This window comes from Nanorana parkeri, unplaced genomic scaffold (assembly GCF_000935625.1).
Source record: "Nanorana parkeri isolate BGI_ZX_2015 unplaced genomic scaffold, ASM93562v1 scaffold238, whole genome shotgun sequence".
NCBI classification, from domain to species: domain Eukaryota; kingdom Metazoa; phylum Chordata; class Amphibia; order Anura; family Dicroglossidae; genus Nanorana; species Nanorana parkeri.
Window position 1 is genome coordinate 892,127 of NW_017306506.1, and position 65,893 is coordinate 958,019.

Below are 65,893 nucleotides of genomic sequence, written 5' to 3' on the forward strand. Positions count from 1 at the left end.
ACTCAGATTGTAGGTGCTTTAGAAAGAAAATAAGCTATAAGACATTGAACACAGTTTGCTCTGATGCACCTGGAATTAGCAGTTTAAAATGAAGGTTCATCTGAGCTAAGAGCAATGGCAAACTATTTAAATACACCAACACTTAATTAAACATAATGCTATTTTTTTAATCCAATGTATTGTTTATTCAGGGTGTTTATTGTTTTATCAAAACAATTAACCCCATTAAAAACACAGTGACACAAAAATGCAGCATCTCAAATGGTAGGTTAACATGGATACCACTGCAGTCACTCTAAAAATGTTCCCTACACAGATGTCAACACTTCTATAAATGATTAGATATTCAACAGCTCCAAAGGCAACCTAAGGTCCAGCAATCACCTGATTCCCTTCATGCAGTTTCCTATCCGATTCCTAATAAGCCAGGCCAGATCATAAGCTACACCCTGTTGAAGTGGACCTTTACCACCTTTCACTAAAATTCACATCAGAATCAGGGGTGGATCCAGAGTCTAGTCTTGGGGGGGCACCCCTTTCCACTCTCACTGTCACCAGTCAGCATGACCGGACTATAGCCTTGCAATTTATGTTAAAAATGTTTGGGGACAGATAGAGCTTTCTTTTGGAGGTATATAATCACCACGGGGGAAGGGGGTTATTTTTTTACTATATAATGAAAAAAGTACCGTAAATGTAAATAAATAAATATAAATAAAGTTTCCCTACGTTCGTTTATAAAACATTTATTCTTACCCATATTTTTGGTAAAACCTAAAAGTCGGGATCACGTCGGGTAAATAGACACCAAACATGTCAAGCCTTAAAATTGCATGCGCCCACAAAATCGCAAAAAACGCCCACAGGCCCATAGGCGACACTTAAAGCGCTTTTACTGCTCATCAGGTTAGTGTTATCAGTGATTAATGGCCCTAAAATGATTGCTCTCACTCCGATGTCTGCGGTGATATGTAACATGTGCGGGAAGATAGGCTCAATCCTCGTTTTCGCACATAGGAGCACCCGACCCATATCTGTGTGTGTATGTGGGGGGCGTGGACTTAAAAAAATTGTTTTCTTTTTTAATTTTTTTATGCTTTATTTTTTTAATGATTCTTTAATTTTTGTATTACTTTTTTTTTTTTTACACACAACTTTATTGCTATTACATGGGGGGCTAAGAAGCCCCCTATGGGATAGCTAATTTACTTGACAGGTCCTCTTTATGGAGACATCAGGGGTCTCCAAGACCCCTAATGTCACCTAGGGACCCCCAGAGAAGCTGATGAAGCAGAGATGGACTTCATCAGCTTCTGTAGCTGGAGAGTGACACTGAATGCAGGAAGTGATGTAATATACATCACTTCCTGCATTCGGGGACTGAGAGAAGATCAAAGGGAGACAGTATACTGAACTCCCTTTGATCTCCTGTCACAGAGACGTGGCGGCAGTGACAGCGGCGGCTAATACAAGCGATCGGGCGTCTCTAGAGATGCCCGATAGCTTGAATGTAAAGATCCCGGAAGCCGGGACATACAGCTGTCAAGCTGTCACAGAGTTAACTGCGGTTCAGTGTAAAAAAAATGGCATATTACTTTACTGTGCCGTTTTTTTACACTGAACCGCAGTTAACTCTGTGACAGCTTGACAGCTGTATGTCCCGGCTGTGTGTGGGGATGTACTCCTGGTACGGTACTGCGGGTGGGACCGGCTCTATCTCGGGTGGGGAATTGCCCCGTTGCCCCCTCGCGGTATACTGAGACGCCGCAGCGGATCCCGACGTAGATGACGGGATCCGCCCAGCTGCTTGAGTGACAGCTAGCTCTGCCTATCTAGAGGCAGAGCCAGCTGTACCCGCCCCCTCCCCCGTCCGTTCCGCCAGTCAGCGCTGGCAGATCGGAGCGGGGAGAGGGGAATCCAGCCCCTCCCCCTGTCACGGCAGAGAGCCGTGACAGGATCGAGAGGCGAGCGAACCCGGTATGTGTTCGCTCACCTCTCGATCTACTGAGCCGACCTGTGACAGTCTCATTGTCACAGGTCGGCTAGAACTATGAGGTGAGTGAAAAGCACTTACCTCATAGTTCTCCTTTAAAAAAACACAATTTTAATTTACTTACGAATAGTTATTCATTTACTTCCTGGTCCACTTCTGACACAAATTATGTTATGTGCCAAAGTGTTGCATCCTGGGAAAGATACATCAGCAGAGCATTGCTGGGAAGTCTCATCTGTAATCCCACAAGATCTCAGGGAAAGGCATTTTTCTTCTATGAGATGATGTGCATGGTCACATGTCCTAGTCACGTGTGCCAGAGTTCCAGGAAGTAAAGGGAGCGCTAGTAACCTTAGGGATCTTAGTTAAAATGGCCTGCGGAAGAAAAAATAAATAAAGTATGCAAAGAAAAGCGAAATAAGGTCTGCAAAGAATACAAAGCCGGCAATAATCTAGAAGTATATGTTTGTAGATTGTCATTACTAAACATTTCTAAAATGTGTGTTTGCTGTTATTTTAAAGATATTGGTAAACGTCCACTTTAATATAAGAATGGAAAGATATAGGCGAGGGTATTTTAATTGGACTTTCTCTGCAATAAAGGGAAACTATTATAGTTTTGGGACAATTCAATGTATTTACTACTTACTGTATATATTATATTACTTCTATACAATTTTTGTTTTACAAAATATTTAAACTGGCACTAAATTCAGGAGTTACATTTTAAAAATGCATTCAGATACCTTAACTATTAACAATAATATATCTTATTTGTGTATCACTCGGCTGTAGATCATCATATAATCTGAGTTGATGCTGACACTGTCCTACCTTCTGGAGGGTGGCTACTTTTGTTCCCCATGGTCCCTGTGTGTGTTGTAAAGTAGCCACCGCTCCAAGCTCACTCCTGTGATGGACTATAATTTCAATACAAATCAGTCAAATAAACATGAGATTGTAGTCCATCACAGGAATGGATTTTTAAGTTTTAACTCCTGAGTTTAGTGTCACTTTAATATAAGTAGCACTGATGACAAAGGCATCACAAAGCATTATGAGAGAGCATAGTAGAAGCTATTTTCTTTCACTCATTCACCAATTGACTTCTTTGACTTATTCAGGTTGATTTATGTTATTATTGTGATTCATGTGTGAAGAAAATAACAAAAAGCTGGATTTTTGCTAGAACATAATATGTTGATTGACCTAAACATAGTTTAACCTTATTTTATGTATGTTTAAGGAACTTGCACTTTGCTAAGAAAACAGCCTTTGCTCTTCTAATACGTCAACTCTGTTCAGGTGCATCAACTCTAAAGTGACATTAAAGTCAATGTTTTTCCCCTCACCCCAATGTTAATGAAAGCACTTACCTTAAATGATGTCTTTTAATCCGACATTCTTCTTTCCTGTAGTTTTCAGACTCCTCTGTGCTTGCTGGCACTTCCTGTCCCACGCTGTCTTTTTAAAACATTTTGCATATATCTACTGCTTGCTAGCAGTAGATAAATGCAAAAAAAAGCTGAGGGTTTAGAAACCCTTTAAGCTTCAGCTATTGATCTCTGCATACAATAGGCTTTTTCAGCAAATCAACAAAAGAACAGCTTGGAAAACATATGGAAAGAAGCATAGAGCCTTACCTGGTGTCTGATAAATGTAAATATGAAATGTTATTATGCAATTATTCATATCTAACTTACTAAAATAAAATTTTTAATGATATGTTGAGCTTCTAAAACGAGAAAATTGTATTTCTTAGTTTAAGTATTTATCAATCAGTATTATAAATAACAATCCTATAGTAAGTTTACATTGTTTTAAAAAATTAGAAATGTATGTAAATATCTGTAGATATCGAATATAGTTTTAGCTTATTTAGATATTTCATTTGGATTAGACATTTAGGATCCTCGGTTACTGGTACACTCGTGCTACTATGTCAAAATGTTGTAATCCAAATCCAGTATTGGAAAATTAAAGACAGAGACACCTGCATTACATTGTGGGATATCAGAGGAACATTACAGAACTCAATTTTAAAACCAAAGGGGAGGCCTGTGTGAAGATTAGATGGCTGTGAAATAGACCTACTACAAGGGTTGATGAAGGCAGCAAGTCAAACATCTAGTTTTGGATGGAGGCTTATTTTGGTACTTGAATGTATGTGACGTTTTACTTATCTATGGAGTGTCTTTCTATGTATACACCAGTGTAACGTTCCCCACTCCCTCAGGGCTTCTCCTAGTGCTGGGTCACTCAGTATCATGAATCAGATTGCAATGTAATAGAACAGGGCCAGCACAGCACAATGTTAACCATCTACCTAAATATGCTACATTAGTTACAAAAATTAGACATGTATAAAAAAAAATGCTACATAGTCAGAGAATGGTTTGGGTTGAGCCAAGTTTTACTGCTGAAAGGAGGACAAGAAGCCTACTTTTTTAGAGCAATGATAATATATACATATAAACACCAGTATAAAATGAATAGTTTAATACAGTATAAAATATGGCACATTAGGGTCTTTTCATCCTCCTCAGTTCAGTTCTTGTCAAAGTAAGGACCAAATACTTGAATTGTGCCTGAAGATCAGACATTGAATCATGACTCAAAATTTAGTTCCACTGCAAAGTCTTCACTGTAGATTTTTCCAGACTTCTCTTTGTGAGGATTATCCAGTTCATTTTTCGATAGATATAATCTACAATAAAAGTTAATACAAAAATATCAATACTATGAATTAGACTGGAAAACACAGTAGAAAAATTATTCTTTTAACACTTTAAGGTCATATCTACTTGTGCACCCCCAACGGCCCATATGCACCCACCAACCGTTGTGCAAAGTTACCCTTTAATGTAGGTGATAACTGGCTGGTGCTGACATACCTAGGTGCTGCTTTGAATTCCTAGGTGGTCATGGACTCTACTTAAAAGGAGAACTATGAGGCGAGTGATTTTCAATTAAGTTGTCACACGTCGGCTCATTAGATCGGAAAGTGAGCGAACACATAGCATCGCTCGCTCACTTCTCGATCATATCCCTGCAGAGAGCCGTGACTGTCACTCATGGCTCCCTGCAGGGATTCCCCCTCTCCCCTCTCCGATCTTCCAGCGCTGACTGGCGGAATGGACGGGGGAGGGGGCGGAAACAGCTGGCTCTGCCTCTAGATAGGCAGAGCCAGCTGTCAATCACGCAGCTGGGTGGATCTCGACAGTAATGTCGGGATCCGTCCCGGCTGCGGCGGTCTCAGTATCCCACGAGCTGTAGCTTGCGGTATACTGAGCTTTGGGTCACGGGAGGACGCTAGTTTGTGTCCTCCCGTGAACCTTAAGAGAACTATGGGAAAAACACTTACCCCATAGTTCTCTTTTAACTCCACATGCTTGGTACTCAGCTATAGAGAATAGTGGAACACCTGTCTTCCTTCTTAGTGTAGCACTGCATGCAAGTACATGTGCAGTTATGTGGAGGCTCTAAATCAACAGAGGATCAAAACTATTTCTAGCCACATAAAAACAAAACACCTACAGCCTTTATCAGAAGAATGATTGTGCATGGGGGAATTTGCTCGAATCGATGAGGGTGATGTGATCTTCGGTATTGCAAAACTGCACTTGTCCTTAAATGGTGGTACCTAAGCAACTTAGATACATGTCTACTATAGATGACATCTTAGTATATAACATCTTAGTTGCAACTCTCAGTCTCTAACAAGACATACACTGTAACAATGCTAGAGTAGGAGCAATAGCTCTGAACCGGTAAGTGCAGAAATGGTGATTGCAGCAGGGAAACTGAAAATGTTCATGGAGACAGGAGGTCCCCCTGTCCCTTTTAGGCCGTTTGGCAGTTGCCAGTCCTATACTTTTGTCACTGGTTTAAACCTGAAGCATTAGATGATCAAATATGATCTCTATAAGAGGTGAGAAGAGGTGTACTGGAGGGTGAGAAAATAGTTGCAAATGAATCTGCCTTTCCTTGAAACTAGGGATGCACCGATACCGGTATTTTGGTACCGAGCACGAGTACCGATAATTTTTTTTTGGTACTCGCCGATACCAATTACAGAGTAAGGGAAGTCCCATTCAGGAAGCCAGGTGGCGTGTAATGACTCACCACCTTGCTTCCTGATTAGCCGGGAAGCCGGGCAGCGTGTAAAGAGTCCCCACCCGGCTTCCCGATTAACAAGAAAGTCCTCTTACCTTAGTATGTGCAGCCTGTCACCCCCGGGGCCTCTCCAGCGACAACGCGGCCTTCGTCCGGTACCCAGCCGGAGCCGTCTAGCTGGCCAATCAGGAAGCCGGGCGCCGTGTAATGACTCGACGCTCTGCTTTCTGATTGGCCAGGAGGCCGGCTCCATGCTCTCTTGTCATGAGATGACGAGGGAGGATGAAGCCAGCTTCCCAGTCAATCATAAAGCAGGGCGTCACGTCATTAGACGGCGCCCGGCTTCCTGATTGGACGGCTCGGGCTGGGTACCGGACGAAGGCCGCATTCTCGCTGGAGAGGCCCCAGGGGATGACAGGCTACACATACTAAGGTAAGGTAACCTTACCTCACGAGGCCAGCTTCCGGTCAATCGCGAAACCGGGCAGTGTGTAATGACGCGCTGCCCGGCTTCCTGATACTTGCCCAAATACTCGGAATCGGCACCGATATCGATACTAGTATCAGTATCGGTGCATCCCTACTTGAAACACTGATGAAATTAATTAAACCGTGTCTGCTTATACAGTATATTTGATCATTCTTATTTATTTGTAGATATCTAAACACATTCCTTTTCTAAAGTAGCAGTAATTACAACCATAAAACAAGTTAAAGAGACTGTTCTTGTAAAACCCTCCAAAACGCTGCAGTTATAGGGTACCTAGAAGTGCCTGCACATACCTGGAGCAGCCTATTGAACCTTGCTGTTTTAGCCAAATTCTTGGGTTCATGTGGCAGGCAAAGCTCCAACTAATTAGGTAGTGGAGTTTGCTGCTACCTTTTGCCTCATTACATTCCTACTGCTTCTTCACTATGATTGGCAGTTTTACTGGTCAAAAGAAATGTGCATGAAAAGGATGGGAAGTGTGGGGGTCAAAGTTCAGCATTAAATGAATGTTGCTAAAGTTGAGTCAGTGACCAAGAACAGGTATGTTGATCAGTAAAGTCAAAGAAATCTTGTTCTTGGTCAGTGTTAGGAGGTATTGAACCAAGAGAGTCAACAGTGGCAGGTTCCATGTTTCTCCCATAACAGGCTTCCTTTAGGCTCTTGACCCCCACCATCACCTGTTCCAGTAATTACCCAAGAGTCTTCACTGAGGTATTGCGATCCCCAAAATCATGAGATAATCTAAACAAAAACCAGAAGCTTTCCAGTCAAAGTACAATGACAGCCACAATACCAACTTAAGACTTACCTGTTAGTTTCTACAAATGAAGTATTAAACCAGAAATAGAATGGACAGTCATCATAGCCCTTAGGTAGACCCTAATAAAAAATAAAAAAAAGATGACAGAAGTCCAGTCTGTAACAATAAAGCTATCAGCCATTAGCGTTGTACACAATACAATAAAGTATAGCAATAATTACTTTGTAAATGGTCATTCTTAAACATCTTTATGCCTTTGGGCTGCTGTGCACATTGGGGCACAGATGTCATCAGTGACACATCAGTGTTAAAATAACAACCAGCTTGTATTAGGAAGAGTCCTTTTATCAACTTATCCATTAAGAAACATACAAAAGGCATAGATAAAGCAGCTAATGCAGAAATAGTTATTCTCTCCTTTATGTTTATGCCTTTTAGGTGCCTCACCACGTTACTACATTGACGTGCATGATTGGGACACTAAGACAGGAATACCTTAAGTAATGAGATATGCAAGAATCTTTTCTCAGTTGAATTGTGATATTGCACTAAAGGAAATGCTAATTAATGTTGGGTCAGAAGAAAACATTCAACCATCAAGGATGTTATAATTACCAGGGAATCTGCTTCTACTGACTGAAGAGTAAAAGCATTGAAGAGAAAGTGCTGAGAAAAGATGTATCAACATTTATTCTATGTACATTGGTTACAGGTTTTAAGAGTGTGATTAGAAAAAACGGAATCAAAAGTAGTTGTAATACTTGTTATGAGCATTAGTTACAGTTCAGCGTATTCTTTTACTTTTATGGCCAGTTCACTCCAAAGTGTTGTGCTAAAGACACAGTACTCGTGCGTTTAGTGCATGCTATCGCACAGCGCAGTGCACATTAGATACGCTGGTGCGTTGCATTGCAATACATTTGAATGGCACCCCAACCCACTTGGAGCCACAATATTGTGCACCGCGTTACAAAAGTGCATGGATTACTTTTTTCACCGTATCGCAATGCATAGTATTGTGGTACTGAGCTGAATCACACGCCCGCGTGAAGTGTGTTGGATGGCATTCAAATGAATGGCAATGCACCAGTCAATGTATGCAGTACTTTTATACTTTTTATTTGAATCAGTAGCTGCCCTAAAGGAGCTTACACTCTAAGGTCCCTATCTCATATTCGCACATACTAGGGTCCATTTAGACAGGATCATGTGAGTCTTTGGAAAGCAGTGTACCCAGAGGACCTCAGTGCTGCAAAGTAGACATGCAAAGCACTGAGCCACTATACTGGTATATGCTTATCTTTAGGGCCTGTTCACATGAGTTTCAGGTCCTAATCAGGTCCGGATCTGCAGATGTGGTGCTACTGATGCAGTGCGTTTTGGCCGCGTTTTTGGTGCGTTCCAGTAAAAAAAAAAAAATGTTTTGCTGAAGTGGGGCTGATTTGTTTTGCTGAAGTGGGGCTGTTAGTATGTTAGCTGCAGTGCAGTGCGTTTTTGATGCGTTTAGGATGCGTTTGCGTTTCCTGACCGTACAAAATGTGACATGCAGTATTTGTCTGTCGTAAGCTGAACGGACTGCGCACGTGAGAACTGTAGCCCATAAAACACATAGGGATACATTGGGATGCATTTTGAGTGCAGGAGCTTACGGATCAGGTCAGCACACAAAACGGACGTCGTGTGAACAGGCACTAATATTACATTTTCTTGTATTATCACATCATACAGTGCCACCAAAGATGGTGGCACTTCATAAACCAATTATAATCTGTATGGTGGGAATGGTAAAATCGAAAAATATCATTCACTTACAGCACTAGATTCAAATCTGATCTTCACGTCTCCGGAAATAACTGGACAACCATCCAAGCTAATGACTGCAGAATTATTGCCAGCATCGAAAAACAGCTGTAAGATAAGAAATGGTTCATGTGCATGTAGTGCAGTGTTCAAGCCGCTCTATATCATTATGAAGGAATATGGTCTTCTGTAATGCTAGCATAGTTGTTGTTTTTTTGTTCACCTGGCGGCTGCTATGGGGCTTGGGGGTGGAAGGGGGCCCCATTAGGTTGTTGAGACAAATTATACAAAGAACATGTGAAGATAACAAAGTACTGTATCATTAAGTGTGGTTGATGGCAACCCTAATCCTCTGTACAGTCTACAGTGTAGGAAAGATGCTCTCAGATGCACAAGAGTCTTTGGGATTTTTGTGTCATTAATTACAGCTCAGGGAGAGGTTGTCAGGGGGCCTCCCCATCACATTTTTGCTATAGGGCTTCATGATCTGTAGTTACACCAGTGACATGCTGTGCCTTCAGGAGGAATCCCCCAGCCTGCCTAAGCTCCGTCCCCATGCCCAGCTGAAGCTCCGCCCCATCCAGCCAAAGCCCCGCCCCCAGCTTGGTAACCAATCTGTGTCCCTTACTTGCTCGTCACCTGTGACGCATCGAGATCGATGTCCTCACTGTTTTTTTAAATCTATTTTTTATTGGACAGCTTGGACCAATGGCGCTCTGCCACCAGTCCAAGCCATCCACAGAGCTCACGCCTCTAACACAGAGTTACACAAGCAGTGGGGAAGCCCGCTGCTGTGTAACCCAACTACCTGTCAAAAGCCGGGTGCGGCGCTGCCTGTAATTATCAGGCAGTGCTCCGTCCATGACAGGTTACACCACGGGGGAGGCTTTCCCTGCTGTGTAATCTGTAACAAGCCGATCTGAATGGAGAAAAGGCTGTCACCTTTTTTCTTCATAATACTAGGTGAGACTCACCTGTCTCCCCTGACCGCACTTCCCTGAGTTACACCCCTGAGTGAGGAACCAGCCACAGAGCAACAACTTGCTGGTTTTCTCAGTGATGCTATAAGAGCATTAGCGACCCTAAGCGCGAGAAAGAGAGCAACCAGCATCAGGATTGCTTGTGTGACATATTCCTAGCCATTGAGCTAGTTGTCAGCACAGTTTCTGAACACCATTGGTAGCCTTCAACATTGTTCTTCCTGGGCTGTAATAAAGGTTGACATCTTCCTAGCTACTTTAAACTACCCCTGCAGCAATTTGCATCTGTTCCCTGTCTTTAGACTTTAATGCGATGTGACATATAAACATGCAAATTATGCATTGTATAAAACATAGGCAGTAGACTATATTCCAAGTGAATGTACCATAAAGAAAGATATGCTCTGAAATACCGGCATCCAATCAGATATACAGTATATTTCTGTCAGATTAAACCAGTCCATTTGGGTAAACAGCAAGGGCTGAATGTTCCCTGTTACCTGTACCTTACAGTTTTCTTGAGTCTCACAGACACACTGGAATATCACTTGTTTTTTGATTATTATCTGGACCGTCATGTCACTTCCATTGCTTTTTCCGACTCCTGTGTATTGACATAATTAACAAAATAGGATTATTATGTTGTTTTATATTCCTGCTAACATCTATGCTTCTCTGCTGCAACTGCCTCATGTTCTGTCAGAACTCAGCCTTTTCACGCAGCAGCAGGCTCTCAGAGCAGACAGAGTTAAGGTGCCCATACACTGCACGATTCTCGTGCGAGAATTGCGGGAAATCCCGTGATTGTACGAGAATCGTGCAGTGTATGGAAGGCGTGCGACCGTTTCTAATGTACGGCCGCACGCCTTTTGTATATCGAGCATGTTGGAAAACCAGCCGAGAATCGTACGATTTTCGGCTGGTTTTTAACATGATCGAGAGATCACTGCCGAACGGGCCGGTGTGCGCACGCGCACACTGCCCGTTCAGCATTGCAGTCATCGGAAGCCCGCCACTCAGGGGGGCGGGCTTGCGATGGTCACAAGTACGATCTGCCTGTCCAAGATGGGCAGATCGTACGTTTTTTTAAGTACTTTACAACTCTCGCAAGACAAAAGTCTTGCGAGGGTTGTAGAGTGAATGGGCACCTTAACAGAGAGTCCTGAGCATAGGTCAACCCAGAAATAAAAAGGTCTGTGGACAGCTGAAAGTAATAATCAGGTCTGACTAACAGGTATGATGGCTTAGGGATGGAGGGTTTTTCCCACCCAAAGCTCTACAAAGCCTCCATGCTCCAGGATCGAGAACAGAACATAAGATCTGAGAGAACAACAAGCTTGTTTCTTCCATAGCAGACAGAAATCCTGGAGCCGGTCACCATGTGTAGGTGAGAAATCTAGGTGGCACATATACATCATCCACAATCCTGCCAGCCAATGCCTCACAATACACAAATGCCTCACCAACAGATACATCTGCCCAACCTTGATTAACCTACATGCAATGAAGACCTGCAACAATTTTCTTTACAATTTGGCCAGATGTTATTTCATCTACATGGCCAATATGTTCCTAATTCTGCTGTGAGAAACAGTCTGCTGTGAGTATCAAATTCGCTTTTAGCTTTGGGAAGGCTTTTTGTGTGATAATGAACACAAATGCTCACAAAGATAGCCCTTCACTGTCAAGTCTTGGATGCAGTCCATGTGATGCTCAAATTGCCTGCTCAAGAGATGTTGCATAATTCTAAGTACTGTATAATGAGAACACAGCTTCCGTTACCACAGTTGGAGCATGCTATAAAATTAGGGCCTAGACCCCAAAAGATCTAAGCTTTACTCACTTTGCTAAAAGTTGCTACCTCTATACCTATTGGAGAGATTTCCCATCACTCTCTCTCTGACTCCCTATTACTGGGACAAGAAGTGAGGGAAAATCTCCACAGTGGGGGCACAGAAAGTTATAAAAAACCAGATAGAGATTGTAATAAATTCCGTCTATATCCAAAACTAAGTTTTGGATAGAGCTGGGCTATAACAACTGTCTGGTAGCAAATGTCACTCATCTTTGTTATCATTCATCAGTTTTTCAACTCTAACCTGCTGAAACAGGAATTGTGAGTTGTTGGTGTGAGTTGTTACCATTGATCTGGTCCACCATTTGTTTTTTTTAAGTAGCTATACTGAATATTCTAGCCAATATTTGGTAACCATTTTGTTGGCTTCAGTCATTTTCCTCAGGCTGTTCACCAATGTTCCATTCTAGATTAGTTTATGCCCAACTACATGGAAAACCTTTTTTTAGAACTTGCCACCTTCATACTGCTTTACTTTATACCGCGGAGGGGAAATTCACCAAATTGGGCGATAAAAACACATTTTCTAGTAGAATAAGAAGGTTTAAAACCTCTGTCAGGAATGTATTGCTACCTGAGTCTCCATCAAGAAGTATTCCCTTTACTTAATGTCCAAGTCATGGGTATAAGATACAACAGGAAGATACGAGACAGCTCGGTTTTGGGGTCCCAGACAGCATTTGAATCCTAACCTAAAGTTCTAACTCTTCTCTGCTTTATCCAAACTTAAAAAAAAAAAATTGGCTGGTGTTGGGCTTCAAGCTCTTATTCCTTTTGTGTTAGTTGAAAGTGTCCTACTGATTCCCACATTATGAGCATAACGTAATTGCTAGAATTACCTTCGATTGAATGGATTCGAATACTTCGGATTCTGAACTCTTTCTCTGGAGGGAGCTGCAACTTGTACTTGTTCTTCAGAACTTCATAGTAACCCACATATCTACTCTGCAAATGAACAGATACACACAGAACATCACTATGCTATACTATACCATAGACAAGCAGTGTAACCTTGCAGTGGTGGGGCCTGGGTCCAATACCCACCAGACACCTATTTATGTCTTTGAGAGCCACCTCTAGATGTTCTACTTTTAACCACTTAAAGACCGGAGTGTTAAACCCCCTTCCTGTCCAAGAAAAAAGTAGTGAAAAATGTGGAAAAAAAATATTTTCCTTACATTATGAAACATTTTTTATTAGCCATTTTTTGTAAAATAGAAAAGATGGGGTCACGTCAAGTAAATAAACGAAAAATATACCTTATCACACTCCTTACCGGAAAAAAACCCAAAATTGGATGCGGGGGGGTTGGGGGTGGTGGTGTGTGCTCGCAGTGACCGCGGATGGTGCCGCCACTCAGTACAAAATGGATGGTTTTGGACTACAACATTGTTGGTGTGCTGGTGACATCTATACATTTTGTACGTCTGGTAAATAGACACCAAACACGTCAAGTCTTATTGCGTGCGTGCATGCGCCCGCCTAATCGCAAAAAAACAGCTACACCCAAAAATCGATCATAGGCTGCACTTGAAAAGCTTTTACCACTCATGAATTTAGTGTTACCAGTGATTGTTGCCCTAGAGTTATTGCTCGCACTCTGACGTTTGCAGTGATATATAACGTTTGAGGGTCAATAGAGGGCTGGTCTGTCAACGGGATTGGTTTAGTGCCCTCTGTAAAGTTCTGGCACTGTACTGTATACAATAAACAAACTAGATAAATTATCTTGGTGTTGGCCATTGAACACAGAACCTGAATTTTTTGTTTGTTCCAAATTTTTTAAGGTACTGGGGTACCAAATCAGAGTTTTTACATCTTATATCAAAAATCTGGTCCCTGCCATTCAGCTGTAACTGTATGGAAGGTGCTGGAGCAGAAGACTTGCAATGCAAAAGAATCAATACAGAAGACTTGCAATGCTGATGAAGATTCACTGGTGCCAAGTCTGTAATTATTCAGGAAAACATCTCATAGACAGTTGGTGACATTTCCAATTTCTTTGGAATTAAAAGGTTTTTCTTTTACATAGTTGTTAATGCAGAAAACAAATCATTTTGTAACAAATTAACTTTACTAAAATGATTTCCCAAAGCGATGTGACTGTTTTTAACTTGAAGTTGAATGAGTTACAAGACAGGACTTACCTGTGAGGGTGTTTCCACGCCTTGAAACTTTGTGCTGACAGATGTATCTGTCCTACGTTCACCAAAATAATCCAAACTTTCCTAAACAAAAATCAGAACAAGACAAGACTCATTATTCATTAATTTAACAAATTGTTCAGGTTATGGGAAATGCACTGTGAGGTGCACCCAATGTAGGCAATATTCAGCTCTAAATATGTGTGAAGATACAACACAGTCATTAGCTAACCAATCAAAGCTGGAGTATTTTTTTTTTATGCAAACACTGAAATTGCAAGTGAAAAATTGTGCATGCATGTGGATGGGGCTCACTGTGTGGCAGAGATTTAAAGGGAGCAGGCGACACAACGTCAAGTTTTTAAAAAGAGAACTAAGCAGTTACAACAATACGGTATTCTTCTTCCAAAGCTTAACTCCATACTCCATACAAGGCATTTATAGATTTCAATCTCAAGGCAAAGCACATACAGGAGATTGTGCGAGGAGTGCCTCCTTAAGCATGTAACCATAGGGCTCCTTGAAGTTAATTTCTATATACGAGTGCTGTCCTAGCAATGCAGCACTCACAAAGAGACCGATGACTGAAAGGTATCAATTTCCTGACAGAGATGCCCTTACCAACCAACCAGCTTTCAACTATCATTTATGCAGTCCCAGTTTACAAAATAAAAACAAACTTTTGATTGGTTGTTATTGGAAACAAGTAGAGATTCTGTCAAGGAACACGTTTATACCTCTGACCAAAGTATTAGCTCACTTTGTAATTTATTACTGAATATTATATTGATTATATCTGCTATTATTAATATTTCCGGGTTATATTTTTATAAATCATTTCTACATAAGACCATTACCTTTGCACTCTCAAACTGGTCACAGTCAACAAGATAAGTACAAACCATTGTTCCAGTTCGGCCTAAAGCAAAAATCAAGAAACAAATGTTAACTGTAGAACAAAAAAAATGTCAGTCACACATACAAAAACATATTTGCTGTTCTTCCTCCTCCCTGTTTGCTTGTGTCCCATTGCAACTAACTGTATGATCAAATCTTCATACCTTTACCCCCTTTACAGTGAATGGCAATCACATTTTTGGGATCTTCTGCCATCCAGGAACGCACATTGGCTGTAAACTTTAGCATGTCCCTAGAAAGAAAATAATAACATAATCACATGGTATCACGATTTCATGACATGCTTTACAATATACACAGGACCAGTTATATCAATCTCTCCCCCATATTACCTTACATGTAAAACCCCTACTGCAGTCATACAGACCCTCGGGTTAATTTGATCAGAAACCACCGGTATTTGTTTTTGGATAGTGGAAGGAAACTAAAGCAAACAATACAAAATAAAGACGCAATGCAGATGTAACTCCTTTTCCTAACTGGATTCAAGAGCTTAGCAGTTTAAGTACATAGAGCTAATCACTTCAACAATTTTTATAACATGTAGACGTCTCAAGTCTTCCTCAGTGGAAAATTTAAATTCCATTCAAATTTTACAAAGCATTGAAATATAACAAGCAGCGAGGAGCAATATGAATAAGGACTAATACCGTATAAAAACACAGCTATTTAATAAATATCACAATTAAATGACATAAAATTGGATACCTGAGATTGGCTACAATTCCATTCTGCAGGTACACTATATTACCAAAAGTATTGGGACACCGGCCTTTACACGCACATGAACTTTAATGGCATTCCAGTCTTAGTCCGTAGGGTTCAATATTGAGTTGGCCCACCCTTTGCAGCTATAACAGCTTCAATTCTTCTGGGAAGGTGTCCACAAGGTTTAGGAGTGTGTCTATGGTAATGTTTGACCATTCTTCCAGAAGCGCATTTGTGAGGTCAGGTACTGATGTTGGACGAGAAGGCCTGGCTTGCAGACTCCGCTCTAATTCACCCCAAAGGTGTTCTATCGAGTTGAGGTCAGAACTCTGTGCAGGCCAGTCAAGTTCCTCCACCCCAAACTTGCTCATCCATGTCTTTATGGACCTTGCTTTGTGCACTGGTGCGCAGTCATGTTGGAACAGGAAGAGGCCATCCCCAAACTGTTCCCACAAAGTTGGGAGCATGAAATTGTCCAAAATGTCTTGGTATGCTGATGCCTTAAGAGTTCCCTTCACTGGAACTAAGGGGCCAAGCCCAACCCCTGAAAAACAGCCCCACACCATAATCCCCCCTCCACCAAACTTTACACTTGGCACAATGAGCCAGGCAAGTACCATTCTCCTGGCAACCACCAAATCCAGACACGTCCATCGAATTGCCAGACAGAAAGCCGTGATTCGTCACTCCAGAGAACATGTCTCCATGTCTCTACAGCCCAGTTGCGGCGGGCTTTACACCACTAAATCCGACGCTTTGCATTGCACTTGGTCATGTAAGGCTTGGATGCAGCTTCCCGGTCATGGAAACCCATTCCAGGTAGCTCTCTACGCACTGTTGTTGTGCCAATCTGAAGGCCACACGAAGTTTGGAGGTCTGTAGCTATTGACTCTGCAGACAGTTGGTGACTTCTGCGCACTGTGCGCTTCAGCCTGCGCTAAACCCGCTCTGTCATTTTACGTGGCCTACCACTTCGTGGCTGAGTTGCTGTTGTTCCCAGTTGTTTCCACTTTGTTATAATACCACTAACAGTTGACCGCGGAATATATAGTACCAAGGAAATTTCACGGAACACCTGAATCCAATGATTTGGAGGGGTGTCCCAATACTTTTAGTAATATAGTGTATATAGACTAATAAGAAGAATTTTAGAGGCTGTCACAAGCATCATGAAAAGGAGATGTGGGTGTGTGACTTATGATCTACTGGATGGGGGCCACTGCTATTGACTGAAAGGTACTTACTCCAGAGCTGGGACATTGTGATCATCTATGAACACTCGCTCCACTTTGTAATGGAAGTATTTAGGATCATATCCCTTTTCACCTGTAAGAAAATATTAACATTATTTTAGGAATAATCCTCGCTCCGGCCCTCCAGCTGTGGTGGACTACAAATTAAATTAGTATTAAACTCTCAAACTTTTTTTCAATATACATTGCCCAGCAAAGTATTTCTTTACATTTGTGCTCAAGCAATCACAGTCATCATGTTTCGGACAACTGGCTCCAACTCTATTAGCTTGGCTTCTCTGAGCTTCCTTTTGAGTACAGAATCGCAAAGGACAGAGCACTTGTCCATCTACTAGCTTCAAGAAATGAGAGGAGGGAGAAAGGAGGAGAGAGGAGGAGGGTGTAGGGGGTGGTTTGCCTTGCTGTGCTTGGATGACATGGTAATGGATAAGGTTTACTTTTTCCACAGGTTGGCTTGTTTAGGAAATCCGAAAAAGTCTTGAATCCAAGCTCTATGTCAGATGAATAAGAACTGTCCAGAGAATGTAAACTATGAGGATCAGTGTGCGTACGATGTAGCAGAGATGGTGAAACAGTTCTTCTGTTAGCTTCCAGAGGCCCTTCTCACAAGTAAAGTGGGAGAGACTTTCCAGTGTGAGTAATCAGTCTCTAGACTCAACTAGTGTTTTTTTCAACCTGACTAACTATGTAACTATGGGACACTGCCACCTTCCCATGCAGGGCACAGTGACTGTCTCTACAAAGGCATTCCTGGCCCTAATATACTCAACTAACCTGTGTTTCCTTGCAGCTCCATGCTTCTTCACAGTCAGCAAGAACACTGGCAATTCCATGTATGCGGCTGACCTCCTCTTCTGTAACAGTGTTTGGATCTAGCAGCCAATTGTTAGGCCCAAACACTATGACATGACCGGTTGAATGACATCACTGCTTCCCCCGGGTCACTGACACAGCTGATTTCAGTACTGGCTATGGAGGATGATGGAGGGAAGGTAAACTGAGTATAATGAGGTCAGGAGATGCCCTTTGCAGAGACACTGTCACCGTTTCCATGTATACACTCTGTTGTTCGCCACTACTTACTGCACAGATTGTAGACCTTGTAGTGATCTTTATGCTTGGAGTCCAAAAATCTTGAAACATGCTTTAAACAAGGTAAAAAAACAAAAAATAACTAGTCAGAAAATATGGAAGAAGCAGACACATTCTTATGAGTATCAGAAAGAAACTAAGAAGACATAACAGTAATTTACATGAAATAATGAGAGTGGAAATGCAAAAGTCAAGTAATTATCTATGAGCAGTGTATCAGCAGTGTGACTGTCTCTGTACCATGAATGGTAGACTGCTTTGTCACTCCACTCCTTTGCCACTGTCTGAGCCACTTACTCTAGGTAAATATCATACTTATCTACTGAAACCATTATTATTGTAACCAACACATATCCAGTATAGCCATCTGTACTCCTTTTACTCTAAGGCAAAATGTTCAACTTTTATACCTCATAGGAACCCTTGAAATCATTTTCAGGTGTTCCCTAGGAGATGTAGGAACCCCTGCTAAAATGTTTTGGTGGCCAATGTGAAGAATGCCCCTTACATTTGCGGTCCGTGGAAAGAATGCCACCCTTACAAACAGCTAAAAAGGTAATGGGTGTCATGCTGTTGGCTATGCTGAGTGGTGCTGGACCCAGAACTATGCAGGGTGCCACTGCTTCAGGATCCCCTAGGAACCTCTGGAGTACTTTAGTGTTCCATGGAACCATGGCTGGCAAATGCTAGGGAGTGTTTAAATTACATATAGCATCAAATATCAATGAATCTAATAGGTTATAAGAAATTACTTTCCTTTCCTTTATACAGCTCAAGAACCTCTGATGGCTCTTCCAGAAAATTAGAATTTAGAGTGTACCAGTGTATCAAGTATAGGTTTATGATTCCTGATATAATAAAGCCGGAATCCAGGCAAACAGGTAATGCACACACAAAATATATTTATGGGAGCTATTTTACCTGCCAAAGGATTGATTGTATTTCTGCCATCCTAGTCCTAAGATTTGTAGAGCCTCATCACACTTCACAGACAGGTGGATGACACCACATAGGGCCATGTCACAAGGGTGATTCTGCTACTGGCGATAACCCCCCATTAGGGGGGTTAAAGTTGAGCCTGGAGATCAGCTTTAAGTATTACTGTATAGAATTTGCTTTTTAGCCGTGCTAAAGATTTAGCAATGTAACAATATACAGTAAAAATCTGAAACAGGTTCACATCGTTCCCAATTCTACCAGCCGAGGGTACTTTTGCTGTGTATGTCATTGGATTGATACTGCTCATATTCTGGCCCAGTGGGAAGTGAAGGCTAATCTCTTCAACCAAAGAACAAGATGCAGTAAAACCCATTCAACATTTTACCAAAACGGAAAAAAGAATACGATCCAGAGCAAAAATTCTGATTATAAGCATTGCTCCAAAGCATTCAATCTGACTCTCACAGTCAAGTACATTGTTTACATTACTTTCGCAATCTGATTGGATGCTACAGGGAAACAATGGTGTTTTTGTTTCAATATTTGTGAGAAAAGTGGCCTATTGGACTTCCCAAAGTACATACCTCTATAGGATTCCTGTAAAATGACTGCTTTCCAGAAGATGGGAATGACATGGCAATAATACGATCTGTCAAAAGTAAAAATAAGCATGAATTTATCAACGATATTGCCGATAATTATGTGCAAGATACATTTTATTATTTGAATTTTAGATTATTTTGTAATTTGAATTTTAGAATTTAGTTTTCAGATTTAAAACCAACAGGAACACTACATTATTTGCCCTTGTTTGTGGGCAGATCACATATATATGATATATAAGAAAGCTAATATAATATGGCCGTAGCAGAGTCCAGTATCAAATTTGAACAATCCACTAAATTCTTGGCCACCAGTGTAAGGTCAGCTAATATAATTCAAAGTTGGGTCCTACATCATTAGGCTCTTAATCATAATTATTTACAGGTGAAACTTGAATAATTAGAATATTGTGCAAAGTTCATTTATTTCACTAATGCAACTTAAAAGGTGAAACTAATATATGAGATAGACTCATTACATGCAAAGCAAGATAGTTCAAGCCGTGATTTGTCATAATTGTGATGATTATGGCTTACAGCTCATGAAAACCCCAAATCCACAATCTCAGAAAATTAGAATATTACATGCAATCAATAAAACAAGGATTGTACATAGAACAATATCGGACCTCTGAAAAGTACAAGCATGCATATGTACTCAGTACTTGGTTTGGGCCCCTTTTGCAGCACTTACTGCAATTACTTTTGCACGATATTCTAATTATTCGAGTTTCACCTGTATAGTTTGAAGCTTTCCAGGGGGCAACAGTTGGGACTTTAACGCACTGTAACACAAACCTGTAACATAGGTGAGATCCAAGTCAAATCCATCTTTCTGATAACGCCGTTTATTTTCAGAAACCTAAAAAAGAGATTTTTTTTCAGTTTATATAGATTGTATTTTCTAAAAGTCAGTCACATTGTGATTATGGAAAGGTAGAGGACAGAAAGTGAGAAGGTGAGCCGGGGAATGATCAGAATTCTTTATGTCTATTCTTGATCCCGGCAACTTAACCCCTTCGTGACGGGAGACGTACAGTGTACGTCCCGTCACTTTGTGCCTATATGACTGGCCACGTACACTGTACGTGACGAGTTATATCAGGCTTTGTAATGCTGGTAACAGCTGATTCTCAGCAGTTACCAGTCATTAATGAATGCCCCAGTATTGAGGCATTCATTAATGAAATAATTAAGCTTTTTGTAAAAGCTTCTTCCTTTCATTAATGAAAGAATGAAGCCGTTACATGCAAATACAGGAACGCAATTTGCGATACCGTATTTGACAGCTGAAAATAGCAGAGAGGTAGCAGTGACTCACCTCTCTGCTATTTGTTTTGACAGCTCGAGAGCCCGATGTTTAGATACATTTCACTCAAAAGATACAATGTATATCTTTTGAGTGAAATGTATCAGTTCTGATCGTCTAGGCACGATCAAAGAGCTTTTAGGGAGATCTGAATCTGACTAAAGTCAGGATCAGTCTCTAAGGTTATTATAAGCTGTTCCTAAGTTTGGATCAGCTTAATAGCCAACAATTTAAAAAAAGTTAATTTATCAAGCAGTCATAGTGACTGCTTGATATAAACTGACAAGAAAAAAAAAGTTTTTAAACATTTTTTTTTTTTGAAAGTGTAAAAAAAATTAATAAAGTGTAAAACAAAATTAGGAAAATAAAAAGGGTTAGGTACACATATGTGATATAATTATATCCCTCTAAAAAAACAATATACAATATGTGTGGGTACATTTAGTAAGAAAGTATATTACTGCTGTGGAAGAATCACACAGCAAAAATTTAAAAAGAGTGTCAGTCATTTATGAACAGAAACTGAAAACTAGCTCAGTCATGAAGGGGTTAAAGGGGTTGATTTACTAAATGCAAATAGGCTGTTTACTTTGCAGGGATTCTTCACTTTGCAAGGGAATCTTTACTTTAGCTTATTCAATGGGGTGACCTGAGGGTTGCTTAGTGAAAATGTTAAAACTGACTTTGCAAAGAATCCCCAATCATGTGGAAGGAAAATAAAAAAAACAAAAAACAGTTCCTTGCAAAGTGTACGATCCTTTGCAAAGTGAACATTTGCCTTAAAGGAGAACTATGAGGTGTGTGAAACTCACTCATCCTCATAGTTTGATCCGACCTGTGACAATGAAACTGTCACACGTCAGCTCAAAAGATCGGGAAGTGAGCGGACACATACCGTCACTCGCTCAGTTCTCAATCATCTCCCTGCAGAGACTGTCAGTCACCGCTCCCCGCAGGGGTTCCCTCCCTCCCCGCTCTGATCCTCCAGTGCTGAGTGGAGGAATGGACAGGGAAGTGGGCAGGCACAGCTGGCTCTGCCTTTAGATAGGCAGAGCCAGCTGTCACTCACGCAGCTGGGTGGATCTCAACAGCATTGTCAGGATCCGTCCATGTTGCGGCGATCTCAGTATACTGTGAGCTATAGCTCGCTATATACTGAGCTTTGGGTCACGGGAGGATGCTAGTATATGTCCTCCCATGACCCTAAAGAGAACTATGGGAAAAAAACACTTACCCCATAGTTCTGTTTTAAGTAAATCAACCCCAGAGTGCTAAAACCAAGATATCACCATGACAGCCAGGCAGCTACAGTAGTAATTTCAGAAGCAGAGGTCTCAAATAACAGGCTTCCTTTAACATATTTCCCTTAATGTACATAACTAGGCTATGACTACATCCTGTCACCCTGTTAAAAAAAACATACTGGCAGGATTAAAATGTAATTCAAAATATTTTACTGGAGGGGGGCTCTGAAAAACAAAAATTGTTGTGGTAATGCTAGTGACGGACTGCATGATATATATGCCATAAGGAAACCAACAATATACAAAAGTACAGTATCCAGTAACTCATCACATTTCAGCCATCCCAAATCAGACAGCAAAGTCAAATCTGATTGGCTGGCCTGGGTTACTAGACTTTGTACATTATCATATGTCATCTCACTGCATTATTTAACCAGGCCACTGGTGTCTGGGTGATGTTGGGTGATAGTAAAATTATTCAGTATGCAGGAGACAGACTGCACTTAATGCTTCTTCCATAACAAGTGTATATTATAAGATTTTTTTTAGGATGCATCTGATCAATATTCAGGAAGTGTTTAGTGAGATTCTTCTTTAATCTTAAAAATTCTCTGCAGATTAAATATTAAAAATTTAGCACGATGCCTTATAGCATTAAAATGGCGACAAGTTACTCCTCCATAAATTGCTTTGTGAATTATTACTACAATCGATCTATATTTTTGTAAATATACAAAACTGAATAAAAAAAACTTAAATTTAAAAAAACATTTTTAAAAAGAATATACTTATTTTTATTTTATTTTTATTGTAAGATGCAATAATATTTGACAGGAGGGGATGAGGAGGTGACATCATTTAATTATTTTTATAATGTCAGAGTACCTGAGCCGATTCAGGCTCCCATCCTACATCCTATATGGAGTCACGCTTACCATTCTGCGAGTAACTTTCTCCAGCTGTTTCTTCTGGGATGCCAGGCGAAAAATTCGCACTAAGATGATGATTCTCAAAGCTCGGAAAAAGTTCACCAGTCTAGGAGGAGATATGAATTTATTTCATCAGCATATTTTTGTACTATATAGCTGTGTCTCTAATGTGCAGTTTGATGGTCCCCAAAAAAACAATGCTTTGAACGCCAGGGCTTTAATATTTATCTATTTCCATATAGGATGTGTTATTTTTTTTCATTCACTGCAATATCCTGCTGCTACCCTCCACAACAGATATTACCAATGTGCTAGAACTGTAAAATCTAAGTCATATCCCAGCATTTTGTCATTAAACATGATTAGCAGTACCAGATATTTCCCATCCAAGTATAGACCACAATTACAGTACTGAGTTCTGGTGGAGCATAGGAAATAAATATTTCTTTCCTGTGCTCCTCACCTCCATCTAGTGGCCAAAATGTGGTATTTGTCTGATATCACATTTGACCACGAAATAAAATATACTAGTAACATTTGTTTTTGCCCACATTCACACAGAACAAATGTACATGTAGTTTTGCAGGATGAATGGCTCTGCAATTTTTTTTAGTAAATACACCACTAACTGTTTTCCTTCTTTTTTTTAAATTCTATATTTTCATACTTCCAAGAAGGACAAGTAATGAAAAAAACAAGAAATATCAAATATATAGAAACATACATATCCAAAAAAGTACAACAGGCTCACCCCAACGATTACCTCACATAACAATCTAACCAAGGGGAGCAGAGAGTGACAAACAAAGAGACTTCCCCTCTCTCCAAAACTCTGAAGAGGGGTATGGTCCACCAATCCACTCAAAAGAGCAGGGAACACTAGGAGTGAACATATCAGCTAAATGGGCTAACCAAGGAGCAGCAAAGAAAAAACAAATAGTTAGAACTGCCACACGAGCACAGAAGAAAGGAGACAAAAAGGAAGAAAGAAGGGAATAGAAGAAAACAGGGAGTGAAGGAGAGGAAGAGAGGAAGAAGGGAGAGTAGAAAAAGGAGAAAGGGAGAGGGTTGAGGATCGCCATGGGCAAGCAAACTATTCTTGAATGTGCCTCCCCTGATTTACATAAAGTGTAAAAAAAATTAAAGGGCCCCAAAATACTCTGCATGTAGTGCTTACAATAGATATAAGAACGTTCTTACTGTCATCATAAAAGGATTTGCAGAACAGTGCCAGAGAGACAACAATTATTCAACATTTGTATGTATTTTGAACATACATGAAGTGTGCCCTAGACTGAAAAAGTCAAGGACACGATGCAGATTAGGCAAACCAGCCACCGTATTAAACTACAATATCTAAAAAAATGGGCTGTTTACTGAGCCTTATTAATAACTCGAATGACTTATTAATAATCTGAAATGGCTTTCTCATACCTTGGAATATTGGTGGCTCCACTGAAATCTGTGAATGCGTAAATCAGGGTAACAATCAGCGTGACGACAACTATAGCAGCATCAAATATATTCAACTTCGAACTAAAGTACTTCTTAAATCTGAAAGAGAAACATTGGAAACAGCAAGATGATGTTTAATTTATTTTAAAACAGACATACAAGATTTCCAGTGAAGATGGACAAGAAAGAGAAGAGGACAACAGATGTGCTGACATGCCACACAATACAAGACACGTCCTGAAATGTGAGAATGGAGGAAATATGAGAAATGGAAAAGTCATTGTATCTGGGGTCCATCTTTTAAATAATTCAGTGACCTTCTATCATCGTCCTAATAAAAATGAGGTTATCTCTAATTCCTGTATTTAAATATGTGACTGATACTGGGAAACAGAAGTAGATGTATACGCAGAGTAATGTGTGTGAATATCTATCTATCTATCTATCTATCTATCTATCTATCTATCTATCTATCTATCTATCTATCTATCTATCTATCTATCTTCATATTTAAATAAACTGTTGCATGCTTATAATATGTTCATTCATTTAACAAGCATGTCCTATTTTGCTGTTCTGATATGCCTGCAATGCTCAGTAACAGCAGTCTCTATTTCCTTTTTCTGCTATAAGCTGGTGGCTTTCCCTTCTTGAAGGTTGCCCCTTATTATGAAGTAGGAATGCTGCACAAATTAAGGGAATCCCCATGTGTCTGAGCTGTCCCCTACATCCCCTGCATCTTCTACCTCTTCATTCCATGCACCCCTTTCTATTCATCCCACTGCACCCACCCCTTCAGCAACGTCTTTCTCTTATTGTACATCCCCTTCATCTCCCTCCCCTCTACATCCCTTGCATCCCTTTACATCCCATGTCTCCTGCTTCATCTCCTGAAAGTTCTTTCGCCTACATCCCCTACACTCCCTTCTCATTGTTTCCCTCATTCACTTTACCTTACATTCGCTGCATCCTTTTTTCCCCTACATCCCTAGTATCCCCTTTCCCTACTTTCCCTCTACCACCTTACCTTACATCACCTGCACCCCCTTTCCCTATCCTCCCTCTACTACTTCACCATTACATGCCCTGCACCTCATCCCCCACCAGCACACACACTTTTATGCTGATTTAGACCAGTTAGGTGATAGATGTCTGATTCTTCTGTTGCTTAGCCATCTCTGGACCTTTTTTGGAAGGGTTATATTTGGTTGATGTTTTTTTTTTTTACTTGCTCCTAGTTGATGGGACGATCAACGACAGGGCCTTGCAATCTGCTCTTTGCAGCCTTTATAAAGGGATTTGTATGTCCACTGTTGGAGGGCAGCTAGCCCAATAGTAGATGAAGTCCAATTTATTAGATAAACCTAAGACCAAGCAGTGTAATAACCAAGTGATTTGGATAGATGTTATTGTTTCTCCACGGCTAACCTAAAGTCTTAGAAACCCCCAAGGGCTGCAGCAGATATTACATGTGACATTAGCCAAAGGACTGAGAATCAGTCTAATTTATTTACCAATAATCCATGAGCATACCATAAACTGTATCAGCCCATTAGGCCCTTCTTTTCATGGTCTAGTTCACTTTGCTCTAGTGAGAAAAGAATTGCAATGCCATGATGCCATGTCTGTCACGTACCCTTCCACAAATATGTGTAGCAGGACATCTATGAGGAAGAAGATGGAAATGCCTAAGGAAATTCCTGATATGATAGTTGCTGTCTGAACACTTCTTTCCATAACCGACAGATCCACAATGACAAACACAAAATCCACCAAGATAAGCAGAACTCCAAACAAACTGAAATATAAATAATAATTATAATAATAATAATAGTAATAATAGTCATAATCTGTTTTTCTTTCTTAAGTGCACAGGTCAAATGACAGCTGGATTCTTAGGCCAGTTCACATATGAGCATCTCTTAAACGTATGTCAAATGCACACTTTCACGAAATGTGCACAAACACAAAACACACTTGTATTACCATTACTAGGTTATGGCACCCCAATTGCGTCACAGCGAACGCGTCTTTTTCTTGCGAGTTCATGCGCGTTCTCAAAAAAACTCAGAATACACGTCCCTGAATTTGCCACATGTACTTCTTTCCCGGGTTTGGCGCATGTCCAGTGACCAAATGGATATCAATGGAGACACTTCATTTTTACATTTTCTTTTTTGCTCTTACTCTTAGTGTTTCATAAAACATGTGCTTAAGCCATTATGTGTAACAGATTTCATAGCCAGCTTCTGAGTACACAAGACATCTATAGAAGAACAAGTTTATAAGGGTTGAAAAACAATATTGACATAACTAATGGACCAGGGCAGTTGAGCACTGAGCAGTACATTTTCTGGAACACATGGGGATGTGGTATTTACTTGTCTGTTTCCTTGGAGTAAAGCAATGTTTTTTATGTCCAACTTGTTATAAGTAAAATCAGGTAAAAAACAAAATCACTTCTGGGCAGAATCAAGGAGGAAAAATAATGTTGTCCTTTGAAATGTTGATCTCAAATACTGCCGCTGCTCCACCTGTCTACATTTAGTCTGTTTTGTCAACTGAAATGTATTCCACACCGGCACAGTGTCGTTTGGTGCAGCTTGAACAGGGCAGATGATCACAACAGTCTTCTTGGAAATTGATTGATCTGAACTTGCCGTCCTCACAGTCCTCTGTAATTATTTTACATGTAAGCAATAGTTTTTATTTATTTACCATTCCATCAGCCATGCACGGTAAAGACTATTTCTCTTCATGGTAAAACTTTATTATTTTTCCATTCTAAAGCATTATGTGGATCACAAAACTGTCCATATAAATAAATATTTCATAATATAATGTAAAATGAGGTTCTACAAAAAGAGAAAAAAGTGAACCCTCTGGGCAATCCATCTACTCTACTCAGTTCGTATGCAATCCAGATTTTAAGCAAAATGACCAATATTCTTCACACTTTCAGCATTATGTGAGGTAAAGGTCCATAAAAACATAGGTTCATAATGAGGAAATCATTACTCCAACATCATTTCAGGTACATACCTAATTTTTGTATAATTGTTATCCACTGCAAGAGGTCCTAGATTATACCAGATTGTATATTAAGAACATCATTTATACAAGTTTCAAAATGTGTGGTAATCATTGCCGCTGACCTCATAATTCACCATGCTCACACACATCCCCCCATACATATAGTGTCAGGATTACGGCTTCCATAGCTTTTCATGCATACCAGACAAAAGCCTAAATGATCAATATATAGTATGTGTTGTATAGTTTTCAAAAAATTAAATGTTTTGGATTGTATAGTTCCCAGAAGTTCCATTATATAGCAATGATTTAACAGTAGTATTGTCCTCAACTAAATAATCCAAAGAGCTACAAAGGTTTTAGGGATTTCAGCTGTTATATGTTATCTTAGTATATCCATGCATAAGTCCTTCCATAAGAGTATTGATGTGCAGTGACCAGGGGATAAGAAAAAATTGGGTGGGTCTTACCACAGAATGAAGAAGCAACTATTTTGGTATGAGCAACTCCCAAAGCGTCTATGGAAGACATAAAACCCAGGATGTAAGCAAGGTGGCAAGAAAATGTGCCCAGCGGTCCACTTAAACAACTACATTGTCCTGCAGTAGGGTCTTTATATGAATTTCTTCTATTTCTATTTATTAATTGTAAAAAATGACAGTGACAAGAAACAGCCTCACTTGCCATTTATTATTATGTTAGCCCCACAACATATTCTAAATGCCGAGGGGTGTCCCAAGTCTGCCGCTGCTGCCTAGTTTGCCTAGTGGCAGCCCTGTATATTCATCTTCAATACATTATTTCTCCCAAACCAGGATAGCGTATTCTTCAATTATTTGGCCAAGTCCCGACAGATTTGCTCAATGGACGGTCCCAATTTTAGTCCCTAGTTAGGTGGGATTTGTAGTTGTCCAGCGCACGGGAAAGGCCCCACGGAGAGTAGATAAAAGAGTTTGGGAGGTGGTAAGGTCGAGAACTTTCGACTTCTGCAAGTTGATCTTAAAATTTGAAAGAGCGCTATACTCCTCAAACTCGCGCATCAGATTGGGGAGAGATATTAAAGGTTTAGACACTATATAGAGTAGGTCATCTGAGTAACCGGCTAGTTTATGGGAGAGAGGTCAAGCTAAAAGGCCAGAAATATCGGGGTGTGCGCGAATCCGGCAGAGCAAGGGTTCCAGCGACAGGATAAATATCAATGGCGACAAGGGACATCCCTGTCTCATGCCATATGTCAGCAAGAAATAATCAGAATGTACTCTGTTAACTCTGACCCTAGCAGTCAGATGCGAGAATATGTTTGCTATTCATGTACACGTTATCTCCTAAGCAAATTTGTAAATACGTCCAATCCACTCTGTCAAATGCTTTTTCTACGTCTGTAGACAACAGAATGGTGGGGATGCAGTAGCAGACCATTTAGGAGTCTGCTACTGCAGGATGGGCTGAAATATCCGGTACCCATCCAGTGTCCCTGAGTGCCGAGCCTGGTACTGGGGACTGCATTGAAGAAGCCATGGAGTAAAATGGGAGCATCAATAAGTCCATGTGTGTGTACAGTGGAACCGTGGTAACCAAACTATGACCTTCAGAGGTTGGTTAGGGTGGGCAGCTGAGCCATCTATATACAGTATTTACATCTGAGGTCTGGAATGTAATTTGCACTTTATATCAGGAATGCAAGGACAGACATCACTACCCTGGTGTATAATCCCTACAAAGTATTCATTTAAATGATCTGATTATGTGCCACACAATAGCATCTGCAAGAATAGCAGGCACCATCATGATGAGTTTGCATTCCCAAAAATACATATTACAATCAAAATCTTACTTACAAACACTTCTAAGAACATGCTTAAAAGAATAAATGATCATGTGCCATATTTTTCTTTGTTTTTACAAAACGTTAAGCTAACTCAAAATAAACACTTCATGTGACAGGTATTTCTCAAATACCTATGAAAAGTGCATGCGTTTTATGACAATACGGTATTTTCAATCATTTTTGTTTTTATCTCTTAGAGGTTGTTCTTTAGCTGAAGTCATTGCCAAGAGCAGATTTATGTTATGGGAGCCTAGAGACATACAACACTTATGGAAATGACGACGGTCACCAGGGCCCTCTTCCTCCTGTCCAGGCTGTGATTTGTATTCTCTCTACAGCTTGGAGTCTGCACCAGGGTCCCGCTGCAGCTTAGATCCTGGTAAATCTGCCACTGACTCCAAGTTGTAGAGAGACTACAAATCTAAGCAATACATTATACAGCAATGTAGAATACCACCAACTATATAGGACTACACATCCCAGCAATACAGTGTTAAGTACCGCAGAATAATACCATGAGCTATAGAGAACTGCAAATCCCAGCAATACATTATACAGCAATGCAGAATTCTATGTAGCTACATACTCTGTGTTGCTCCGTGTTTATGGCCTGATATCTCCAGGGTCTCAGGAGGGCTGTCTGGGGTTTCAGAGAGGGCTGTGCAGGCTCTCAGGGGGCTGCTCAGGCTCTAAAGTGGCCAGTACAGGCTCTCTGGTGGTCAGTACGGCTCTCAGGGGGCCAGTGCAGGCTCTCTGGTGGTCAGTATGGCTCTCAGGGGGCCAATGCGGGGCTCTGGCAGTCACTGGGGCTCTGGCTCTGCAGAAGACACATGGCACTAGTGTATTCTTCATAGGTGTATATTAATAACAAAGAGGCAGGTGACAATAGTATAGCCTGTCATAGCCTTGCGAGAGGTGGGGGAGACCTCCCCACAAAGGTAACAAAGAACGCAGACTCTATGGTTAATTACACCTGCATCTGAGACTGAGTTACTCTTTGTCTAGCTACAATAACATTATTTCCTACCTGAATCCAAATGACATCACAAATGGAGCGATCACTTTCTTTAGTTTGCTGGAAAATAAACAAAGAAGTCCCTTTTTTTACACAGTAAATCCCATAGGCAGTCCAGCACTGACACTTCAGTAAACCAAGATATGAAGGAGAATATGTGTTCTCATCTGTATAGCATAATCACATTTCTAATGGTTATACATCAAACCTAAAGTTAACGAAACATCATTCTTATCATGAATATGAAGCATTCATGCAGCTGGTGTGTGAATAGGGAAGAAATAATTAGAAAATAAATATATGAAATAAAAGGTATAGAGGGACTTTTAAAAAATGTAATTTGAAGAGTTATGGCCAGTGGCAGAGGGCCCCTTAGGAGCATTATCCCTAGTAATAGAATCCATTTCCACCAGCTTGTGAGGTACAACTCTACTGAGCTTTATTTGGGTGTAGTTAAAGCCAACAATGCTTTCAGAAATGCATGATGCAATTGATCATCTCTATGGGTCCTTGTCAAAAAGATGACAGATCCCTGGGCAAGGGCAGTATAGAGACTGACTGAATAAGGCTAGGTTCACACCTGCACTACACCCGACACGCGCGTCCCGGGATCGCGTGGTCCTGCACAATGCAGGTAGCAATTGCCGCACGGCCCCATTGATTTCATTGGGGTTACATCCGCTCGGTAATCGCAGAAAAAGGGTACATGTACCTTTTTTTTTTGCGATACACGACGTGCGGCTGTTTTAACCGTGCAATCCGCCCAGCATGACTGGGGTGCCATTAGAAAATAATGGCACCCACAGCGCGGTCGGTTGACACCTTGGCGACTCCTGACTGCGTGGCAATCCGTCCGGAATTGTGCTTGATTGCCGCGCGGTGAAGTGTTGTCTAGGTGTGAACCTAGCCTAAAAGACACTTTCACTTTATAAACAAAGTGTAAAAAGAAAAAAGAAAATGGAGAAGAAAATTGTAAATAAGTCTGATGAGTTCTTTGGAATATAAATTATTGTATAATTGTGGTAAACACTGGAAGACTTATGTAAAACATATTCCCAATGGCAGTCCATGCCATTCAGTGGCCACCTTCCAGAGCAATACAATCAGATACTTGGGAGAGCAGGGGTGGGCAACTCCGGCCCTGTAGCTGTTGTGGAACTACAAGTCGCATGAGGCTTTGCAAGACTGACAGTTACAGGTATGGCTTCTAAAGGCAGAGGCATGTTGGGATTTGTAGTAAAAGCACAGCTGGAGGGCTGGAGTTGCCCACCCCTGTGGTAGACAATCCTTTTAACACATAAAACCCAAGCACAGGCCAAAAAAGCTAACATATTAAAAAGAGTCCCCCCCCAGCAGTATTTATTTATAGTGATAAGGTGTGCAGCAGAAAATGATTTCTTATTCCAGTTTCTGTGTTTTTACTGTTCCAGTGTTTATTATGCATCTGTCCTGCTCTTTTCTCTGAATACAACTAGCTGCTCCCAAAGGTTGGCCTGTCTACACTCCTTTCAGGTTTGGTATCCAACAGCTTATGCCCGCACAGTGCCAACATCTCTTGCAAGGCCTCTTTCACAACACTTACTTGGTCCATGTTGCTGGCTCCTCTGCATCGTTCTTCCCATCATCTATTTGAACTTTTACTTCAGATTTAGCAAACCTGTTTATAAAAAAAAGAAGAAGAAATAGTTATCAGTAATACATGTCATACCTTGCTTATAAGAGAATGCAGACGCCCACTTTGCAAACAAAAAGAAAATCACTTAGAGGGCAGTATCCCCTCAGATGTCCTCCAACTGGTATCAGCAACACCACTGCCATTACTTCCTGTGATGTAACCAGCACCAATGGACCCACCTACTTAAAATAGTTAATCATCAAAACTGTTAGTAATGTAAAAAATGCATATTTATGTGGCACAACGCTTATGGCATGCATTTTAATTAACACAAACATACACTATATTGCCAAAAGTATTGGGACGCCTGCCTTTACACCCACATGAACTTTAATGGCATCACAGTGTTAGTCTGTAGGGTTCAATATTGAGTTGGCCCACCCTTTGCAGCTACAGCTTCACCTCTTCTGGGAAGGCGTCCACAAGGTTTAGGAGTGTGTCTTTGGGAATCTTTGACCATTCTTCCAGAAGCGCATTTGTGAGGTCAGGTACTGATGTTGGACGAGAAGGCCTGTCTGGCAGTCTCCGCTCTAATTCATCTTAAAGGTGTTCTATCGGGTTGAGGTCAGGACTCTGTGCAGGCCAGTCAAGTTCCTCCACCCCAAACTCGCTCATCCATGTCTTTATGGACCTTGCTTTGTGCACTGGTGCACAGTCATGTTGGAACAGGAAGGGGACATCCCCAAACTGTTCCCACAAAGTTGGGAGCATGAAATTGTCCAAAATGTCTTGGTATGCTGATGTATTAAGAGTTTCCCTCACTGGAACTAAGGGGCCAAGTCCAACCCCTGAAAAACAACCCGACACCATAATCACCCCCTCCACCAAACTTTACACTTGGCACAATGCAGTCAGGCAAGTACCGTTCTCCTCGCAACCGCCGAATCCAGACACATCCATCGGATTGTCAGACAGAGAAGCGTGATTTATCACTCCAGGGAACACGTCTCCACTTCTCTAGAGTCCAGTGGCGGCGTGCTTTACACCACTGCATCCGATGCTTTGCATTGCACTTGGTAATGTAAGGCTTGGATGCAGCTGCTCGGCCATGGAAACCCATTCCATGAAGCTCTCTATGCACTGTTGTTGTGCCAATGTAATGGCCGCACAAAGTTTGGAGGTCTGTAGCTATTGACTCTGCAGACAGTTGGCGACTTCAGTGCACTGTGCGCTTCAGCATGCGCTGACCCTGCTCTGTCATTTTATGTGGCCTACCACTTGGTAGCTGAGTTTCTGTTGTTCCCAGTTGCTTCCACTTTGTTATATTACCACTGACAGTTGTCCGTGGAATATTTAGTAGCAAGGAAATTTAGTGGATGGACTTATTGCCACAATATAGTGTATCTGTGAAATTAATGAATACATTGCCATAGGTAATAACACTTTCATCCACCCTGTGAGTCAACTTATTGGACGGAAGCTACTTTTGTTCTCCATCACGGGAGCGAGCTTGGAGTGGTGGCTACTTTACAACACACACCAGGACCATGGGGAACAAAAGTAGCCACCCTCCAGAAGGAAGAACAATGTCAGTATGAATTCAGAGATTTCAGAAAAATGTAGTTAATTGTAAAAATGCATTTTTAAGATTTAACTCCTGAGTTTAGTGTCACTTTAAACAAGCCTGTAGAAATGTGAATTATCACTAAAGCTTACTATGCTGACATGTAATATTTGAGACCTCTGACAGAGATAAGCAAAACCCATCAAATGAAATAACGACTAAGAGGTAAAAAAAATGTCAACACATCAATATTTATAGTCAATAATGAATATTTCAACACTGTTTTCTTAAGGGATTGGTGTCTTATCTGTTTACACACTAAACTTGAGTACTTTATAGGCTTCCCGACATAAAGATTCAGACTGATTACCTGTCAGGCCAACTAAGTATCTTGTATTGGAAGTGCTTTGTTTTCGAGGTTAAAGTCCTACTCCAGACAAACCTTGTTTTAGTTTTGGACAGAATACAGAAGCGATATATGATCCTGTGTCAGGTTTTTGTTGCTCTGTTACAAAGGTATACACTTACTTCCTGTCCTGGTCACAGATGGTCATAGGGACAGAAAATATAAGACTTACTCTCTAAAAGGTGACAAATATTTCTAGTAGACCTCGTCCAGGTTTCTATCGCTCTCAAAAGTGAGATCCTTGGCCTGGAGGCCCAACACCATCCTACCATTGCAACTACAATGTAATTATTGTGTTTGGTTACAATATACCTTGAAGTTTTAAGGAGTGGAGCCTATTACATTTGGCTTGAAACCAAGTTGTATATGATGGGAAAAGAATCGCTGCAAATGGATCTCCATGTTTGGGTATTTTTGGCAAGGTAATGAATTTCCAGTGCTGGAAGTAGTTTTTTAATATACCACATGTATACAGGTATATGATAGGGTGATTGGCTATATGTTTGTTCTGTGCGAATAGAGGCTAAAACAAAAGTTTTTGGTATATTTTCTTCTCTGTCAAATGTAATTGAATACCACATTATGGCCACTAGATGGAGCTGTGGAGCAAAGGAAATAAGTATTTATTAGTCAGTGCTTGGCTTTTGGAAGAGATTGGTGATATTCTGAAGATATTTAACAAACTATTCAGCCTAATCTGCTATTCATGCCATAGTGACAGGTAAACATTACAGATGGACCCTAGACTGAAGAAAATCTTAAGCACGACTGTTACAGATTACAGTTATACTGTCTAGTGGAAGAAGCACCCTCAAACCTGCCTTCTTGTCAAAGATGCCCTTATTTCAGCAAATTAACATTTATTCTCAGTGTCACATTGGGGCTTAACAGCTTTGCTATGATAGAAGAATAGGGATGGGCTGGATGTTCGAGTCGAACGGGAGTTCAACTAGAACATTGCTAGTTTGTGTGTTCTCCAAACCAAGGACGTGCAGTCAGGGGAGGCAGGTGAGGCAGTGCCTCACCTAGTATTATGGAGGATAAAGCTCTCCATTCAGCTATCCATTCAAGCTTTTTCTCCATTCGGACCAGCTTGTAACAGGTTACAGAGCAGGGAAAGCCTCCCCGCTGTGTAACCTGTCATGGACGGACCGCTGCCTGTTAATTACAGGTGGCGCTGCATCCGGCTTTTGACAGGTAGTTAGGTTACACATCTGCGGGCTTCCCCACTGCTTGTGTAACCTAACAAGTGAGGCCAGAGCTGTCACAGCCTCTATTCTTTGTTAGAGGCGTGAGCTCTGTGGATGGTTTGGACCAATGGCAAAACGCCATTGGTCCAAGCTGTCCAATCAAAAAAAGAAAGAAAAAAACACTGAGGCCATCGATCTCGATGCTTCAACAGTGACGAGCAAGGGAGGGACAGGGAGCTCCTCCCTGTCTCCTCCCTTACTGCCTCAAACTAGCTTGTTGACCGAGTCGGGGGCAGGGCTTCGGCTGGCGGGGATGGGGAATACCTCACCCAAATCTGAAGGTACCGCACGTCACTCCTCCAAAAACACGAACTATCAGGGCGTTCAGCGGGCTGTTCGTCCCGCTGAATGCCCTACAAGGCAATGTGCCTTGTGAAGCTGTAATTGGCTGAAGGCCAGGGCACATATAACTTTAAGAGCCATGATTAGGCAAAGTCATGATGACTTTGCCCAATCATGGCTCATTTGTCAGATGACGTAAAACTGTACACAGTTGGACGGAGCTAGCTGTCACCGCTAGCTGCCCCCAATTGTTTATATGTTCACCAAACATAAGACCAAAGAAACCAAAGAAACCGCAAAATTACTCATCCCCTCGCTTGTTATATCTCGTCTTGACTATTGCAACTCCCTCCTCATTGGCCTTCCACTACACAGGCTATCCCCCTTCAGTCTATCATGAATGCAGCTGCCAGACTCATTCACCTAACCAACCGTTCAGTGTCTGCAACCCCCCTCTGCCGATCCCTACACTGGCTTCTACTCGGCCAAAGGATAAAATTCAAAATATTAACAATCAGTTACAAAGCCATCCACAACTCTGCCCCTGGCTATATCTCAAACCTGGTCTCAAAGTATCACCCTAACCATCCCCTCCGCTCATCCATTGACCTCCTGCTTTCCAGCTCCCTTGTCAACTCCTCCCATGGTCGCCTCCAGGACTTCTCTAGAGTTTCTCCCATCCTATGGAATTCTTTACCCCAACCTGTCCGTCTGTCGCCCACCTTGACTGCCTTTAGGCATTTCCTAAATACTCATCTCTTCAGGGAAGCCTATCCCACCTCAACCTAACCGCTCAACCATCACATTCTCAAACGATTCATCCCCAAGCAGCTCCCTCCTCATGTATCAATTCCCCCTCCCTTTAGATTGTAAGCCCTCACAGGCAAGACCCTCCTTACCATCTTGTCTTGATTTGTATTGTGACTGTAATGTCTTCCTTATATTGTAAAGCGCTGTGCAAACTGTTGGCGCTATATAAATCCTGTATAATAATAATAATGTTGCCGGCATCTGTCAAAATGCCATTCCCCCCTTACTCATTCACTGGGGGGCCGCATCTGGGTGCCCCTTTATTAGGGGTACCCTGATGTGAAAAAGCCCCCTGCCCCCAACCCTAGGGCTTGTGGGGAAGAGCCCCTTGTCCCCATCGGCACAGGGACAAGGTGCTTTTCCATGGGCGACTCTGGAAAAGCACCCTCCCAATGCTGAGGGCATGTGGCCTGGTATGGGAGGAAGGAGGGTGCCCGCTCGCTCGCCCCTCCCCCTTTCCGGCCCTGCCAGGCCTATCCTCGGATCAAGGGTCTGATACAGAAATTTTAGGGGGGACACAACTTATTTTTTCCTCCCATTTTGGGGGGTAGGGTCCCTCCTAACATTCCTACCAGACCTAAAGGGTCTGGTATTGTTTAGGAGGGGGAACTACACACTAAAAAAAAAGGAAAAACATTTCATTTTTTTTTTTATTTGAAAATGGTGTATGTGATCACAGACCTAATATATAAGAATACAGTATATGCTACAGAAAAACGGTGGTGCCCCCCTGACCCCAGAGGCCCAAGGTGGACCCCCAAAGGCAGGGAAGGCCGACATTTCACTTTCAGGGGCAGATCCTTACCAGTGAAGGACATGTAATCAACAAAGTTGGGTGCCAGTCACTTTAACCCTTTCGCTGCCAAGCCCTCCGGAACATTTTTCAAATCAGCTGGCCAAGAAATTTTTGAATTTTCTGCAATTTTTTCCTATTGGTTTGATTTTCAACTACTTTTTAGAATGCTTTGTTGCAAAACCGCATAACTGGGAGAGTGGGTATAGGGCTTCAGACATCCATAGCAATAATAGGACCTACTCCAGACTCACCAATCCCTTCCTACTTCCCCAGTACAGAATTATTGAGAGAACAGGCTGACATTGGGTAATAGAGCAACAGCTGAATAGGGATATGCATGAGATCTTCCATGGGAGAGACACCAGACTGGTTCCTGAGGTCCATATCAACTCCTGGTACCTACATCAGTCATAGGGCTTCTCTGGTTCTTATCCCCAGATAGTTCCAGACCCCATCTGGTTCCACATGTGGCTTCCTCCAGGCTTGAGGCCGAGTCAGCTTCTCCAACCATGTACATCCCACCCCAAGGGTAGGCATAGGGGTGGACTGCCCTGAGCACATGGCAATTCCTGAGTACTTATGCACTTTACCGGCATGCACCACTGGCCCTGAAACCCCCAGTGATTGGCTCGTGAGACATAGACACTCCTGATAATTCTCTATTGGCTGTCCCACACTGTAGCAGGATCACATCCCACTCAGGCAGGTACAATCAACAGCAGAACACCTATAATTAACCAGATAAAAACCAACTACAAATCAGCTAGACTGATTACAACACTAGCAAAGCTACATTTCTAGTAGCCACGCCACTGAAGGGGGTAGGGGCTACACTAGCTTTTTCTAAAAGCTGTAGGAATTAACTGAACTCATCCATTTGCTTTCCATTACAATACTTTATCTGTATGACAGAACCATTAGTTGTCTCAGTACTCAATTCTCTCATAGTTGAGGAGACCCCTCTGTGGGAGTAATACTAAAGTCCCACAAACACTTAGGGCCAGTTCACACCAATTGCGATGCGTTCAAGAGCGAAATCTGCTGGAACAAACAGTAATCGCACACTAAACTCCCCTCTTCCTTCTAGGGTGGGAGGGGGCATAGTGGTGCATTGAAGTCAATGGCACCGCAGCCACACCCCCACCCACAGTGGGCGATCGGGCACATGGTAAAACATTGCCTGTGTTCCGTTCCATTTTGAACGCAAGAAAATGCTGCATGCTGTGACACTAAACTCAGGAGTTAAATCTTAAAAATGCATTAAAGTACCTTATCTCTTATCAAAAATGTATCTTATTTGTGTATCACTCGGCCATAGACCCTCAAATCATCTCTGAATTTGTGCTGACACCGTCCTTAATTCTGGAGGGGCGCTAAATAAAAAACAGATAAGTGACATTTTTGGTACTTGAATGCATTTTTAAGATTTAACTCCTGTTTTTAGTGTCACTTTAAGCCCATGTTCATGTCAGCTCAGAGCATCTCAAATATAATCACTCCATACCACCAACCCCATCAGGCATTTTCAATGTACACTAAACAGTTGCCTTCAGATGGCCAATCCAAAGTTTACATATCATGCTGTATCAGCTAAAAATGCACTAGGAAATACAATAAAGTTACATCCAGATACTTGAACAAAGTCCAATGTGCACCAGGGGCAGAGGCCATGGGCTAAGAATATGGAATTCCCGGCCAAAAAAAATTTGTTCCGACATTTATTCAAATGCATATTTGTACAACTAACAACTTGACTTGTTAATGCAGCTCTAGTCTCTACATGTCCATTTGATGTTGCTCTAAGATCAGTAGGAAAGTTATATTTTTCATTTGAAAGGCTGTGGCTCTTGGAAAATAGAAAAGTGTTGGTAAGTTCAAAAATGTGACTAGGTGCATATTTATAAGGCAATGAATCTGACATTCACCAAACATTCAATGCACGTGAAACTTCCTGATGCATGTGATTTAAATGAGAGTGATTAACTGACCTCCAGTGAATGTTTGCTGAAAGTCAAATACACTGCTTTATAAATATGCCCCTTAGTGTCTTGTGTTAAGATGCAACAGTCCCTACTTGTACTTTTTTTGGAGCCCACAAACAAGAAACTCTGAGATGATAAATGAAGGTGAGAGCTTTAGGTCTATTTTGTTGATAAATCTTTCTAGTCAGTACTATCCAATGGTTTTAAGCTGTAATTAGCAATGTAGAAATGATGGAGACGGCACTTATGATGATATTTTTTCCCCCCACATTTTGCTAGTCTTTTTGCCTTTTTATCTGGTTTCCTTATTTTAAGAACTCATTTCATTTGAATTGAGATACAGTCATAAAATGGTAAGAGAAACATTTTGTAATAAGATATTAATAAACTTGAAGTAGCAGATCTGAGGACAGAACATGAGAGTAATTTTCTCGAAATGCTTGGCTTCTCTACAAATTTCTTCTTTCCCTATTTGCTTATTTGGTATCGCTGTTTCTTCCTAAAGGTTGCATACATAGATTTCCTGTCATTCTGCTCTAGCAATGCAATACATACAGGTACTGAAGATGACAGGCCAATCACAATGACCTTGCCTTATAGTCCATTTAGGCAAGTAAGTTAAACAGTAGACCATAGGGTGAAAGATTTATATTTTGTATTCATTGTAAGCACATATCATACTTGCATTCTAAATAAGAAAGGAAGCTCACATTAAGAGATGACTTGCAAACATGTTGAGCACAGATTGTTCTTGGTGCAAGATGTACACCTTATCTTAACCAAACCTATAATTCTTCATCACTTGTGTCTCAACGACACCATTATGGATATATACTGCAAACTTCCACAAGTGTCAAGTCTTTATATGACTCAAAATGATGTCAGAGCATTAAGAGCAGAAACAGTTTGAAAGGCTTTAATCAGCTTTTAAGCCCTGGCAGAACATACACATGAGCTCAAACCTACAAGAACTGACTATTCTTGGATTATGATTCTAACATGACATCACTACAGCTTTAGTATGATGATGCCATCTTTTTTTTAACCAACAAGCAATGTCCAAGTATTCACTCTGTGGTATCCGAAAGTGTTGGTGTGCATGGGCAGGAGTCTCTAATCTGTCTGCAGTGGAATAGTTGGAGGCTAAATGATCGCCCTTCTGCAAGCACAAAGAATATGGAACTATTCAGGTTGCATCCAACTCTGAAGGCATTAGAGCCATTGCTGTGCAATGCAGGGTTACACCACTGCACATGTAAGAATCTAAACCTGTGGTGTGCCTGTATATTTGGCCTTGGTTTGTGTTATTTGTGTTACAGAATGCTGTGGGAAGGTCCTTTTCTTATTAGTATAATTATTTTGGACAGAGGGTAGCTTTTCAACTTCATGTTGGCCTTTTAACCTGTGTTCTTATTTGTGTGTAAACAGTGGGTATTATCAGATATACAAAAAAGTTACTAAGAAAAGACAATTCTGTTTGTAATACAGATGAGTTTGCCATATGTGTTAATGTCTAGCCCACTCTGCTTAAAAATTATCCTAGATGATCACTCACCCATTAACATCAGTGTCCTCTGCCTTGGGATCAAATCTCACGCTGGACATCTTGTCAATGATTTCATGAGCTGAAATAGAGACAGTTTTTAACCAAGTGAAATCACTTTGAAAATTGACAGCTAGAAAGTACATAATACACTTTACCAGTCAATGATAAACTTCTAAAAAAACACTTTCAAATTTCATAATGAACATAACAAAACATGCTTGGGATTGTTTCCATATGGGGGATCGGGGGGGAGGCTATAAAGGCCTGATTCTTTCAAAAAGGGGGCCAGTTAAAAAAATTTCAGCCAATGGAAGATTGTGAAAGTGCTTACGCTTCAACCTTCTATTAATTGGATGCCAAGAGACATTTTAAGATTTTTCAGATTGATCATTGTGTATGTAATCTCTACAGCATTGTTTTTTTTTTGTTTGTTTAAAACTCCCTGCAAAGGAAAAAAACATAGGCAACTATATTATATATATTTTATATATGCAGGTCCCCTTTTGCCATGTTTGTCGTGTGGCCTCTTTTAAGTTTTACCCTTCTGCAAATTGATGAATTCCATATAATTAAATTGCAGCATTGTGCAATTAAACGTAATGTTCAATTCACAATCCTGCAATTTAACACTACAAACCAAGGAGACAGTGGTGATCCTCTGGAATGTAGAAGCTGCCTGTCCAGTAGTCAGACTCTAGTATACCAACTCTTTCACATAATAAATGGCCAGTCACACCAATACCCTGCTTCCCCCGAAAATAAGACCTACCCCGAAAATAAGACCTAGTACTATTTTTGGGAATTGCTAAAATATAAGACCTACCCCGAAAACAAGACCTAGTTGTGACCATTTCCCAGGCCGGTGGTGGCATAAGGTGGAACTTTAAGAACCGCAGGAGAGAATCAGCGGTGCCAACTAAGCCAGCGCTAGAGGAAGCGAGGAGGCACCGGAGGGAGCAGAGCCGCATAAGCTGATGCCTCCTCTATAGTGCCGGCTTCTGTCACAGACGGAGTGATGCCAAATGCACTCTGCCTGTGAGGAATCAATAGTGAAAGCGCGCTTCGCTCATTCTGGCCAGCGATTGGTTAGCAAATTGATCTTGGAAAGGTATGGCGCCCCTGATTGCCCTGATCACCATATTTTTGTACATGAATAAGTGTGGATTGTTGTACATTAAAAAAAAAAAGACCTACCCCGAAAATAAGACCTAGTGTGTTTTTTTGAGCCAAAAAAATATATAAGACAGTGTCTTATTTTCGGGGAAACAAACCTTGCGGGTCCATTCCTTTTATCCCACTTCTTTCCAATATTCAATCGTTTTAATTATTAATCTTTTTTCTCATGGAGTGCACCGCGTCTGGCATCGTAAAAAAACTACTAGACTAAGAATGTAGCCTATAACACTGCTTTTAAAAAGGGACCCCGCTTAGAAACATTTAGGGGGTTATTCACTAAGCTGCCGGAGGATTTAGCCAAATGTTTGTCAGAAAATGTCTTTTGTTTTTTTGTTCAATTTAGGATTTGTTCACGGTGTTGTGTTTTTATTTACTTGTTACTTAACTCTTTGGTGAATGAGTAGGGTTAACAACTAAACCCTTACACATTCACAAGGTGGCGGCAGCATCTGGATGCTCCCTTTATGAAAGGGAGTACCCAGATGCAGATGAGCCCCCCTACCCGCAGACCCCCACAACCACCGGGCCAGGGTTGTGGGGAAGAGGCCCTTGTCCTCATTGGCATGCAAAAGCACCTTCCCTGTCGAGGGCCTGTGGCCTGGTATGGTGCAGGAAGGGGGGGCTCGCTCATCCATCCCTCTTTCTGTAATAATCGCCCCGGACCGGGTCTTCTTATCGAATATGGATCACAACTGCGGTGTCTGGGTAAGGGTATCAGAGTAACAGCTGCCCTCACGTGCCCCGTTTTTGTATGAGACTGAGAGGGAGCTGCTTCACATAATTTCCCCGCTGGGGTTAAGGGAGCCGAGTAGACACAGTTATACCTGGTTAATCACAGCAGTGGGTATAACCAGTATGAGGTAAACAGTATGGCAATGGTCTGGTTGCATGAGATGAGCAGTACTGCAATGGTTAAGTTCAGCATGAGATGAGAAGTACTGCAATGGTTAAGTTCAGCATGAGATGAGAAACACAGCAGTGGCTAATCGGTATGAGATGAGCAATACAGCATTTGTATAACTAACAATACAGCATTTGGCTAAATCACCATGAGATGAGCAGTATGGCAATTTGATAAGTTAACATGAGGAGAACAGTACAGCAGTTGTTTAACTAGTAGTAGCTGAGAGTATTCCTGTCTGGTCTGTGAGACCTGGAGCCAGCTTGTGCTCTTTCTACAGATACTTGCTGTTCTGCTGGAGTTCGTGGCAGAGTGACACAGGCTGGAGCTGGCTTGAGGCAGGGACACGGGTTGGAGCCTGCTGTGTTGCGGCAGTGACACGGCTTGCTGAGGTCCAGGGAGCGTGTGGCGTGCTGAGTTGATCAGCGTCCACCTACATCAATAGTGGGACGCCGATCAACTAACGAGCGGCGGCTTTAAGCCGAGCGCTCGCTCTAGAGGGGGCGGAGCTACGGGGCGCGCCTGCGCAGGACGCATCTCCCGGCAGAGAGAGAGGCGCCGGCGATCGATAACGCGCCTGCGCAGCACGATTCCGGGCACTGACACCAGGAGCCGTCACCCGATGTGTGCGACCCGAGGAGGAGAGGACCCGACGTGTATGCACAGGCCCGCGACGGACGGCGGCACCGGACCTCACCGGGGTACGACCATTACACTTTCCTGCTCTGCCAGGCCACTGCTTGGATTAAGGGTCTGGTATAGCATTTTAGGGGGCACCCCACTTTTTCCCGATTTTTGGCAGTTGGGGTCCCCCTTAAAAATCCTACCATACTTAAAGGGTCTTGTATGACCTTGTAGGGGAACCCCACCATTTTTTTTATTTTACATTGGGGGATCCTCCTAACATTCCTACCAAGCCTAAAGGGTCTGGTAAATTTGGGAAGGGGACCCCACGCTGTTTTGTTTTTGTTTACAGTGAAATTTTTCATTCTGTACGCTACCTCCCCAGATAGCAAGGATAACTTGCCACAAACTTGTGATAGGGTTAAATTGTAATTCTTGTTAACTTGCTGCACACATTCCTGGCAAGTTGTAGACTTGCAGAACACTTGCAGTACAAGTTCTAGTTTGACACTTTTTGAATTTGTAGCAAATTTGCTTGGCAAGTCTACAGGAACAGTCCTGCAGGTCTTAGCAAGAGCTCTGCAAGCCCTCTGGTCTGGAGACTTGCAATTTTCAAACTTGCAGCAAAATTGCTTGCTATCTGGGTCTGAGGTAGCGAACAGAATGACCGAGCCAAATGCTGAGCTGACAGTTCAGCAATTCACTTTCCGCTGTTCGTCACCCTTTGAGAATAGCAGTGAACAGCAGGGATTTAACTGCCGAACGTTGACCTCAGCTAATCCAGATGTTGCAACGGCGAATGCGTTCTTCCCTTCGGTTTGGTCTAACGTGCTGAGGCTGTTCAGCCGAACCGAAGTGAGGTGAAGCGGGCCTAATGCAGCCAATGTACGGCTAAAAATAGCCATATAGTGCTGCAGTGAACAGCCGAAGAGGCTTTGGCTCACTTCACTTTGGTTCGGTTATTCATTCAGCTGCCTTCGGCGCCTTATTGAATAACCCCCTTAGTTAGTGTTAACAATGAAGTGACTTTAAATATCCAATTACTTAAAATTGGAGTGTTTTTGGAGCAAATGAAACTGTACACTAAATGTGGAGTGAAAATGATGGCATTTCTACTCAATGACACTATTCACATCACTCTCAATAAAGTGAGCCTAAGCTTTACTCACGCAGGGCATCTGAAAATGCTGGAGGCATTCCACTCCTTGCCAATTCATTCATTTAGAGTGTAGTACCATCTTACTTTTTCCGGCAGTCTAGTTTGGCCCTTTGAATTGGCATTGGCACTGCCTACATACAAACTTTGTTTATTACATCCATCAAATTTAACCTATAGTTCAACACAATCACTACATCTATTTAGCCTTGAAACACATAGAACCTATACACATGTTGAAAGGTGTCCAAAAATAGTTTCTACCATACTCACCATGATGATTAAAACAATGATGACATAACCTTGTATTCTGTTCTGAGTACTATATGAGTCATAACTCACATACATGTAACACCTGGTGTGAGGTTGGGGTTTTGTGGATCACAACTGCGGAGGCCAATCAGACGGAACCCTGGTTTCACTCCCAATCTTAACGGGGAGTTAGGGTTCAAGCATCACAGCCAAAATAAACAGAAGTAAAAGGATGGATGGGATTATTACTGCATAACCCCCATCAAATGTAACAATAATAGAAGATGTAAGGTTCAGGTTGTCAATTAGGTTAGTATCGATAACAGCTATGGTTTAGAGGTAAAGTTGTATTCTCCAAAAGGACCACTAGATGGAGCATGCAAGTTAATCCAGCTTCTCTGTACACACAGTTAGTTTAACTCAATGGAGAGCAATATGCCAGGGTACTTGCGGTTAAATGGAGTAGCAGAAGGAGCTGGGGGTCCAAGTGGAGTTCGTTGAAGGTCCTCTGTAGAAGGTAGCAGTGTTGGATGGTATGGGGGGTCCCAGGAGACAGCAGGCGTTCAGTCTTCAATATTGGAACGCCATACTGTCTCACTGGGGCGTTTATATAGGGCTAAGAGGCGGGGGGAGGAGCCGCCGAACGAGACGAAGCACTTCCGCGTGCCAAGGTGGAACGCACCCGCCGTCTGAACCCGGAAGCAGATGCGCGCGCACCCTGCCGGAACGCAGACGGCCCGTCCCGTGAGGCAGAACCCTGTACCCCCCGATTCCCAGGTGAGCGGTGACGGCGGTTGCCGTTACAATACATCACATACCTAACACAAGTAAAACTCCCTGTGTAATAATTATGAATGCTCTTAGCTGGCACAGCACTAATGAGTATGCATATAATATATAATAATCTTACATACAGTTGAAAGTAAATTAGTTCATGCAAAAAGCCTGTAAACATGAGTTCGCCAAATGTTTCTTGCATGGAATTTTTTTTGGCCAGAATGGAATTTGCATGATTCACTCTACACTTATTACTACAACACCAATTATAATGTGGTAATCTGAAACAACAGCTATAAATCTAGCTGTGTAAACAAAAGGGCAGCCAGCCATGCAGGTATGATCCAACCACCCTGAGGCATTAGGTGTCTTCCATGCAGCCCCTAAGCACAAACCACCTTCAGTGGACAGTGTCAGCACCAATTCACAGATGATTTGAGAAACTACAGCCGAATGATGCACACATAAGATACATTTATGTTAAAAATACATTGAAGTCACTGCTTATTCAGACTCTACTTGTGGTGTACTGTATGCCTACTGTATTGCCTGACGTTTTCAATAAAAATTATTGAATTGAAAAAAAAAATGCATTGAAGTACCTTCACTATTAAGATTTAACTCCTGAGTTTAGTGTCACTTTAATGTACTTTAATCCAACAAAGCAGCTGAATAACTCGCTTAGATACACAATTCCAGCAGCAGACATTCCCTATATATTATTTCATACCATAAACAGCAGTTAGGTAATTGGCTCCTCTAGCAAAATTAACATTCTCCCTTGGTCCAGTTTTAAAATATCCATCATACAACTGTAGCACAACTTCATAAACACTGTTGTCAGAGGAGAGGAAATTTATACTCCTTTGTTGCGTTTGCAAACTGAACTTGCCATGTTGGTTCAAGCGTACCTTATCATATTATCTATGTTGCATAAAGCAACAAACATCTCCCTTTTGTTCTAGGTCACAAGTTACATGTGCAGTCAATTCTAGTGCTGATGTGTGTACAATGGACAGAGAGTTCCAATACAATAATAGCACCTGTATTCATTTCAGTGCCAAGTATGTGTTAATAATAAAATTATAACTCTAGCTGCAAATAATCCTAATGGACAGACTTGCATTTAGCAAGAAAGTAATTACAGTAACTTAATCCTATTGTGTAAGGGTAAGTAAACACCGGTATTGTGTGGTGAAAATATCATGGTCAAAAAAAAGAACCTAGGCATGTAACTAGCACAACTATGTTCAGAACTATGTTCAGTCCTACATGCATTTGTAAATGACATGTGCAGTCCCAATAGAAAGCAAACAGGTGCAGTGCAGCCAAAGTTGTACAAATAGAAAAAAACCCCCTCTTTTATAAGGATCGGAAAAATGATCCACCATTCTGGAAAACTGGGATTTAAGTTCTTGAAAGTCACAGCTCATAGCACAAAAAGGGTAGCATATCACAGAGTATAGTCAACATAGAGCACACATAAATAATTTAACAATAATCTGCGCTTTAGGAAAGAATTCTAAATCAATAAAACTACTAAACTGCTATGTAAAAGGAGCTGAAAGCTTTTGCAAATCTAATACAATCAACACAGCGCTGAATATTAACTAAATAGATATAAACCAAAAGTGAAAAAACTTGTTTTCCTTATTTAACCACTTGCTGACCGGGGTGTTTACACCCCCTTCCTGTCCAGGCCATTTTTCAGTATTCAGCGCTGCGGTACTTTAACTGACGTTTATTCCGTCATGCAACGTTGTACTGAATTCATTTTATACCATTTTTTTGTGGACAGATAGAGCTTTCTTTTGGTGGTATTTAATCACCACTGGGGGTTTTATTTTTTACTATATAACAAAAAAGTACAGAATATTTTTTTACAAAAACGGTTTTCCCTTTATTATTTTAGGAAACATTTATTTTTACCCAATTTTTTGGTAAAATATAAAAAGGCGAGGTCACATCCGGTAAATAGATACCAAACATGCCAAGCCTTAAAATTGTGCACGCCCGCGAATTTGCAAAAAACTATCATAGCAAAAATTGGCCATAGGCATTGGTTTAAAAGATTTTAGCGCTCATCACTTTACTGTTATCAGTAATTGATGGCCCTAAAATTATTGCTCTCACTGCGACATTCGCAGCGATATGTAACATGTGCGGCGTAATAAGTGCATTCGTCGTTTTTGCGTGAAGGCACACCTAATGCATTTTTGCGCATCTATGTGGGGGTGGGGGACTTTAAAAAACTTTTTTATTTTTTATTTGTGTGTGTAAATTTTTTTTATTTTGTGAGCAATTTTTTTAAACTTTTTTTTTACACTTAACTTTATTGTTATCACATAGGGTGCAAAGAAGTCCCCTATGTAATAACAAATTACAGTGACAGGTCCCCTTTATGGAGACATCAGGGGTCTCTAAGACCCCTAATGTCACCTAGGGACTCCCCAGAGAAGCTGATGAAGCACAGATGTGCTTCATCAGCTTCTCTCCGGTTTCTGTACCTGAGAGTGACAGAGGAATGTGGAAGTGATGTAATATACATTACTTCCTGCATTCAGAGACCCGGAGGAGAGCGGAGGGAGATCTGTACTGATCTCCCTCCGTTCTCAGTGCACAGAGCCGCCACATCGCCCAGGATGGATGACGCCCGGAATCGTGGGGACGGCGAGAAGAGGTAAGAGGGGGGGTCACCCTGACTTGCATCATACAAGCGATCGGGCGTCTTTACAGGCGCCAGACCGCTTGTATGCAAATGGCCATCGCTGGCCGTCTGGCCGTTTAAAATCCTGGCGGTTTCGACCGCGCACAGCACGAAGGACGTCTAAAGACGCCCACCCGCATCCAGGAGACTCCCGTCTGGCTGTCTTTCAGCGTTCGGCGGACGGGAAGTGGTTAAATATATTTACCAAAGAATAAAATTAATTATTCAAAAACATTATTACAAAAAATTCATTAAGAATCATTCAATCAATTCCAATAATCAATGTGTGATAAAGTGAAATACAAGAATTAAACAGATACTACATATTGCATGTTCGGTTAGCAACGTAATCCATAACAAAAATTACACAATAAATACACAATAAATATGAAAACAGTGATATAAACTCCGGCTCAGTATATAGCCGTATTACCCGACTCAGGCGTTGGAGCCTGAGTCGGGAGATAATGCTATATACTGAGTCGGAGAGCTGTTAGAGGAACGCTTGGTTTATATCTATTTAGTTAATATTCAGCGCTGTGTTGAGTGTATCAGATAGAGCACACATACTGTAGCTCACAAAGCATAGAGTACAAACCCAAAAACCATACAGATCTTAGAGAACACACACAATGTAAATGTAGCGCTCACCCCCGAAGGAGCCATCGGAATAACCCGGGTCATCAGTAGTCTGTCTAGGTTTTGGTCTTCAGCTGCCCCATTAGCATTTGACCGCCCTTTTCTAGTGCCCACAAAGCTGTTATCCACTCAAAAAGTATAATGCTGAAGAACTTTTATTAACATCTTCACACTGAGGAGAGAGGGCATAGGGATCCTAGATATACAGTGTAGTACAGACATAGACTCCAGACTTACCAGCCCCTTTTTAGCATCTCAGTGTAGATCCATTGCTAGTACAGTGGGTAGAAAATTGAGCAGCGGATGAGCAGGGATGAGCACAGATCCTCAGCAGGAGAGACACCAGACTTGCTCTTGAGGTCCACTATGTTCCAGGCACCTCCAGCAGTCACCAGCTTCCCAGGTTCTCCTCCTCTGACAATAGCAAAGGCCTCCTCCATACTAGAGGCCTAGATAAACACTTCCCGCAGTCCAGCATCTACACCCCAGGGCTCAGGCCTAGCCTAGGGGATGGCAGGACCACACCTCAATCTGGACTAATCCATGGCTGGAGCCCGAACTAGAACTGAGCACATGGCAATTCCCTTGAGTATATAAGCACTTACCCAGCATGCAACACTGGTTGAGAGAATCCCAGTGATTGGCTGCTGAACTGCTCACACATTTACAGTGTCCCCCATTGGATGTCCCACACTAAATGTAGAGTCACACTCCACCCAGATAGGTACAGTCAATGCCAGACACCTGAAATTAACCAGGTAACTGCCAAATATAATTCAGCCAGACTGTCTACAGCTCTGGCAATCACTAAATTTATAGTAGCCACCGAACAAAAGATTGACATTTCTGGAACTGTTGATTTTACTGAGGACTTCAGAGGAGAATTTCCACAGAACAGGTGGGCCAGACAGCAGGAAAGATAAGTATTCCTTATTTTGCAGGTACACTAGTTTGGGCATCTTTTTTTAAATGACAGGGATATTTTAAAGTGATCCTGATGCTACGATAAGAAAAACCAAACAGAGGTACCCTATAAAGGAAGGTGTTGAATACTTTAATTCATTTAATTTATTTATCCTAGCATCAGGGTTGCCTAAACAACTATAGCAAGATTGCATTGTATTGGCGCATTGACTTAGGAAAGGAAATGGAGCCTATATGTTGCTGTCTTGATGGCCATTTTAAATATATGGACATTTGGAAACATCCTCAATGTTTATAAAGTCCATCTGGGGCAATAGATGGAATATGTATCATATTGTATTAGCAATATATGCATAACTGTAAACTAAATAAGGATAGATTACAGTTTACTATATTAGTATCAGGAATAGAGGAATGCTCTGCTACAGTTTACTGCACTTAACATGTTGCTGAAACAAGCAAACTAGTTGCTCCAGAATTGTTCAGACACATACAATAAACTAGTGTAAATGTTGTCTGGTTTCAACAGTAGGACCTTAGTTACATTTACTTTCCTGCAGGAAATAGGTGCTTTTGAAATGTAAAATAGCTCAAGTGTTTTTGAAGTACTGGGTGCAATTATGCAAGGGCTGCTTTACCTGCTTTGTTAAAATGATTCTGAGGTGATAGCTCACAAAGGCAGTGGAACAGGTAATAAATTCTTTCATCTGGTATGTTTTCCTTTTTTGTCCTGGAAAGGCTTTTGGCCATGTTTTATATGATTACAGGCCAGACATCACCATTTTCTGCATTGACATGTACCGATAAGAGACAAAAAAGCTGGAAGTTGTTGACCAGGTCCATAATTCTGATTCTTAGGCTTGCTAGGAACAATGGCATCCTTAATGCTTTTAGTCTTCCTGAAAATCAACCTTGGTACATTGGGGAGCTGCAACTTGAGTCTTGGATCATTCAACAAAATGATCGTATGATCCTCGGATTAGAGAAATGTCTATCAGTAAACTGATAAAAAGAGGCCCAGCAGGCACATCTCTAGATTTTCTCATTGAAGTTAGACTTTTTTTATTTCTAGGAAGTTCATATGAACGATTATATTTTTCATTGATTGATTGATTCAGCAAACCTTGGCCATATCTTTTGTCTGGGAATTTGTTTCCAAAGGACTTTACTCCTAAAATTGTCCACAGAAGAACAGTTTTGTTTTACTCTACAGAACTAGCCAAAGCGAATACTCCTCTTTCACTGACAGTAATGGCAACTGATTTGATGCAGGTAAAATTAGACATGTAACCCCGCAAAAAGATTTGTTTTGTTTCGGATCGATTCGGATTTTTATTTCTTTCATTTTTTGGACTTTAGATCCAAAATTTGATTTGGTTTGTTATTCAGATTTCAGATCATCCCAATTTTCCTTTCGGAACAAAGTCACATGACCTTGCACGTAATGCAACCCCGAACAGACAAAATCTGATTGGCCAGAGAACAGTTATGTCCAATTTAGTTTCATTTCAAAGGGGTTATCATTACAATATTTGACAAGATCAGTAACCAGATTTTCATTACCTTTTCCGAGAAAAATTATTTCATCAATGTAGCATCTGTAAAAAGCCTAATGCCTTGTGAATTGATTATTTTGCCAGATATACAAAGCTTCTCAATATCCCATGAATAGATTGGTATATCTAGGGGCAAATTTGCCATCACAGTTGTGCCATGGATCTGGAGAAAGAACTTGCCAAGAAAACTGAAATAGTTATGGTAGAAGCCGAAACTTGTTGCTTCCACCAGGAATTTCTCCCGGTGGCTGTTTTGGACAGAAAAAACTGTAAGGTAGAAAGATCCACCTGATGGGTTATAAAGGTCATATCAAATTTACACTGATGTCACATCAAGGAAAATCCATATGTAGTCATTTACCCATAAATCATTTTCCAGAGTTTCCAAAAGGTGGCTAGAGTCCTTTATATAAGCAGGAAATGGACATCACCAGTGGCTGCAAAAACGAATCAGCATTATCCAAGAGGCCATAAGACAGGCTATTCATATAGGCTATAATTGGTATTCCTGGGGGTAAACAGGATTTTTTTAAACCTTGGGAAGATAATAGAAGTATAGTGCGTTGTAAAAAACACAGTACAAAAAAGCCTTTTTCTGCTTTCATATAATTTTATCTCCACAAGCTTATGAAATCAAAATGAAGAGCTCCTTTTTAAAAGCGAGTCCTTACTAAGAAGCTTATAAGTAGTGTTGTCTGACAACAGGCACAGAGATTCAGTAATGTAGGCTTTATGATGAAAGAACGCAATGCCTGCACCCTCGTTGGCCTACCAGATCTACCAATATACACCATGTGATAAAAGGTCTCAATAAAGGGGCCCTTTTCATGGTGAGGATAGAAAATGGATTTGGGTTTGAAAGCTGTATGGACGTTGATATCTTGACTTGACTTGATCTTGATAAACTCTGAATTCCTATAGGGAATAGGGGGATGTGACTTTACCTCGGCACATAATTCTTCCAACACATTAAGTGCCTACTGGTCAAGTTCATCCATTACTATATCCAGGACTTCTTCTCTACCTGTAGTATTTCCTTTCTCTATTCTATAGGGAGGTTTAACACTGTAAAAACGTTTAATTGTGAGCAGCACCAACCTTTTCAAATCCTTGAAGAGACTAAAGAGATTAGACTCATTAGAAGGGGCAAAATTCAAACTTTTTTGTAAGAGATACATTTCATCATCATTATGTTGTCTAGAGGATATATTATATTATAGTGGTATAATAATCACATGCAGATGAGTTGTCATCTTTGGTGGCAGTGGCAGAACTACCGCCGGTGCAGGCGGTGCGGGCGCACCAGGGCCTCGGGCCTGTGGGGGGCCCAGCACAGTCCCAGTGCCGGATCGGTACCCAGCGGCCAGCGGGCCCCCCATCTCTGCGCCGAGAGTGTCGGATCATCCGTTCATCCGACACTCCCGGACAGTGAGGACCCAGCAAACAGAAAACACATAGGAAACAGATGAAGACAGAAGACCAGCCAGAAGAGGTAAGGGTAAATAATTCATTAAAATAATTATTATTTGTAGCCTAATGTTTTTTAAAGTACTGTTGCAGCAATGCACAATTGGACCCTCTATAGAGGACTACAAATCTCAGCAGTACTTTATACAAAAATGCTATTGTTATATAAAGTATTGTTGGGATGTGTAGTCCTCTATAGCCTGTGCCATTCTGCATTGCTGTAAATATCAGGGTTGCACCAATATATCAGCCGCCAAAAGATATCTGCCGGAAATGGCACTTTTGGCTAAATGCCAAAAGTGCAATTTTTCTGCTGATATAGCAGCGCATCCGTGCTTTCTTTCCTCCCCGCTGGGCGCTGCTCTGTGTCCCAGCGGGGAGGAGAGAAAGTGACAGCCGGCCGAGCGCTGCAGGAGGAGAGCGCTGTGCTTGTGTTTTTTTTGGGGGGGGGGGGGGCAAAAAAAAATCTTGCACCAGGGCCCTTTGTTCCTTAGGTCCGCCACTGTTTGGTGGGGTCTGCCTTCCCCTTTTGTTCCCTATTTTTACAGCCACATCTACACCCTGTTGTTGCTGGGGGAGTTCCTAAAAAAAGAGGAGCAGCAGGGATGGAGGAAGTTGTCCCATCTCCTAAAATTAGAGATTGTTTCGGTCAGGCACCTTTATTCATAAAAGAACAATGTGCATGGCCCTCTACTTCCTGTTCAGCCACAGATCTTGCCTAATGTTGGTAATCTTCCAAATGATGATCAGTACTGCACTGACATCGATACTCCAATGGTCTGTTACTCTTCAGAACAGTTTGAACAGGGGTTTGGTCATTGGAGAAGAGTTTTTTTCCTCAGATCTACCATGCCCATAAAACTACTAACACGTTTGTTCCTCAAAATAGAGGTCTTTCTAGACGAAGTAGGGGGCACCTTAAAAAGTTGTTTGAATAAATGTAGTAGAGAGGTACCGTAGTTCCATTAGAAAGGCTGACGAAGGGGATCTCCTCTCCGAAATGCGTTAATGGATTTTGACATGGTTGGCAGTCATTGTGGCCAGAGAAAGCCAGTGGTGGTGTGCAAGTCCCCTGTTAGGAGGCGTCATTGGTGATTGTGGAGCTTACACCAGCGTGCTGCTGAGCTTGTACACAAGCTTGTGGCCAGGGCTGGACTTTTACCCCTCTCCTTCCCCCGAACTGCTGATCATTTGTTTCTTCTTGCTGTTACCTTTGTAAGTGAACAATTTACAAATTGATACTTTTTATTAAACATTGTTTACCAAAACTACATTATATGAGTTCTCCTGCGCTGCTCTCTGTGTTTATTTTCCTTTTTTTAGTGTCACATGTGATTATACAATCTTTGTATAACCAACCAGGTACACCCTCAAACAGTAAATTGTACAATCAGATGGTAAGATGTGCGGCCAGGTTAATTGCAGTGTGCAGTAACCCACCGTAACCTGTCAAAACTCACTTTTACTAAAAGCAGACCAGGACAATATAGACTCTCAATGAATGATTTTGGTACTACACTGCATTTAGGTCCATTCACACTTACACATTTTAGCACGTGTGTTTAAACTTTTAATGTATGTAGTCAAGTTAGCCATTGTTTTCCATGGGTCATGTTCACATGTATTGCTTGTGTTGGTGTGTGTTGTATTATAAAGTTCTTGCACCTTTTTTAGCCTGTCAAGGGGCCACAGGAGCAATCTTACATACATTGTCATGCACTGTTAATTCATGAATCAGTCTTCGACTGAGTTTACACAAGCTGCAAAAGGGCGATAAAAACAGAAGGCTGATCGTGTTTTTACCAGCCCCTGATCGTCTACCTACACATTAACATGGTGGACAGAGGGGCTTATACACATTCCTGCAGCACGTTAATTTTAAATCAGCATGTTATGTTTGGCAGGCAGTACTGCTTGCCAAACGTGCCCATTGAAGTCAATGGGACCTTGCCGCAACCACATACCAAACAAGGTATTTCACTAAAAAGTCCCCCATGAGAAAGAAACAAAAAACAGACACTCAGGAGGCAGCAGTATTACCTCCTAAATAATAGCAAAACACTGCTCAACCATTGAACTACAGTGGATCACTTTTCAGAGGGGTTGGTAAAGTCCATTGCCTGTGTTTGCTCCATGTACTGTCTTAGACCCCATTTACATGGGCGCCTGTCATTTCTGATCAGCATATCCTTGCGCAGATCCCCTGCTGACTGGAGGAGTACGAAACGGATGTCACCATTGTGACATCCATGTCCATCCAGTTGTTTTCCTCCATCTCGAGAAAAAAAACGGAACTTACCGGACCCGTGTTAGGTCAATGGGGAGTTGGGACGTCAGGAATTCTGTCCCGTTTGGGTTTGTGGACCTGGACGGAGTCAGGGGTAATCGGATGTAAATGGACGCACATCCATTTAGTTCCGGCTGCCCATAGAGTAACATCGACTTCCGATCAGATCTGCCTGAAAAACTGAAAGGCAGACTTGATCGGACCGCCCATCTGAAAGAGGCCTTACTGAAAAAGCTTTAATATCTCAGCAAAGCGTTTAAAAATAAAATAAAATACATGAACAGTTATTTCTATTCTATTTTATTTTTTACCTAGTGAACTTCCAGATACAGCAATCTACTTATTTGCAAAGTTGGAGATTGTAGGAAAGTGAACAATGGATTCTGCATCCTGAAACAAACACACCACTTCTTATCACAACAGCATTCAGGCAGCGAGTCATTACACAGTCAATATCATTGGTGTAAAAAACTGAGTTAGAAGTCTCATGACTGTTGTTGCTGGACACATCCCACACAGATGTACGAAGCAAGTTTTTTGATACTTGCAGAGTAAGCATAAAGGGAAACCGTATGTGCAGAACAAAGCCTACAATGGTGGACAATCAAAGATGAGACCCCTGAATGCCACATCACCACTATCTGCAAAAAACAATACTAACCATTCTTAACATTCATTCCATGATGTTGTATACATTTAATGCATAAACTAAAAATCTATATACATGACAGATCCAATGGAGGTGTATAAATGCGGGATATGTTAGATGTATAGTGGAACTTGTGGTTCCAGAAAAGTAATATGAACTATCTATATTCAGGATTCATCTACCCATATGTATGGTGGGTAATAGTAGACAAATGTTGGTGGTCTGGCTTTTGTTGACCTACAAGTGCCAGTGCATTCTTCCAGTGTCCAACTGTCACTGCACACTGGGATTTGTAGTTCCACAATTGCTGAACAGTACATTAAAACACACCACAACAACCCAAATGACACATTACACTTCATTCATAGTGCAAAAAGATCAGCAATTTTTCAAAAGTTAGTGTCACTGGAGGATGTCGGTCACTGCACTCCATGTGAAGTGGCCCAACACTATTACTATTACTACTACTGCAATCAGGAGTGCACAATCCATGTATGCCTGGAGTGCGCAGCACGTATGCCCCTATGTCTGTATTTGCTTCCAGGGGAACGATTCCTTAAAGTGCATGTTTTTAAACACAAAATACATTACAGAATGTTTAAAAAAAAAAATCTTTGATCCATGTTCTAAAGATCTGGTGCCTGTCAAACCATCTCTGATGTGTCATTTACCCCCAAATCTATTTACAATTCCTGCTGGTATTTGTAAAAAATTCTTTATTAACAAGAAACATAAAAATGAAACATGGTCAAAGTACATTGGTGCAGCAAAAATGACCAGCTGACATCTTACGTAGTCAAATATATGACAACAAATAACAAAAAAGAACACAATGAAAAGTCAATATGAGCAAAAGCAGAATGTTACTTGTAGCCTTGCTGGTATTTTCTACAAAGATAAGGCTTACCATTTATTGATTCGACTTCAATGAACAGATCTGTCCCTAGGAATCCCATCTGAAGTGGTTTGGGGGTAAAGCTCCTCTAATTGAAAATCTCAGGTGCATTAACGTAAAAGCAAAGTCATTTTTTTTTGTCAATCGGCAGGCTTTTGATGGCAGAATAGACTGTGAAAAGCTGGCCATGCAGTGTCAATTTCGGCAGGTTCTTGATGACCCTTTCGCCCGCCGTCAGAATACAATGAAGACAGCGGGAGATTTCTCAATAAACACTCATAATTGATTATGGAGGAATCTGTTCTATTTTACTTGTTCATCCCACTGGCTGAATAAATACAATATTACAGGGTATTGGCAGTTTAAGTCTCTTCTGCCATAAAAGCTTCTTTCTACCTTTCTGCCCTTTTTTCAATTTCTATACGCTGAGCTGCGCATGTGTAGCTTAGTGCACAGACCTGGCATACTGAGATGAAGTAAGAGAGTTAGTAGTTGCTTCATGTCGACTGGCCAATCAAGACACCAAACCCAAAAGAGAGTTGAGCCAAACCGAGCCAAAGATGGAAGTGCCGGAGGAGGATCACGGCGCTGGAGGGCACTGCTTTTTCAGGTAAGAATGCCCTGGTGTCGCATACAAGCACATTATGGCTTAGAGCTCCTGGGTTTTGGCTTTTTTATAAAGTTACTTTGCTACTGCTTTAAAATATGACTGCGTTACACAAATGTTGTATGTGGCTTGTATAGTGATTGCCCTTACCGCTAGCCTTTGGCTCCTGTGTGCTTGCTGTCTCCAGGTCATCTATAAAGTGTACTCCTGGGAAGCTGCACCCAGTCCTCTCCAGCTCTCTGCCACCTCCTTATATTTCTTGAATGAACTCGATCAGGGAGGACAGGCGAGGGACCAGGGAGGGAGGGCGGCTGTGGGTATAAACAAAGCATTAGTACAAGTTGGAGCTCACCTTCTTGTAGCACGCTGGCTTCTTCTCAGTCCCTTCTTCTATCTCTTCTTTTCCATCACAGTGACTCTTCCTGTGTGCTTTGCTCCTTGTCCTCCCCTATCAGTCAGTTTATTCCTGTCATTCTTCCCACTGGCCCTAAGTTATCCCCCCCCTCTGCTCCGCCAGCACTTTCCACTTCCTCTGCAGCCTGCCTTCTGCTGTGTAATGTTTTTCTGCTCATACTTGTCCCTGGCGTGCAACAGGGCTGTCCTTACTTTCTACATAGCTCTGCAGATGGAGATCACTATCATTAATAAAGAACACAAAACCCTTTACAGCTGATGAGTTACGATTGTAAAGACTGGAAAAAGAAATTGTATAATAACTTGGAGTCAATAAAGCACAAGATGTTATGCTTTTTTTTTAAGTAGAACTGAAGACAAAACTTTTTTTTTTTTTTTTAGTTTTGAAAAGAGTAAGGGGGGGAGGGGGGGGGGTATTTAAAATTAAATTACTTATGTATTTATTATTATTATTATTTATTCTAGCCACTAGAATTAATTTACATCTGCATGCCTATACACACCCATTTATACATTGCGTAATTCACGTTCGTATGCTCGTAATATGAGTGTGAATCATGACAGGTTTGGGGCATTTTTTTAATGTCCTTAAACTCTGTTTTAGATTATTCATCCAACCTCCACAATGTGCATAAACACATTGGGAGGAATTTATTCCTCCCAATGTGTTTATTCCTCCCATGGCAACCAATAAGGTCCTCTCTTCAGTTTGTTCAATTAAGCTATGAAAATAAAAGAAAGTACCATAGTGCTGTACAGAGAACACTGAGTCAGTCACATCACTCTCTGTACAGAGGAACCTACCCTCCAATGCAGAATGGTACTGGCTGTAGAAGGACTACAAATCCCAGCAATCCATTATACAGCAATGCAGAATAGTATATGAATTTGATGTATACTCTGTGCTGGTCCAGGGTGCCGATCTGATATCTCGGGCGGAGGATCTCACCAGGAGCAGATGCGGAGGATCTCACCAGGGGCAGATACGGAGGATCTCACCAGGGGCAGATGCAGAGGGTCTTAGAAGGGGCAAATTTGGAGGGTCTCAGCAGAGGCAGATCCAGAGGATCTCACCAGGGACAAATGTTAACGGTTTCACTAGGGCAGCAGGGACAGATGCGGAGGGTCTCACCAGGGGCAGATGCGGAGGATCTCACCAGGAGCAGATGCAGAATGTGGAGGGTCTCAGCAGAGGCAGATCCAGAGGATCTCACCAGGGACAAATGTTAACGGTTTCACTAGGGCAGCAGGGACAGATGCGGAGGGTCTCACCAGGGGCAGATGCGGAGGATCTCACCAGGGGCAGATGCAGAGGGTCTTAGAATGGGCAAATGTGGAGGGTCTCAGCAGAGGCAGATGCAGAGGATCTCACCGGGGACAAATGGTGAGGATTTCAATAGGGCAGCAGGGACAGATGCGGAGGGTCTCACCAGGTCAGAAGGGGCAGATGCAGAAGGTCGCACTAGGGCAGCAGGGACAGATGTTCTGGGTCTCACCAGGGCAGTGGGGACAGATGCGGAGGGTCTCACCAGGTCAGCAAGGACAGATGTGGAGGGTCTCAACAGGGCCGCAGGGGCAGATGCGGAGGGTCTCACCAGAGCAGCAGGGGCAGATGTGAAGGGTCTCATCGGGACGGTGGACAAGCTGTGCGAGTAGTGGAGAGCTGTGCAGGCTGTTGGAAAGCAGTGCAGGCTGGTGGAGAGCTGTATGACGTGCAGGCTAGTGGAAAGCTGTGTGATGTGCGAGCTGGCGCTGTAAACGGGCACTGCTGTGGTTCTCCGGAAGGTTGCCGTAAGGTCCCCAGCAAGCGTGGAACCTCATGGCAGTCAAATCAATTAAAAAACTTAAAGCCCCATGCCACCTCCAATGGGGGGCCCAGAACCCCGGGCTCAGTGAACCCCCCCAGCCTTCGCCACTGGGGGAGCCACACTGGCTGCACCAGCAGTAGGTCTGCCCCTGGATGCATCAGTCTCTGGGAGTCATGCCTAGGGCTGTGAGAATCTTGCAATGCTCCTGGAATTTGTAGTTCCACAACAGCTGGAAAGCCGAATTTTGCTCACCCCTGTAATAGACCCTATTTCATATGTTATTCTTCACTCCCATAGGCTTCTTCCCCACTGTAAGACCAGTCCCACAAAGTCTCTCCTCTCCGCAGGTTGTGCAGCCACCCCCGACATTCTGGCGCGGAGGTGGGAGCGGAGGAAAGTGCCAAATAAAGATTATTTAATGAAAACATATTTACCACTTGTTACCCTTCATTGTATAGCAGCACTGCTGATCCCTTGCAGCCTCTTTGCAGCCATTTCCCTTCCCTTGCAATCCCTTCAGCAGCTGTTGCATGTCATTTCTGTGGATGGGTTTCCTTGTGGTGACAACATTGGACCATGTCTCTGCAATGTGCATTGGCAGAGCTGCTCGTTGTCTCTATTGAATGAGCAAATGACAGGGTGACAACGCTGGAGAACAATCAGTAGGCAGTGTCACCCTATATGTATGAATAAAGAGCCTGCATTTAGGATGAACACATTGCTGTCCCCTTGTACGTATTATATATTTACAAAATATACCCAGAAACAGGGTTTTAAAAACAGCAGTGTTCTGTCAGGCAGAAGGGAATGTCTTCTTCTCAATGTAATGTCAGGGTTTCATAAGTGTTGGGTAACATGAAGAGTATCTGCACATGCTTCTCATTATAGTACAACGATCTGCTTTCTGAAGACCAGATAAAGCTCAGGACTCCCCCTAGTGGATTCAGTAGAAAGGGCAACAGCAGAAACTGCTTGGTGGGTTCAAGTTGTTCCAATTCCTGTCAATCCAACTTCTAAATGGCCAATATTAACCTCCTCCGCACATTTCTCCTTGTAGTTCATTCAGTGCCCCATGGAAAAAAATGTAGATGCCACATAGTGTGAAATCCTTAAAAACTTTTAATCATAGATTCTTTAAAAACTTACATTCAAGCCTTAATAGGCAGAGCTGTATAGTTCCTCCACTGGCATATAGTTCTCCCCCAGTGATCAGCTTGATGACATCAGCGTGTTAACTCCTCCTTGACATGTTTAGTCATGAAGACTTTTTCAAAAGGTAGTGAACACGCTGTCATCAATCCCTTTTTATATAGACTACACCTGCTGAATCTCACCTCGCCACTAGATGGCTTCTGAGTGATTGGGTCTTTCCAAGAGTAGGATGTAACTGACCCTCAATCCACCGATGACATGTGTGCCCATATCTAATAATAAAACTGTAACACAAAAAAAATATATATATAAAAAGTACATATAAAACCATAGATGGGTATATATACAAATATTTCGTGTGCACCTTACTGTATAACTGGTAACAAATTGTTGAGTGCGTTTGTCGTTTGTTTTGCTTTATATACAAATATAAACACATAAAGATACAGAATATGAGTGAATAAAATATAATGTACACTGAGTGGCCAGTTTATTATGACCAGCTGACGTTTGTAGGCAAATTAGCTATAATTTGGCGCTGAAGTTGCTAGAGTGCCAGACCATTATAAATAGGGAAGCAGGTTGTTTACCACGACAGTAGAAGTGATTTGTATCTGAAGATACGGGTAAACAACGCGATTTAACAGCCTATGAACGTGGGATGATTGTTGGCGCTCTGAGCCATGGAGCGAGTATCAGCAAAACAGCAGAATTCATTAAATATTCAAGAGCAGCTGTTGTTAAAGTGTTTAAAGACTGGACTGTCGGCCGAAAATCTGGGTCTGAACGTGCGAATTGTGGCCGTCAGCGACTAGTCAATGTTAGGGCAGAACGGAGAGTGGCAAGACTGGTACAAGACAACAGAAGGGCAACAGTGCAGTGTCAGATTCCTCGCATCACCTTTCAACATCTCGTGGAGTCACGAGGCGGCCCAACAAAGTCATAATAATCTGGCCACTCAGTGTATATTGCCTAAGAGTGGTGTTGGTATCAAGACATATAAAATATAAAAGAGCAGCGTATACATGCCTTTATGTACCAATATCATCCACATATGTATATAAAAATCTAACAATTCTGATCTCTTACTTGTATATATGTGGAGGTATCCATGGGAGGTACAAACCCCTACGAATCCATGTTAGTATTCTTAACTATTATTAATAAAACAGTTTAAATCCGATTCAATGTTTAGACCTTTGGGTTGCATCGTATCAAGTAGGAATATCCATTTAGTTTCATTTTGTGAAACCATTCTCATTCTGTTGGTCCCTCTCCAGTGTGTATAGACTCTATCTATACCATAAAATATGAGCCCTGTCGGGTCTTTATTGTGAGCATCTGTAAAATGTCTAGACACACTGTGTTTGTCAAACCCATTTCGAATATTAATGTGTTCTTTAATTCGAATTCTTAATTCCCTCTTGGTTCTACCCGCGTATTGGAGGCCACACGGACACTCCAACACGTAGGTGGCATGAGGTGTGGCATGAGACAAATTCCTTGATCTCAAAATGTCTTCCATTTGTACCCGAAATGAACTCCGATTTTTTCTTTAAACCATTTTTAATAAGATTTTTTTCTTATTAAAAACATACACACATATCTTCATTAGAAAACACACACATCAGATACACACTCATAAAGCACACACAACTATTAACAATAAAAATGAATAATAATTTAAAAAAATTGCCCCCTCTTCTGCTTACCTGTTTTGGGGTCCAGTGGGGCACGCGGGAATTATTCCGTGGTGGTCCAGTGGAGGATCAGTGTGATCTGCATCTCTGGCTGATGCAGACCATACTAATCGCTCCTGTCTGTGAGCAGCGGCATCATGAGGGAGCGTTCAGTTTTAGCAGCCTGGAATGCTGTGGCTGCCCCCCAGTCTCACCACCACCACCACCACCACCCGACTGCCCCCTAATTAGATGCCGCCTGAGACAACCACCTCAGACTGCCTCATTGTAGGGATGGCCCTGGGAGTCATTATTGAAAGAAAGATTGAGCATTTAATACTACTTTAATAATCTCTGTGGCTAGTTTAAAGAGTTGACAGTAAGCAGAGAGTTATAAGGAAGCTACATTTAAAAAGTTATCCTTTCCAGAAGCCATACAAGTGCTAACAGGATAAACACAAAGTAAAATATATAAAAGACTTGGGACTGTATGTGACATATGTTTATATTAACTTAAACTCTAAATAAATAAATCACTCAACACTCTTTTATTTAATTGGCATTAATTGGCCGCGGCATTTTTATTGGATAAATATTAAATCATACTCTAATAACCAATCTTAATAATCAACCAATAACTCTTAAACTTCAACCATATTGCCCAGTTTTCGAAACTCGAGCAATATATTAATCAAGGGAATAGTCCCCCTCTCCTGAGGTGACAAACCACATAAAAATACAGCGACTAGGGAGGGAGGGAGGGAAGCTTCAAAACGGGATTCTAACTGGATGTTTCAATCCTATCCGCACCTCCTTTATATAGGGCATAAATTCCAACTGCCATCTATTCTCGTGGCGATGTTTTCCCGCCAAAATAACGTTTTTTCCCGCCGAAAAAATCCACCGTTGGATACTCTTAAAGAGGCAGTGCAGTGAAATACAAAAAACTGACAAAAAACACCAAAAAATGCATCTAACCTAAAGTCCCCACATTCCCATGAAAATGGGCATCTAAGGGATGCCATTTATACATTCTGTGGACGCCAGAGATCAATAAAACTGATTGATAACATTTGTATAGCAGATACTTTGGAAGGTCTAGTTATAAAAAATAGTTTGCATAGGTTTTGTCCAATGAAACTGCATGTACATTCCTTCTATGCGAATTAACCAGCTATTGTGAGAATGGAGCAAAACAATGGGGATCCCTGTAGTAGCTATCCGAACATTTATCTGCTGAGGCAGAGTTCACACCTGGGCGTTACTATAGGCGCGTTTTTTCAGCTCGTTTTTAGCACGTTTTTTAGTTCAGTGAAACGTGCGTTCGACGCTCGTTTTTATACCTCACTGGCGGTATGATTTTTTTGTTTTTCTTTTACTTTATTTTCTCTATCTTTTTTTTTAACTTTCAAACTTCCAGCCGGTTCTGCCCCCCTGCGACGAAGACGCTGGCAAGGGATGGAACCCGGAAGTGGCCGGAGGACACAGCGCGGGATCGCGGACAAGGTAAGACCTACGCTGTATTCCCGAGTGTGGCTCGGGGTTACCGCTTTGTTAACCCCGAGCCACACTCGGGAATACCAATGGATAAGCGCGAAAAAACACCCCAAAGAAGCTCCTGTACTTGTTTGGACGTAGGGCGTTTTTCAGCGCATTTCCACGTGCTGAAATACGCCCAGGTGGGAACCATGCCCATAGGAAATGATGGGATTTCACTTGCTGAGCGTTTTTCAGCGCTTCGATCAGCACTGAAAAACGCCCAGGTGTGAACCCAGCCTGATTCCTTCAAGTGCTCTCTAGAATTGTTACATTGTATCTCTGGCTACTAAGATGTATTTATTTCCTATGTTCCTCAGCTCCATCTAGTGGCCAGAATGTGGTATTTTCCAGATTCATTCTAGGATCTTTATGAATTTTTACTATGGGCCACATGTCAACATTGTGACCAGAAGAGACAATAGCCTAGGAACATTAGAGTTCCCATTCTTACAACAGCTGCTTCACTAGCAGCAAGGTACCAGCAGTTCTGCGGGACAAATAAGCTATGCAAATTGTTTTTTATAAATAGACACCTAAGTCCTTTTCGGTCTGTTAAATATACCATTTAAAGTGTTTCCTTATATCTGTTGTAAGTCCACAACATACCTGCTGATTTTGCTAGAACTCACTGTGCTCTCTGCCTGTGCAGGGGTTATGGAGATAAGGGGGTGGGGATGAGGAGAGGTCTGTGTTCTTTGTAGTCCAACAGAAATGAAGTAGGCAGGGCTGACACCACCTGCTTTGGAATTCTGAGCTGTGTTGTCATGTCAAAGAGGAAGGTAGAAGTGTATTTCTGGCACATTAACAGTTATCTTTCCGTACTTGCAGTGTGTTTAAAGGAAGAAAACATGGGGAATTATGCATATATTCCAGAAATGTAATAAACGTTTTTTTTGTTTGTTTTAATTTGCCTTGATATACACTTTTGTAGTGATAAAAATAGTCGGGTGTATAAATATAAGTATAAACTTTATGTTCTTTAGGTTTAATAAGTGACAGTTCTACAAAAACCTAGCATAGAACACAAAACACTCTATTTTGGAGACCAATTTTATTGTAGCACGTTTCTAAAACAGCAATATCAGATCTCTGCTGATAAAGTGCGTAGTAGACAATACAAAAATACATCTGGTTGAACTCTTCTACATAATTTACAGACATTCTCCTTGGAGTGTTTCTCAATTTTTCACATATTTTAAAAATTTACATACAAAACAACAGAACATCATTTTGGTGGAAGGACAATTTTGGTCAAATGCGATGGCCTCCTGTGCCTGTAGTCCAAGCAGATTGGGAACAGGGAACTTGCACAAAAGAACGCAAACCAAAAGCACCCGCGGGTTTGTTTATATTTTATAACTGGCCCGCTGTGTTACAGCGACAACAGTGGCAATGACCTGCTAAAGGCCCCATTCACACCAGGGCGTTCCCACACGTTTGCGGGACTTTGTTTCCCAAGTTTGGCGCACGTCCCCATTGATCCCCCTGATTCCTTAATCACTGGTATGAATAATTGGTGTCAATAAGACACCAATTTAGTATCTAGGAGTGTTCCTGTATGGCATGTGTTCTTCATAGGGGGAGATGTGTTGCCACTCATCTCCCCCTATGCCCTGGCTTGTGGACTGTCCCTTGGTGCCTTCACGTATAATGCATGCCTATGCACTGTACTTGATAATGTCAGTGGGCCTCCGACCACTGGAGTGTAGGGGGGAAGTGGCTACAAGACCTGCCAGCCTCTGACCCCCAGGCTACAAGATCTGCCAGCCTCTTACCCCCAGGCTACAAGATCTGCCAGCCTCTTACCCCCAGGCTTCAAGACCTGCCAGCCTCTTACCCCCAGGCTACAAGAACTGCCAGCCTCTTACCCCCAGGCTTCAAGACCTGCCAGCCTCTTACCCCCAGGCTACAAGATCTGCCAGCCTCTTACCCCCAGGCTACAAGATCTGCCAGCCTCTTACCCCCAGGCT

The 65,893-nt window shown here is 41.8% G+C and overlaps 1 protein-coding gene across 1 annotated transcript; it reads right to left on the reverse strand.

Annotated features, from left to right (window-relative positions):
* Positions 1-4,411: 4,411 nt before the first annotated feature.
* Positions 4,412-57,663, reverse strand: LOC108787023 (phosphatidylinositol 3,4,5-trisphosphate 3-phosphatase TPTE2-like). The gene is made up of 19 exons (XM_018556455.1): positions 57,482-57,663; positions 40,724-40,793; positions 32,046-32,120; positions 30,476-30,523; positions 26,224-26,385; positions 24,567-24,686; positions 23,139-23,238; positions 20,449-20,512; positions 19,633-19,697; positions 18,101-18,161; positions 17,009-17,090; positions 15,200-15,288; positions 14,996-15,057; positions 14,142-14,222; positions 12,834-12,939; positions 10,646-10,743; positions 9,172-9,267; positions 7,408-7,478; positions 4,412-4,700 (listed from the first exon to the last, which is right to left on the reverse strand). Exons 2-19 carry the CDS (start codon positions 40,771-40,773, stop codon positions 4,601-4,603), a joined length of 1,530 nt encoding a protein of 509 aa, XP_018411957.1. The 5' UTR covers positions 40,774-40,793; positions 57,482-57,663; the 3' UTR covers positions 4,412-4,600.
* Between the last annotated feature and the right edge of the window lie 8,230 nt (positions 57,664-65,893).

What these genes read in the sequence shown, in the direction of transcription:
- LOC108787023 (XM_018556455.1), bottom strand. Translation starts at nt 40,773, where the DNA reads ATGTCCAGCGTGAGATTTGATCCCAAGGCAGAGGACACTGATGTTAAT. An exon ending in GTGATGTCATTTGGATTCAG is followed by an intron (nt 26,386 to 30,475) that starts GTAGGAAATAAT and finishes TTTATATTTCAG; the next exon opens with TTTGTTTGGAGTTCTGCTTA. An exon ending in GGAGCCACCAATATTCCAAG is followed by an intron (nt 23,239 to 24,566) that starts GTATGAGAAAGC and finishes ATCTCCTCCTAG; the next exon opens with ACTGGTGAACTTTTTCCGAG.